Source organism: Aquarana catesbeiana, linkage group LG04, assembly GCF_042186555.1.
Source record: "Aquarana catesbeiana isolate 2022-GZ linkage group LG04, ASM4218655v1, whole genome shotgun sequence".
Classification (NCBI taxonomy): domain Eukaryota; kingdom Metazoa; phylum Chordata; class Amphibia; order Anura; family Ranidae; genus Aquarana; species Aquarana catesbeiana.
In genome coordinates, this window is record NC_133327.1 from 351,445,910 (window position 1) to 351,517,998 (window position 72,089).

The 72,089-nt window shown below is 42.8% G+C and overlaps 1 protein-coding gene across 1 annotated transcript; it reads right to left on the minus strand.

The window, feature by feature from the left end:
- Positions 1 to 4,292: 4,292 nt before the first annotated feature.
- On the minus strand, positions 4,293 to 50,580 carry LOC141141513 (troponin C, slow skeletal and cardiac muscles-like). Its single transcript, XM_073629125.1, has 6 exons — positions 50,361 to 50,580; positions 36,739 to 36,765; positions 36,073 to 36,219; positions 34,860 to 34,974; positions 10,136 to 10,272; positions 4,293 to 4,638 (listed from the first exon to the last, which is right to left on the minus strand). Exons 1-6 carry the CDS (start codon positions 50,386 to 50,388, stop codon positions 4,607 to 4,609), a joined length of 486 nt encoding a protein of 161 aa, XP_073485226.1. The 5' UTR covers positions 50,389 to 50,580; the 3' UTR covers positions 4,293 to 4,606.
- Positions 50,581 to 72,089: the final 21,509 nt, after the last annotated feature.

The window sequence follows — 72,089 nt, forward strand, 5'->3', positions numbered from 1 at the left end:
GGTGATGTTCTTGTAACATCATGCTATTACATTGCCTAATTAACTTGTTGCTCACCTGGCACACTAAGCCGCCCAGGCTTTACAACCCGTGGCAGCGTTATGTGAGGCTACAGTATATTTCCATCCTCGACTGGCCTCCATCTTGCGACCCCGGCGGACATGCGCAGTCCACCGGGGAAGCATACTGTGTCGGCGGGTGGAGTGGGCACGGCTACATCCTGACGCGAGTGCCCGTGCATGCTCACCTCGGATGGGGTGGCGGACACTCCTCCTGGGGGGCCATACGTGGCTCGTACCTGCCTTTCCTCCCTCCCATACTATCAGTTGTTGTAATTTTCATCAGCAGCTGATTGGGGGAGGCAGGCTTTATATACATAGCACACGTTCATGCCGGACATCCCTTGCAGTCTGCGGGATGACACCGGTCTGAACAGATACCCATCCATCTGCTTGGCATGTAAGTAAATAATGACTTTTAAATGGCTGTTATTTCAGCCTAAGCTTACTGATTACACCTCTGAAAACTTCTGCATTAAGATCCTGTCTGTGGCCTCTTTTGAACAATCAAACGGCTTAATTTAATATAAAATCTACTACACCCTATATACTCTATACACACCAACTAGTCTCTAAAGAAGTAGTTTAATTTTATTAGATGCCACAGCATTGCAGTATTTTTTACTCTTTATATAATCTCTTGCTTTGAGAAACATTTATCTAGGATTTAATTATTTAATTAATTGAACCTCTATTTATTTGTTTGTCACTATTTTTAGCTACCCACTACACACCTTTTAATGCCATCTACTGAGCCACCTCCAGGTATAGGTCAAATCTTATATGATAGTTTTTCTCTAAATACCATACTAATTTTTGAATTTCTACACTTTAAGATTAAGAGGATCTGTTACTATACACTTGCAATATTACATTTTTCTTGCAGGACCTGCCCTCCGGCCTCAGTGGAGCCTCAAATTTCTATCTCCTTATACACCCTTCATGGGCCTTCTCTTCTCTTTTTTTGAAGAGAATATTATATACATACATTTTGTACTTAGATAGAAACTTCATCGCTACCTATATAGAAATCCTATTTTTGATATGCAAATAAACACTTTTTTTCTCAGAATTAAGAATATACAGGGTAGACAGACCATGTCATTGCCGCTGCTTTTATTTAAAGTTTCATGGAATGCCAAGTCAGCTAATACAGTGTTAACGTAAGTGAAAATGAGATGAAAAGTACACTATGTATTGTTTTTACGTATATGTATACCTATATGCTTACCATTGTCCTTTTAACATATTTCTTCTAATGTAGAACTATCTGTAACTCACACCCACTAGAACTATCTGTAACTCACACCCACCCTTGAGGAAGGAGGCTAATTAACGAAACGCGTCGGGTACAAGAGTATTGCTTTAAACACTCTACCAATGTAAAACTGCTTGATGCGCATCCCTAAAAATAGATGTTACATTATTGTCATATTTTTATTCTTTTTCTATTTAATAAACCATATTTTGTACTTTATATACTCTTTTACGCCTTTTTATATGTGCCTAAAAAGTCCACCACTAGGGGAAGCCTCTTTTTCTGTCTGTGTCTTTGTTACAGAGATTTAACCTCTCTCTTTGGGGTCAATTCACTAATATTAACTGCATACGATAACGCAGTCACATGACTCATTTGCATAAACTATTGCATGCAGTAAATTAAGTCCAATTCATAAAAAAAATAAAAAATAACGATTATGTGGTATTTTACACAAAATAAAAAAATGTGGCGGTAACTATTTATTTAAAAAGCCCTTAAGTCCAATTCACAAACGGACCCGAGAGTTAAAAAACATACAATATTTACCACCAGGGTTTTGCTGGCGGTATCGAATGTGGTATTTGTCAACATTTTTTGACAAATAGCTGGCTGCTAAGGAGCGGGCAGGGACACCAGCCAAAGCATCCTTAACAACGGATGACTCATTAGCTGTCAACAGGTTTCCCGCTGACAGCTGAATGTAAAATGAACATGCCGACAATTAAAAATGATGAAAAAAAAAAACAGCGTGGGGCCTCACCAATGCATATCAGGCCTTAAAGGGAACCCCATGCCAAGATTAAAAAAAAAATGGTGTGGGATACACCCAGAATCCATACCAGACCCTTATCCGAGGATGCAGCTCGGCAGGTCAGGAAAGGGGAGGATGAGCGAATGCCCCCCCTCCTGAACCATACCAGGCCACATGCCCTCAACATGGGTGGGTGCTTTAGGGTGGCACAGAAAGCACCTTGTCCCCATATTGATGGGGACAAGGGCCTCATCCCCATGACCCTGGCCGGTGGTTGTGGGGGTCTGCGGGCAGGGGGCTTATCGGAATCTGGAAGCCCACTTTAATAAAGTTAACCCTCAGATCCCCGCCCCCCATATGAATGAATTGTACTCCTATCCATTCATCAAAAAAGTGTAAAAGTGAATAAAGACAGAAGCCAGTTTTTGACAATTCTTTTATTAAAAATAAAATAAAAAATGTCCCCCTATGTAGATCCATCATTAATCAGGACACCTGCCGCACGGCCAACCCGAAAAAAACAAAAAATGGTCTACTGCCCAGCATGTACTGGTCGATGACGTCACAAATAGCGGGGCCACCTGGTGACATCAGTGGCCCCACCCCTTCCCTATATAAGAACTGTCACACGGCGGAGCAGGCAGAGTGTGGGAGCGTTCGTTAAGAGAGGACCTTTTTGTTTGGGCGTCATGATTGACGATGGATCTACATCAGGGAACACTTTTTTAAAATTTTTGAATAAAGCAATTGTCATAAACTGCCTCCTGTTTTTATTCACGTTTACACTTTTTTGGTGAATGGGTAGGGGTACAATGTACCCCATACCCATTCACATGGGGGGGCGGGATCAAGGGGGCCCCTTGTTAAAGGGGGCTTTCATATTCCAATAAGCCCCATCAACATGGGGGCAAGGTGCTTTGGGTTGGGGGTCTGAGCCCCCCCGCCCCAAAGCACCCACTAACCCATGTTAAGGGCATGTGGCCTGGTATGGTTTAGGAGGGGGCACTTGCTCACCCCCCCTTTCCTGACCTGCCGGGCTGCATGCTCAGATAAGGGTCTGGTATGGATTCTGGGGGGGATCCCACACTATTTTATTTTAAATTTTGGTGTGGGGAACCCCCTAAAATCAATTCCAGACCCAAATGGCCTGGTATGCATTGGGGGGCCTACACTTTTTTTTTCATCATTTTTAATTGTCGCCATTTTATTTTATTCAGCTGTCAGCGGGGCTTTCCGGCCCACTCCTTAGCAACCAGCTCAATGCGGTAAATTACTGCATTAAATGAGGTAATTACTGCTAAATGGAACAAATACCGCATTCAGTATTTAAAGCGGAGTTCCACATAAAAATGGAACTTCCGCTTTTCGGAACCCTCCCCCCCTCCGGTGTCACATTTGGCACCTTTCAGGGGGGAGGGGGGTGCAGATACCTGTCTAAGACAGGTATTTGCACCCACTTCCGGGATAGACTCCCATGGGAGTCTATGCCTCTTCCCGTCCTGACCGCGCTGTCTGCTGGGAACACACAGCTCCCAGGAGAGAGTGGGGACCACTAGGGACGCGCAGCGCGACTCGTGCATGCGCAGTAGGGAACCGGGAAGTGAAGCCGCAACGCTTCACTTCCTGATTCCCTCACCTAGGATGGCGGCGGCAGCTGCCGAGAACCGAGGGGGTTCTCGGCGTCCCCTGCCGACATCGCTGGACCCTGGGACAGGTAAGTGGCCATGTATTAAAAGTCCGCAGCTGTAGTATTTGTAGCTGCTGGCTTTTAATATTTTTTTTTTTGGCGGTGTGGGTGAACCCCCGCTTTAACACAAAATTCTTAGTGAATTACACTTTCACAACTGCTTTACTGCAAGCGTAATTTAAGCACATTTTTAATTAGTTATTTAACTCTTATTAATCATTGAATGTAAAGAAAATCCCACATTTTGGGTTGTCCCCAGAAAAATAATAGCGGGAATTCTTCCAATGGGGACACTAGTTCCAGTGACCTAGGGGTCCCCAAGGAATTCCCTTAATTTGCAGGAATTTCCTCTCACTTCCTGTTTGGCTATGGGACAAGAAGTGAAGGGAAATCTCCCCATTGGGACAAAGAGGACAAAAATAAACCTTAGAGGGTTATAACCCTCTCTTACTCTATCCAAAATGAAAAAAAAAGTTTTGCCTTTAGTTCTACTTTAAATGTTCTGATTGTATGTATAAATATAAAAAAACAAACTATACCTTAAAATCATGTACTTTATTCATGGCACACAGGCATCATATCAGTGAATGCAGTCAAAATTACTGTAAAGTCATAGTGTCTTTTGTTTTCATAATCTCCCATTTTTAAGATATTAGATACTCTGAAATATTTACAGCGTCGAAAAATGTTGTCCTTTATGTATATATGACATTTGAAATTATATTATATATATATTCATTGTAGTGATGATTGTATTCTGTTTGCTATTTAGTATGTTTTGCGATACAGCACAAAATTAAGAAAAACACTGTAGAGGTGGAACTGCGTGGAACTCGTTTTGCCCTTCCATTTATTCAACTCCTTTCATAAACTCCAGGAATTCTGTAAAACATACAGATGCATTAACATTACTAAAAGGTTTAAAAGCACACATAAATCACTTAAACTTTAACAACCTTGCGGGGTACACCTTCCCATTAAATCCGTAGGTCATAGGAGAGAGGGAGGGGGATGTTTCCCCTTTGAGTGATGAAAGTTTGCAGAGAGCAGGGACCTTATACAGACTGACATTGGGGATATTAATTCAAAAAAAGGGGGAGCAAGGGGGGAAGGGAGATATTGGGACTTTATATGAAGCATGTGGTAGCAAAGGAATGAATTGGTGAATAAATAGGAATTTTATTGTCTACATATTATAATGACATAAAATGCTGGTATCAATAGTAAGCAAGGTAATTGCAAAAAAAGGTAATTGCAAAACATGGTAATGTACAAACATGATAATAACATTAGTGTCACAAAGTAGAATCACAATAAAAGTCCAAGGTTCACCAAGGCATGATTAGATAAAAATGTAAGCAGATTGATGCCTGCAAGACCAAGGGCCTCTTACACCTGTTGGGGTAGTAGATAATAACTTGAAAAACTGGGTATGTTGATAGGAACATGGCATTTGGTAGCTCTATGCGTTTCGAGGCCTTTGAACCAGTCGTCAGGAGCAAAGCACATGATAAATCTATAATAGAGAAATTGTAGGTAGATAATCAAAAATAAATGTAAAATTAATGAAAGACATGAACAGGGGTGGGGTAAAAGAAACCCCACACCAAGTGCATGGTTACTTACTCAGGTCAACATGTTGGTGGTATGGTAGGTCGGCGCAGCAAGCCATCTATAGGCACGTCCAACCGGGAGCCATGGCAGGCAGCCCAGAGGAGATGGCTTGCAGCGCCAACCTACCATACCACCAACATGTTGACCTGAGTAAGTAATCATGCATTTGGTGTGGGGTTTCCTTTACCCCACCCCTGTTCATGCCTTTCATTCATTTTAAATTTATTTTTGATTATCTACCTACAATTTCTCTATCATAGATTTATCACGTGCTTTGCTCCTGACGAGTGGTTCAAAGGCCACGAAACGCATAGAGCTACCAAATACCGTGTTTCTATTAACATACCCAGTTTTTCAAGTTATTATCTACTATCCCAACAGGTGTAAGAGGCCCTTGGTCTTGCAGGCATCAATCTGCTTACGTTTTTATCTAATCATGCCTTGGTGAACCTTGGACTTTTATTGTGATTCTACTTTGTGACACTAATGTTATTATCATGTTTGTACATTACCATGTTTTGCAATTACCTTGTTTTGCAATTACCTTGCTTACTATTGATACCAGAATTTTATGTCATTATAATATGTAATCAATAAAATTCCTATTTATTCACCAATTCATTCCTTTGCTACCACGTGTTTGATATAAAGTCCCAATACCCCCTTCCCCCCTTGCTCCCCCTTTTTTTGAATTAAATAGGGATGGAAACACATGACGTTACCAGGCCATGGTTTCATTTAAAGTCCCATGGGATGGAAATACATGGCCTTACCAGGCCATGGCTTTGTCAAAGTCCCAACCTATCTCCACTACTTACTATTGGGGATATTAAGATATTTATATAAAATATTTTTACTTGTAAATGTAAAAATATATACTTTTGTGAGGAAGGATATTTCATAGTTAAAACACATTTTTGCTGTTCCGTATACTTTTATTGTAGCATCACAGAGGAATAACCTTCATTGCATCTAATATGTATGTGTCATACAAATATTTTTAGTTTATTCTGTGATTTGAACATTTTCTTGATTGTTGACATTCAACATCAAGGGTGCCACAACAAAACAGATTGCTCCATAAAGCAAAAAAATAAAAAATAAAAACGTAAGAATGTTTCAAAACTGAATTTAAAGGATAGTATTAAAATATTTATGATTTGCAATCTGTTACTTCTATTTGCACATATGTAATTTTCCAGTGGCAAGCTTAGCAGAATGACAAGCATTTTTAAGAGTTCTGTAGATTTTTCTTTTGGTATGCAGAACCTAAAAAAACAACAACATATCAAGGCCACAGCATCGACAGTTGCTAAGCAACTAAGACCTCCCCTCATGATTTGGGGAAATTATATATAATTATGATTACATAAGGCAAATATGCAAAAGATGAACGTGTTTGGCTTTTGTACAATTTTATATACTTTTGGGATACAATTTCAAAAAAATAAAGTTTCATAGCATTTGCATCTTAAGTTTGTATTATTTAAAGAGTAAGTGCACTTTTAATCTGATATTATCATTGTTAAACCCCCCTGATCTCTTTCAATGCTTTTGTATTATAACATACACGTACACCCCTCACATTTTCGCAAATATTTTATTATATCTTTTCATGTGACAACACTGAAGAAATGACACTTTGCTACAATGTAAAGTAGTGAATGTACAGTTTGTATAACAGTGAAAATTTGCTGTCCCCTCAAAATAACTCAACACACAACCATTAATGTCTAAACCACTGGCAACAAAAGTGAGTACACCCCTAAGAGAAAATGTTCAAACTGGGCCCAATTAGCCATGTTCCCTCCCTGGTGTCATGTGACTAGTTAGTGTTACAAGGTCTTATGTGTGAATGGGGAGCAGGTCTGTTAAAGTTGGTGTTATCGCTCTCACACTCTCATACTGGTCACTGGAAGTTCAACATGGCACCTCATGGCAAAGAACTCTCTGGGGATCTGAAAAAAAGAATTGTTACTCTACATAAAGATGGCCTAGGCTATAAAATTACAAAGACCCTGAAACTGAGCTGCAGCATGGTGGCCAAGACCATACAGTGGTTTACCAGGACAGGTTCCACTCAGAACAGGTCTCGCCATGGTTGACCAAAGGAGTTGAGTGCATGTGCTCAGCGTCATATCCAGAGGTTGTCTTTGGGAAATAGACGTATGAGTGCCGCCAGCATTGCTACTGAGGTTGAAGGGGTGGGGGTGGGGGGGTCAGCCTGTCAGTGCTCAGACCATATGCCTCACACTGCATCAAATTGGTTTGCATGGCTGTCATCCCAGAAGGAAGCCTCTTCTAAAGATGATGCACAACAAAGCCTACAAACAGTTTGCTGAAGACAAGCAGACTAAGAACATGGGTTACTGTCCTGTGGTCTGATGAGACCAAGATAAACTAATTTGGTTTAGATGGTGTCAAGCGTGTGTGGTGGCAAACAGGTAAGGAGTACAAAGACAAGTGTGTCTTGCCTACAGTCAAGCATGGTGGTGGGAGTGTCATGGTCTGGGACTGCATGAGTGCTGCTGGCACTGAGGAGCTACAGTTTATTGAGGGAACCATGAATGCCAACATGTGCTGTGACATACTGAAGCAGAGCATGATCCTTCTCCCTTCGGAGACTGGACCGCAGGGCAGTATTCCAACATGATAACGACCCCAAACACACCTCCAAGACGACCACTGCCTTGCTAAAGAAGCTGAGGGTAAAGGTGGTGGACTAACCCAGCATGTCTCTAGACCTAAACCCTATTGTGCATCTGTGGGGCATCCGCAAATGGAAGGTGGAGGAGCACAAGGTCTCTAATATCCACCAGCTCCGTGATGTCATCATGGAGGAGTGGAAGAGCACTCCAGTGACAACCTGTGAAGCTCTGGGGAATGCCATACCCAAGAGGGTTAAGGCAGTGCTGGAAAATAATGGTGGCCACACAAAATATTGACAATTTGGGCCCAATTTGGACATTTTCACTTAGGGGTGTACTCACTTTTGTTGCCATTGGTTTAGACATTAATGGCTGTGTGTTGAGTTGTTTTGAGGGGACAGCAAATTTACACTGTTATACAAGCTGTACACTCACTACTTTACATTGTAACAAAGTGTCATTTCTTCAGTGTTATCACATGAAAAGATATAATAAAATATTTACAAAAAGCACTCTGCCATTTAGAGAGGAAATCTTTATAATCTCCCCGCCAGCACATGATCTCCCTGCCGGCAAATACAGAATGAGAGAGAAATGCTTACATACTCCTCTTATAAGCAGAGCCGCTCAGTGGGAGATCTGTCCCATCTCCCCTCCATCACACATCGATAATGCTAATGAGAACAGGCACATCCGGCACACCCTGTGCGCACATCTATGTGTGTAGCCTATTCAGCAATGCATAAACATTTTTTTCAGTATCTTCTTGCTCCTACACATCCCTTCAGCATGTATGGCCCAAAATCTGTTCACTTCACTGGGAAAACCTGTTAGCAGGACAAGATGCATACAGGCTTTTAAATGAAGTGAGTTAAAGTGCATTTATTCCTTGTATAAGTAAAGCCAAAACCTTATTCTTATTTTGGACTGAGTAGTGAAGGTAGTGAAACTCAGTGAGATTTCTCTTAATTTCCCATCCCAGAGACAAAACAAGAAGTATGAGCAGATATCTCCAAGGTGAAGGGAGTCATACTATATGTTACTGAAGCCCCTAATCTGCATTAATTTTAGCACACTATAAGATTCCACATATAATTACAACCCTACCTTTCCGGTTCACATTTGTAATCCCTGATGAGGAAGGAGTGTTAAAGCCCACAAAAAAGCACTGGATGTATAATTCAACCATCACCCTAATATAAAGTATTTTAAAATCTTCTTGGACTCTATGATTATTGGTTTGACACATTTATTACATCATTCTGGGCACTTTGGGGTTGATTTACTAAAACTGGCGGGGGGGGGGGGAGCGGATACATGCCTTTGACGGGTATTCTGTCCCCACTTCCGGAAAATCTGGCAGCAGCGAATTACGTCAGTGGCTCAGCTCCCTCCTCCTCCCTCCTCCCTCCTCCTTCCCCCGCTGTCAGGCCAGTAGGAGAGCGCAGTGGTGCCTTGTGCATGCGCAGTAGGGACCCGACAGTGCAGCTGTAATGCTGCATTGCCGGGTTCCCTTACCTGCAATGGCGGCAGGAGCACCCGACAGCTGATGGAAACATCAGCTGCAGTGCCAACATCGCTGGACTCCAGGACAGGTAAGTGTCCAATTATTAAAAGTCAGCAGCTGCAGTATGTGTAGCTGCTGGATTTTTGCAGCGGTGGGCGGATCTCCTCTTTAAGCTTTGACAACAACAAAAAAAAACAGGGAACTGATTGGTTTCTATGCAGAGCTGCATCAGATTTTTCACTCTTTTTAGTAGAAAAAAAACCCTATGTGAAGTGGTCTTTTGGGTCCCTTGGCTTGTAAATGCTACCTAACCAGAGCCATTAAGTTTAGATTTGGCCTTGGTTATACTAGACACCATTAATGGACCCATCACCCCATTTGTATACCTTTAGCAACAGAAATCTGACAAAGGGTTCTACCCCTTCCTCATTTTATTTCAGACTAAACGTTTTGGATCTACATACCATGAATACACGTTACATTTTTATAACCTATTCATTTTGCTTCTATTTTCATCTGGACACTAATGTCTCACAAATGATGCTCCTGCCACAAAAACAAGTGATTATAATAACACTATGTCCATGTTCTACCCTGAAGAACTACTCACCATCGTAGTCAATTTTGTCATCATTATTTTTATCTCCGTCTATCATCAATTCCTCAATGTCATCCTCTGTAATGGTCTCACCAGTTGCTTCCAACATACCCTTCAACTCTTCCAGGTCTATGTAACCATCACAATTCCTATAAAAGTTGAGGTTTCCATGTTAAAAAGTGTGCATCTAATTGACAGATGTATGTTTAATTGACATAAAATATAAGATAAAACCTAACTAGTTTTCTTGGACAATTAGCCTACCTTACAGTATATTGATTTGTACAGCCATACAAATATAGTTCCTTATAAGTAACAAGGTTTAGAAGTGCAATTTCTTTGAGCACAACAAGTCTTTTATTTTTGTGCAGATCAAGTGGGAATAGAGACTGTCAGTCCCCCAGGAGCAGTCCATTCACACGGCAACCTTTTTCATGTATAATGCTGACGGCTACCCATAACCATGTCATTTTCAGTTTGTTCCTTTTAATCTATGAAGATGTCATCTGTAAACATTTATAATTTATGGGTAATAAAAACTGTATAATTGCTACTGTAGGTATTTTAATTATAATAAAAATGATGCTTTTCTTTTCATGTGAAGCAAGATGTGATTTCCTAACACATAAAACATTTACATTTTTACATTTCTCTTCCATAAAGCCTTTGCAGTTGTACTCTGAAGTTTTCCCTGATTTTTCATCCATCTTTCTGTTAAAATAGTCTCATTCCATTTCCCAGTTTGCACTGACTTTGAGTTCACATTATAGGCATTCCCTGAAATGTACTACAGAGAGGTCTTCACATCTAAAGTGGTACTGGGGGCTTGTGAATCCTTTTTATTACAAAAGTAGGCAGTACAGTTTAGGGCTTGTTCACACCAAAACATTGTGGAATGCCACAGTAAATTGCATGGAGTACCACAATGTACGGTAACTCCACCATGCATGCATTGATGTGTTGCAGTGCCATTAAAGCTGAGGTTTAGTGAATTATTTTGGGGGATATAGCACCATACACATTAGGTATGTGTAATGCTAGGTATTTCATTACCTGCAGGTGGCTGCTTCTGTGTCCCCTTCACAGCTGCCAAATACTGCCCTGAGCAGCTATCTTTTCGCACTTGTAATGTTAACATCAGTGGTTCCTAATCAGAAAAGTTGCAATGCTTTTCTTCCCCTTTTGCCACCTCCACTAGTCATAGAACTTGTCCTACTACACTCCCATGATGCATCAAGTTCTGTGAATGAAGGGGGAACAGTTGAATGATAGTATCTCCTCCACCCATTCACAGAACTCATTAGGAGTGTAGTTCTATGAATGTCAGAGGAGGCAGGAGGGGATGGGTGAGCAGTGCAGCTTTCCTGATTAGGAGCCACTGCTGTTAACCTTCACAGCTCCAAAGTAGGGATGAGCTTTATGTTCGGGTCGAACATGAGTTCGACTTGAACATTGGCTGTTCGCCTTTTTGTCGGAAACCGAACACTATGGGGCATTCGCGCCAAATTCAAGTGCCGCATAATGCCCCATAATGCACTGCAGGAGCGCAGTGCATTGCTGTATGATGATTGACCAAAGCATGCACCATGACCTGCATGCTTTGGCCAATCCCAGCGCCCTCAGCTAAGAAAGCCATAATTGGCAGGGTGCCTTTGGCCAATCATGGCTCAGGGGGACTAAGTCCACAACCCCACACTATATAAGGCTGCCTGCACGTCGGCCCCATGTAGTGTGTTGTTGGCATGGACAGAGAGAGAGTGTCATTTAGATTGAGCAGGCAGGCTATTCAGTTAGCTGCAGTGTATATATATATATATATATATATATATATATATATATATATATATATATATATATATATATATATATATATATATATATATATATATATCCAGTTTAGCTATATCTGACTGCAGGCCATTCCTGGTGTACTTTTTCTAATATACTTCAGGCAGGCAGGTTATTCAGTTAGCTGCAGTGTATTTAATATATATATATATATATATATATATATATATATATATAGATACACACATATACACAGACAGTCTTGTGTGTGTGTGTGTGTGTGTATGTGTGTGTGTGTATATATATATATATATATATATATATATATATATATATATATATATATCCACTGCATCCAGTTTAGCTATATCTGACTGCAGGCCATCCCTGGTGTACTTTTTCTAATGTACTTCAGACAGGCATATCATATGTTATTCAGTCACTACTTTTCAGGTACACAATACATACAGTGCACCCATTGTTGCTATTAGACTTCTGGTGGTGTACACAATACCGTGCACCCCTAGTGCAGTTGCTACTACTTTTCTGGTGGTGTACACAATACATACAGTGCACCCATAGCTGTTATTACACTTCTGGTGATGTACACAGTACTGTGCACCCATAGTGCAGTTGCTACTACTTTTCTGGTTGTGTACACAATACATACAGTGCACCCATAGTTGTTATTACACTTCTGTTGGTGTACACAGTACTAGCATTTTGGAGGCGTGGTGCGGAACAAGCCCCAACAATACTGAACCCTGTCCTGCATCCTTCCCAGCTGCCAGCATAGTTACCCAGTGCGCCATGAAGGAAAGGTAACATCCCTGCCCATGCCTGCTAGACCATGAGTCAGCGGTAATATACACCTTACTGCTACCTCCCTGTCCAACTAGACAAAAACATTGCCTTCCACATGCTGGTAGAGAGCTGGAATGGCCTTCCATGAAAAGAAATGGCGTTTTGGAACCTGCAACTGAGGTACAGCACATTCCACAAATTCACGAAAGGGGGCAGAGTCTACCAGCTGAAAAGGCAGTAGTTGCAGTTCTAGCAATTTGGCCAAGCTAGCATTCAGATGCTGAGCATATGCATGGCTTAGACCAAATTTCTTTTTACGGTTTAGCAACTGGAGTAGGGAAATTTGCCTGATAAAATCAGATGGTGGTTTACTGCTAGCAGATTGGCTGCAAGTACTTGGGACACCTATTGCTATACCTTCATTCCTCTCAGTGCCGGTTTTTGAGAGGACTGGAGGTATAGTAGGGTTGGAGATCCCAGATGAGGAGCAAGGAGAAGTCTGCCTTTTTCTTTGATGTGGGTCTTTCGAGTGCTGTTGCCAACGGACTTGTTGCCTTATGAGTTTATGTGAAATCTCTATTAAATTCTGTAAAATATTGTAATTGTGAATATATTTAATTTAGCTTGTATCTATGTAGGGCGGAACATATTATCTTCACAGAAATCTCTGGTAGACCAGACAAGTCGGTGCCTAGTGTGCCTTGTGTATACAAACAATGGGATCCAAACCTCATTATTTTACACATACTCACTTCAAAGGATCTCATGCTGGGATATGCAATGAAGGGAGGCCAACCCATAATCAATTCTTAACTTCCCGGGAAAATTCAAGTTAATCTCCTGTTCAGAACAGTCACAAGGATTTGTGTTAAAGGGGGCTGACTTATGTAAAGTATAGAGATTGGAGATGTAGCCAGTCCTTAACCAGGAATAGGGAAGCTCACCAATCAGAGCGACGCTATGCCAACCAATGAGGCATCAGCATGTAATGATATACACAGACTAGATGGGAGTGAAACACACACTTTTACACTTTTATGGGAGAGCAACCATCAGAATGGAACCTTGGTGCAAAGGGTAATTATGGGAAAGGTCTGCATTTTACTTGTAACTAAATATGTTTGTAGATTAATGTTTTAATGAATATACGCTGTTTTTCTTCATGTAATTCTCTTATTTTAACCTAATATTTTCTTCCTTGGTGTAGACTATAGATAGATGGTTGTGTATTAGATAGACTTTCAACTACTCACCAATAAATAATGTTATTGTCTTAAAGCTTTCACTCATGGTCAAAGAACTCTCATTTAACCCAAATCATACCTGAGAGTTATTAAATCTCAAATATAGTATACGGGAAACAGACTGCATGGGAGGTCCTCATATGTCTGGTCAAGCATGTGGTGTCCAAGGGGCTGCTGTTCTGGCTACACTTCTGGCTGGGGACCGCCTGTATACTGCTGTTCAGAGTATATAGGGCCTGGGGCCCCACGCCTTTTTTTTGTAATTTGGGTGCGGGGTTCCCCTTAATATCCATACCAGACCCAAAGGGCCTGGTAATGGGCTGCGGGGGGGTCTGCCGTTTTTTCTCAATGATTTTCATCTATATTGCCAGGACCCGACATTACATTACAGCCACAAGCAGTTTTAGATGACTTTTATTCCTTTAGAAATGTCATTTTGTGCAGGGACTGTTATAAACGGGAATGCGCCACTTTACAGGCATACTATATTCACCCCCCAGGCACAACATTTAAAGGAATATTTCCCTTTTATTGTTTCACTTTAAGCATTATTAAGATCACTGCTCCCAAAAAACGGCCATTTTTAAAACTTTTTTTTGCACTGATACACGTCCCCTGGGGCAGGACCCAGGTCCCCAAACACTTTTTATGACAATAACTTGCACATTAGCCTTTAAAATTAGCACTTTTGATTTTTCACGTTCGAGTCCAGTAGACTTTAATGGTGTTCGCACAAATTTTTTGCCTGTTCGCATGTTCTGCTGCGAACCGAACCGGGGGGTGTTCGGCTCAGTATCCAACCTTTGCACCAAAACACATTTTCAACTTAAAGAGGTACTAAAGGATAACATTTTTTGGGGGGTTAAAAAAGATGTTATACTTGGCTGCTTTGTGCAATGCTATTGCACAGAAAGGTCTCTTCTGACAGTCCTTTACCAGCATTTCCTGCTCCTCTCTCCTCCGGTTACCTCCTTAGCAAGCTGTGTGCTATGAAGGCACCCATACATGAATACTCCCAATCCAGGCTGTGTGAGTCCAGAGACACACACAACACCAGTAAGCCAACCCCTGCTCCCTCCTCAGAAGTTTAATTGATAGCAACAGGAGCCTATGGCCATAAGTGTCTCCTATAAGGCCAGGAAGTGAGGGGAGCCATGCTGCAGCCATGACAGTGCTGAAGAGGTGAGAGGAGACTGGTAGGTGTTTATGGATTGGAGTGGGTAAAACCGGTAGCAGGGCGTTTTTTACTTTAATGCAGGGAATGCATTAAGGTAAAAAGCATTTTAACTTTAGAACCATTTTAACCACTTGACTACTGGGCACTTTCACCCCCTTCCTGCCTAGGCCAATTTTCAGCTTTCAGCGCTCTCACACTTTGAATGACAATTGCATGGCCATGCAACACCATACCCAAATTTAATTTTTTTTTTTTTTTTCACACAAATAGAGCTTTCTTTTGGTGGTATTTAATCACAGCTGGGTTTTTTATTTTTTACTAAAAACATTGAAAAAAGACAGAAAATTTTGAAAAAAAGCGTTTTTCTTAGTTTCTGCCAGGAAATTTTGTAAATAAGTAATTTTTCTCCATCACTGATGTGCACTGATGAGGCGGCACTGATGGGCACTGATGAGGTGGCACTAAAGGGCCCTGATTAGGTGGCTCTGATGAGGAAGCACTAATATGCAGCACTGATGGGCACTGATAGGTGGAACTGATATGCGGCACTGGTGAGCACTAATAGGCGGCACTGATGGACAATAAAAAATAATTTTATATTGATAAAAATACCTCCACTATTCAATTGCTTATTTAAAGTCCCACATTTCCTTTATTCTTTATCCCAATTAGGGATGGAGGCACTTTATTGTGCTTCATTCAAAGTCCCAAATCCCCCCTCTTTTTTTCCTTGTGCATAGGGATGGCAGCAATTGATGATTGGGTTTGGCAGTGTTCCCCTGTCGTCCCTGTGTGAGGTTTGCCCTCACTAATAGGGTGCCTTTTGTAAAGGTTTATTTATTAGGGACACTTACTCATATTGTTCCTTTTTACATATATATTTATCAGTCGTGTTCATGGCATTATTTTTAGGCAACACACCATTCTAGTAATTTCACATTTTTGCTTCTGTCCAGGTGTCCAATTCCTGCTTGCCACCTGGTCAGTGTTGTGCGTCTTTGTGGTTTATTGGACGCTCGGGTGGCAATGTGCTCTTTTCTTCGTGCGGGAGCTGTGATGCATCCAGTGGGTCCTCCCCCTCCTCCCCTTGCACTTCCTGTGCTCGGGAGGTTCGGGCGGGAGCCTTTTCACGCATTGGCGGCACGTCTCCTACGCCGTGCGTGCGACAACAGTTATAACGTCATCACGCTGACGTTTTGCATCAACACCCTTGTGTTTTAGTGTGAGGGAGCTTTCGTGCCTTTCACTGAGTGAATGCTCAGTTCAGGTATGGACCTTCTCCCTCCATTGGCTCACTTGCTTGGCGTGGGTGGCATATATTCATCCCCCATTTGGAGCTAGCTGTCTACACGGCTAGTCTCCTTCTGGGATTTTGCACACCAGCCATATCGCTTTACTGGTTTTGCATTGATGCGGCATTGGGGTAAGTTACACTAATTTCATTTCAACTATCATCCCCTTCGGAGCTATACTGGGTCTAGTATTATTCATTACTTATGCATAACTTACTATTGTTATAACTATATACATGCTCAATATTTTGTTCCCAGATATCCCTGTTTGATGAGCTACATATCATCATTATTTGCCATATGGAGATTATTCTCACATTTTGCACTTCCCAACACTATCTGGTGCCACATCCCGATATATTGCCACCCCAGCTCCCGTGGCAAAGTTGTGCTCTCAGCTCACCTTGTGCCAGTTACTGCATGTCACATTCACTGTCCTGGTTGGTAAGTGTGGTTGGTTCAACCACCCATATAGTTTAACGATTCATTCTCCCTGATATTTTTTCTTCTCTATTTTGAGTGTGGTTTATTACATTCATACATTCATATATTCTTTAGGAATTCCTGTTGCATCTGCTCCTGATGAGTGGGCATACCCACAAAATGCGTCAAGCTCTGTTTTGATGCCACAGCCACACCATATATGGAATGACATTTACCCACTATTTATCATGTTTGATGATGTTGTCACTATGTTACTCAGTAGATGTACGCATACCATGTGAACACAGATGCCAGTATCGGGCATGTTGCTGTTGGCATTTTTATGCCATACCATTTTATACATCCACATCAATACAATGTATTCGTCATGATTTTGTGTTGATATGTTTGCATCCATTTATCTATCATGTTTTTGCCTTGTGCAAGATTGTTTTATATATGCATGACATTATTTTTTCATCGTTTCTATATACACATGTTAATAATTAATTTTATATTGATAAAAATACCTCCACTATTCAATTGCTTCATTCAAAGTCCCACATTTCCTTTATTCTTTATCCCAATTAGGGATGGAGCCACTTTATTGTGCTTTATTCAAAGTCCCAAATCCCCCCTCTTTCTTCCTTGAAGCCATGCTGTGCATCCTGTTTCACTATTCACATAGGGGGTAATTTACTAAGATGAATGCACTGCGCTGGTTCAGACCTTAATTGGTGCGCTGGATAGATCCTTAATTCAGTGTGTGAAGCGGCGCACGCACAGCAGTACCTGGCTGCGAGAATGTTTCCAGCGCAATCCCATCGTGCTAGTTCTCGGCGAGGTACATCTCGCACTTGCTGCAATAGGAAAAACACATCTTCCTATTAAAGCAGCGCGAGAAAAACCGGTATGGGTTCCCCCTCCTGGGGTATACCAGGCCCTTCGGTCTGTTATGGATTGTAAGGGGAACCCCCTATGCCGAAAAAACCATACCAGACCCTTATCTGAGCTAGCAGCCGGCCGGTCAGGAAAGGGGATGGGGACGAGCGAACGCGCCCCCTTCCTGAAGCGTACCAGGCCACATGTCCTCAACATGGGGATGGGTACTTTGGGGAAGGGGGGCGCACTGCGCACACCCCAAAGCACCTTGTCCCCATGTTGATGAGGACAAGGGCCTCTTCCCGACAACCCTGGCTGTTGGTTGTCGGAGTCTGTGGATGGGGGGCTTATCAGAATCCGGGAACCCCCTTTAATAAGGGGGCCCCCAAATCCCGGCCCCCCACCCTATGTGAATGAGTATGGGGTACATGGTACCCCTACCCATTCACCTGGGGGAGAAAAGTGTCAAGAAAAAAACACACTACACAGGTTTTTAAAGTAATTTATTAGGCAGCTCCGGGGGTCTTCTTCTGACTTCGGGTGTCTTCTTCCGCGCTCTCCAGCCTCTTCTCCGCATCTTCTCCCGGTGTCCGGTTCTTCTCCGCGCTGTCCGGCCTCTTCTCCCAGTGTCTGATATCTTCTGCCGGACTCCCCTGCTATCTTCTTCCAGCTCTTTTGCTAGCAGGGGGCCTGGTCTTCTGCCGCTATCCAGTTCTTCTCCGGTATCTTCTGCCGGACTCCCCCGCTATCTTCTTCCAGCTCATTTGCCAGCAGGGGCCCGGTCTTCTGCCGCTGTCCGGTTCTTCTGTCGCTGTCCAGTTCTTCTCTGGTATCTTCTGCCGGATCCCCCCGCTATCTTCTTCCAGCTCTTTTACTAGCAGGGGCCCGGTCGTCTTCTTCTGCTTCTTCGTCGTCTTCTCTTCTTCCGATGTTGACACGACGCTCTATCCTGCTGTAATATCATCTGCGAGGTGTGCGTCAACTTATATAGGCATGGGGCGTGGTCACCGTGTGATGTCACCGGTGGCCCCCACCCTCCGTTATTTAAGAACCGTCAGAAGACGAGAAGCATCACACGGCGGGAGCCTCCCATGGATGTGGAGCGGCCCGAGAATGAAGAAGGGAAGAAGATGCCGCGGAGGAAGATGCCGGACAAGAACACCAGAGCAGGAAGCAGAGGATCGGAGGAAGAAGAAGATGATGGTGGAAGAAACTGAAGGAGGATAGAAGAAAGAAGACAGAAGAAAGAAGATGGAAAGAAGATGCATTTAAATAAAGGAATTGTCAAAAACAGTCTCTTGTCATTTTCAACATTTTTGACACTTTTTTTTGTGAAATGGTAGGGGTACTTTTGTACCCCCTTACCATTTCACACAGGGAGGGCTGGGATCTGGGGGTCCCCTTGTTAAAGGGAGCTTCCAGATTCCGATACACCCCCCTGCCCGCAGACCCCCACAACCACCGGGCAAGGGTTGTGGGGATGAGGCCCTTGTCCTCATCAACATGGGGACAAGGTGCTTTGGGGAGACCCCAAAGCACCCTCCCAATGTTGAGGGCATGTGGCCTGGTACGGTTCAGGAGGGGGGGCACTCTCTCATCCCCCCCTCTTTTCCTGCGGCCTGCCAGGTTGCATGCTCGGATAAGGGTCTGGTATGGATATTTAGGGGGACCCCACGCCATTTTTTTTATAATTTTGGTGCGGGCTTCCCCTTAAAATCCATACCAGACCTGAAGGGCCTGGTATGGATTTTTAGGGGGACCCCATGCCATTTTTTTTTTTCTGGCGTGGGGTTCCCCTTAATATCCATACCAGACCTGAAGGGCCTGGTATTGAATTTCAGGGGAACCCCACGCATTTTTTTTTCAGAATTTTGTTTTTTTCTTAATGCTGTTTTTATCAATTAACTTTTATGTGTATTGCCGGACCAACATTTCATTATAGCCGCGAAGTGAACCAGCATTAAAAAAAAAAAAAAAAGTCTAATGCCCCGTACACACGGTCAGATTTTCCGATGGTAAATGTCCGATCGGAGCGTGTTGTCGGAAACTCCGACCGTGTGTGGGCTCCATCGGACATTTTCCATCGGATTTTCCTACACACAAAGTTGGAGAGCAAAAGATAAAATTTTCCGACAACAAAATCCGATCGCGTCAATTCCGACCGTGTGTGGCCTGTTCCGACGCACAAAGTGCCACGCATGCTCAGAAGAAATTCCAAGATGGAACAGCTCGTTCTGGTAAAAGCGTTCACAATGGATACAGCACTTTCGTCACGCTGCAATGTTAAAAATGGTTTAATACAGCGCACTCTCTTCTTCTTTATAATGTGACAAGAATTAAGTAGTTTTGCTGCTCATATTCACACACACTTCTCACAAAGTTTTATTTTTGTTTTTTTATTGGGATTCCCTGAATGTATTGTTATTAGTTGTCACATCTGAGAGTATTTTTTTTAAGCCTTTTTTTTGGATTTAATGTTTGTATTTTTTCAAAGGCTGATCTTTGTTCAATGTTATTTTTATTTTTACTCCAGAATATTTTTGTGTGTGTTTTGTGTGTCAAGTTACCCCAACACCATTGATATCTTTTATTATTTAATCTCCAGGAGATTGTTTGTTGTTGGTGTCCCTTGTTCATTTCACATTGTATATTTGAAATGTACCTGAATCCACACAAACCAACTGTCCTTTTTGAAGTAAAACACATAGGAGAGTATAATTCAAAACAAAAATCCTTTATTAAGGGCTCAGAACCAAACAAGGAGGAAGGCAACACTGGATCAACAAGAGAAATTAGCGAAGCCTGGGACCCCCACGGCAGACATCAATTCTTGAACATCAAAATTGGTGGCCTGAGGAGTCCATATGTAAGGGAGGGCAGTCTGGTCCAGAATTCGCAGAGATCCGGATAGCAGCAGATGACATGTGTGTCCCCAGGCTGTGGTACCACAAGAGGCTGCATTTTTTGGCCGACCAGACTGGATCCAGGGTCCTCACTTTCTGGTCTTCCTTTCACGCTTCATTCCCGGCTGTGGCTGTGCAGTTGGAGATGTGGCAGGAGGAGGAGTATGACCTGGAGGAGGACTGGGAGGACCTGGAGGAGAGGGAGGACGAGGAGGAGGACCTGCGGGAGGAAGAGGAGGACCATCGCAAAGGTGTGTCTGAGCTGTCATTTGGCCCCTCATACCTTTGTTAAGAGCCTCCAATATGAGCGCCTCACACAAGACTTGTTGGCCCTCCTCCATCCTCTGCATTTTATAGGCAATGGTGGCAGCAATGTCCTCCTCCATGGTGTGTGGTGCTCCCAGGACCTCTGTAGCCCTCCAAAAGAGTCCTCCGGTAGCCTCCTCTAGGGCACTCCTCCTCCTGCCACTTTCTCTTTCCAGGTGTAGGGGAGGGACCTGCAGATCAGCCAGCCGGCTCGGCCCGGCCACCTCCTGGCTGAGACTTCCCTGTGTATGAAAAAGGGACATGGTTGTAATGTTTTGCTTCATCAATCACAATCCTAAATTAGTACTCCCAACTAACATCTAGTTAACATCATTGATTGGACAAGCAGAAATATTTAGAGGAATGCTATACCTGGCTCAATCTGGGCTCCTCCACATGTTGTTGCCTGGAAGGCCCAGGTTGGGCGTCAGAAGCCTCAGCCGGGGGGGGGAAGGAAGCGTGGAAGGAAGACTGGAGAGGGATGACCTGGGTTCAGTCTGGCCTGCCAGAAAATGCAGCCTGTCGTAGTACAACATCCTGGGGACATAGATGTCATCTGCTGCTCCGGATCTCTGTGAATCCAGGACTTTCTTGCGCTCCCTCAGATATGTGCTCCTCAGGCCACCAATTAATATCTTTAAATAGGTGATGTCTGCCGTGGGGATCACCTGCTTCACAATTTCACACAATTGCACCAGTGCTGCCTTCCTCTTTGTTTGGTTCTTGTAATGGGGGTGTTTAATCTCCCACAGACAGGGCAGCTCCCTTAAGATATCTATGAATACTGACATGAAGTCATTATCTTTCAGTAAGATATCCATGTTCACTGCAAGACACAACACAAGACAAAGCCTAATGTCAGACAAAACTCTCCTAATCTTGTTACAATATAGGCTTCAATGTAGAAGCAGTATAGGCACAAGTTTGTCTCTTACCTTCGTTCTTACGATCGGCGTGTCCAATGCTCCTTCCTCCGCTCACAGATCGTACGTAATACGCACGCGTGTTACGCTTTATACACACTGCGCATGCGTGTAACTCCACCCGCCCCTGACGTTCTTTCTAGTCTATTCCCCGCCCCTTTTCGTTCGGCGCAGTGGGTGAAGAGCACATGGCGGAGTTAGAGCAGGTGTGTGCTAATTATAGCAACGAGGAGGAGGAGGAGGAAAGCCCAGATCCGGACACGTCCCGATCCAGAAGGAGACGTTTTAAGGTCACAAATATGTCCTTTGGGGAGATGTTGGAGATGGTCGATATCATGAAGAAGTCCGACTATGACGGAAAGTATGGGCCTTACCCCAACTCCAACATCAGAAAGGCAAAGATCATGGCGAAAGTGGTCAAAAGCCTTCACAAGAATTTCGGGGTACGAAGATCGAAAGATCAGCTCAGGAAGCGGTGGTTGGACCTGAAGTTAAGAGAGCCCGAGCAGTACCGAAAGATCCGGAGAGTGCTGCAAAAAAGTAAGTAGTTGTGCTGTGTTCCTATTCTTTCTGTCTTCATTCCATTCGTGCTGCTCCATATGCTTTTCTTAATTGTAACGTTTAAAAGGGCAACTTTAATGTTCATGGGCCCATTATTCGTTCGTATCAAACATTTTTCTTTCGGTCTCTAAAACACCATTGTTTAGGCCATATGCATTTTCCCACATTTTTTTGGGGCCTACTTGGATGCCAAATATTTGTTTGTGTAGATGGGTTTGTTACTAGAACGAAATGCAAACTAGATTGTGTGTAAGGAGAGGACACTGAGCAGGTGTTTTCACATCTGGACACTGGAGCACTAGTGTGGGACAGCAGAACACCATTTTTATTAGGGGGCCACACAGGTGCTCCAGTGTATACTATAGGGGGGTCTCCATCTGTGAAGCTTGTACTAAACAGGTAAAGTATTGCAGTTTGACAAAGGCCAATAAAAAAATACATCTTGGAACTCTGCCAAAATAGACAATTGTACCCCACTTCCAAGCAATGTTTCCTATTTCTAGTTCTGCCATCAAATATCTGTGTGCTAATTATACCATTTTTGTTTTACATAGGGGAGAAAAGACTCGGAGGGCACCCCTCATCCGAGGAGACCAGAGACCCCCCACCTCTGGAAGAAGGTGAAATACCAACAACCCAAGCTGAGCAGGAGGAAGAAGAAGATGTGGTGGAGATTGGCACCACAACAGGTGAGTGTCTGCGACCACAGGCTCAGGTAAACGAGATGGATGGTGGCAGATTTTTGAGACCTGTTTTTGTTATGTTTCTCTCTTTTTAGGTGATCGTGATGTTGTGGATCCAGAACGTTTCACATCAGAAAGTGCCCAGATCCTGATCGGGGAGATCATGGGGTGTAATGTCGAACTGCAAAACATACAGCAAAAAATCAATGATGTTATTAAAAAAAATAATAACATCATTGATGTTTTGGGGCGAATTTAAAACCCCACAAAATCACCTTTTTGGATTGTGGTCCAATCTTTTAACTTTTTTTGCAATGTTTTGAAAAGCCAAATTTGGAGGATGCACACAGTGTGCCAACATGTGCTATCTGCTATCACGGGAGATCAATGGACGCGTTTTGGGGGTGCAACCCCTTCCTCAATTATAAAGTAGCATTGAGGAAGGGCTTTCTCCCCCAAAACACGTCCCTTGATCCCCCCTGATGGCAGCTAGCACATGTTGACATTCGTAAATTGGTGTGCATCTTCCAAATTTGGCTTTTCCAGGGGTGATTCCCCCCATCTGAACGCTATATCAAACACAGTTCCTAAATACTGATGTCTGATATAGCCTTCAGGTTTTACCTAATGTGAACTTTGTAAGTTCAAGTTTTTTGGCTTTCTTGTTGGTTTTACACAGGCCTGTTTTATCTGAAATGGACATTTCGATTTTTGATAATGCTACTGCAAAAATTGTTATACAACAAACATGTTGGTTTGTTTTAAAAATCTTTGGTAAATGCACATGTGATTGTGCAGGTATAAAAAAGTTGCTTACTGAAGAATGTGTGGATTATTGTCTCAACACTACAATACAACACTTTTGGGGTGATGTAATTGCTGTTTTCTGCAAAAATGGGTGTTATTTCCTAAGGGCAAATCCTCTTGGCACTACAAGTGCAGTGTCAGTGCAGTTGCAAGTGCACTTGTAGTGAAATGTGTTTTTGCATTTAGGAAATAACAGCCAACAGTGCTTTGTATAAGGTTACACAATCACGACATTTTCTGGACTCCACACATTTCTGTCAGGGTCAGCTAAAACAAACACAAGCAGTAAATGTCCACCAAAGATTTCTTTTTTTTTTATTATAAAAAAAAAGGCTTCACAGATTTGCTGGCATATTGATAGCCCCCCTACCCGCAAAGAACTCCAGGTAGCGTAACCGGACATCACGGGCACTCAGGGAGGGCAAGCCAGGATGGCCACTTTCAAGCGCCGTCAGTGTGGTTCGATGTAGGATTCCGGCCTCAGGCCCAACTGAGCCAGCATAGTTGGCCGAATGTTTCCTTAAAAAGTTATGGAGAACACAGCACGCCAGTATAATATGGTTCAGTTTATACTCCGCCATATGGATGGGTGTCAGAAATAGTCGGAACCGGCTGGATAGGATTCCAAATGTGTTCTCCACCACTCTTCGGGCTCTGGCCAGCCGGTAATTAAAAACCCTCTGTTCCGGGGTGAGGGTCCTCATTGGGAATGGCCACATCAGGTGGTCCCCCAGCGCAAACGCTTCATCAGCAACGAGCACAAATGGGAGTCCTTCCACATTGTCCTCTGGAGCTGGCAAGTCCAAGCTGCCATTCTGGAGACGCCTGTAGAACTCCGTCTGGGCGATGACTCCACCATCGGACATCCGGCCATTCTTCCCCACATCCACATACAAGAAGTCGTAATTAGCCGACACCACCGCCAACATCACTATACTATTAAACCCCTTGTAATTATAATAGTACGACCCCGAGTTGGGTGGTGGGATGATGTGGACATGTTTCCCATCAATTGCCCCTCCGCAGTTAGGAAAGTCCCACCGCTCGGCAAAGTGGAAGGCCACAGTCTGCCATTCCTGTGGCGTGGAAGGAAACTGTTGATGAAAAAACAATAAACATTACTATTTCTACTCTGAAACATGGCAAGCAGATTATACACATACATTATGGGGCAACCTCCAGATAGCATTTACTAAGGGGAATTTAACAACGCCAAAGTATAAGGTACACCTATCATATTCCCGCCCCCCCCTCTCATGGGCCATTTCTAACATTATAGGGGGTGTGTGTAAATCTTGGACAGGTAACCCTCTTCACTTCATTGAGAGCTGAATGCCTAAATAATGGGTATTACTTTGAACAGCCCCTCCTTAGTTACACTATTGGCAGACCACTGGACAGGTAAGAAGCGTCTGAATACAAAGATATAAATACACACTGTACACATTTGAGGACATTTGGATATTCTGCTATTACCTATCAAGATAATAATAGGATACAAAAACTTTAAACAGTACCATTGGAAAGTATACAGGCAGGCCCTTGCACTACATGCTTTGGGGAATTCATCCATACATCTGAGCACTAAAGAGATGGGTATAGTGTGTATGGGTTTGGCAAAGTCAGCAGATAGATGATTGAGGATAGATAGAGAATTGGGATCAGCTGACTTAGCAGTTGGGGGAGGGAGGGTTACTAAAAATTATTTGGGGACACCACAAAAAAAAGCCTCTGGCACTCTGCCTGAATTTAAATCAAAAATAACATTTCCAAACATTTTAGGGGGTGTTTGGGGTAAAGCACTACTATGGAGCAGAAAAAATACATTGTTAAGTGACTACATGAGGTGAATATAGGGCAGGAGACACCATGCTGGGGAGGTTAGTGAAGGGCAAATATGTATGAAGGACCTAAAATAATAATTACATAAAAATCCAGCATGCATGAGGACAAAGGGGACATTCACAGCATATTACAATCATTGTAATTAGGGAATGAGGAAAGAAATACAAGATATTAGCAAACATTCAATACAATAAAATGTGAATAAAAAGGATAAAAATCTTACCTTCATATTCTCCTTCTGCAGGACCTGTATGATGGCAGAACAGGTCTCTGGGATAATGATACCCAGAGCCTGGGGGGAGATGCCTGTCGAGAATTTCAAGTCCTGCAGACTTCTCCTGTGGCCAAATACCGCAGGGTAGCGACCAACCTCTGCTCCGGAGTGATGGCTTGCCTCATGCAGGTATCCTGCCTGCTAATATAAGGGGTCAGCGAAGCCAACAGACGGTGAAACACGGGGTCCATCATCCTGAGAAAGTTCCTGAAATCATCAGGATTATTCTCACGGATCTCACGGAGCAAAGGCATATGAGAGAACTGGTCACGCTGAAGCAACCAATTCTTGGTCCATGAACTCCTCCCCACCCTGTTCATGGACTGGACTTGTGTCAAGGTCAGGACCCCAACACCAAGCCCCCGCACAGCACGAACTCTACGAGGAGTACGCATACGAAACATGGCTAGAAAACGGTCGGCTGCTCAGAACGAAGTAACAGAACGCACTGAAGAACAGCAAGGCCTGTGAAGAGCGACCTGAAAAACAGTAACGAACGAACAAGAATACAATGACTACCTAAAGTCACGCGGAACTTGCTGCACGCACTGAAGAGCAGATACAAACCCACAAGCACAAATTGAACGGCAGAAAACGATCTGAAAGCCACGAGTCTGAAAAAGCGCGAATCGTCTCTCACCAAACTTTTACTAACACGAGATTAGCAAAAGGAGCCCAAAGGGTGCCGCGCTTGGTTCTGAACCGGCCTTTTCTAGTCTCGTCGTACGTGGTGTACGTGACCGCGTGGTTGGCGATCGGAAATTCCGACAACTTTGTGCGACCGTGTGTAGACAAAAAAGTTTGAGCCAACATCCGTCGGAAAAAATCCTAGGATTTTGTTGTCGGAATGTCCGAACAAAGTCCGACAGTGTGTACGCCCTATTAAGGTGCGCCCGTTCAACCTATGCAAATGCATTTACGTTGCCTGACATTTACTAAGATTTTGCCAGCGCAGTGAACCAAAGCATTTGAACAAGTGCAAATGCTGTCTGAGCATGCGCAGTGCATAAATTCACCTCCCGCAGTTCTAAATGTATTTGTAGTTCTAAATGTATTTGCCAAGGCTGCCGGCTTGTCAGAAAAAGTTACTTTCTCATTCTATTTTGGCCATATTTGTTACTTGGACAGTTAGTACTACCCTTCCTCACATCACCCTACGTCACCCCCATATTGGCACTTCCAGCTTGTTTAAATTTGAAGTTAAAGATGCCATGTGCCATGTCTAGTGGCGTACCGATCACCTCTTCCTGTGCGCCAGGAAGAGAATAGTAAATGGGGGATCGCGCTGTTACTGGTGCAAATGCTTTATAAATACGAAAATGTCATTTGCGCATCGGCGTGCATCGCAAGTCATGGCGCAAATGCTTCGTAAATCAGCCCAATAGTGTTTGTAAAATCTGGAGCTGCAGCTGTGCTTGGTAGCCAATCAGCTTCTGTCAAGTACCTGGGTGTCTTCGAACCGGGATGTTTCTGGTCCGACAGCTGCAGTCTTACCTGTTGTGTCACGGAGGAGCTCTGGAGTTATTGCAATGTTCTCCCAGCTTGATGCAAGCTGTGGATAATGTACAATCAAGCAGCCCATAAATAGCAGCACTTCCTGTTACTCAGTGCCCGTTTGTTTGAACTTGCTCCCTGGGTGTATTGATAGCTTTGTGATTTTGACTACTGTGTATTGAACCTTTGCCTGAATCCTCAACCATTCTCCAGCCTGCTGATTTGGTACTTCACCGCCAGCTCATGTATGACCTGCACCTGCCTGACCATTTTTTGATTTTCGATTTTGTACCACTTTGCTTGATCTGTTGCCGACTTGACCTGCCTGACTAGGTTTTCGTCTGAATCCTCAGCATACAAGCTCCGCTTCAGACACCTACCACAGGTACCTTACATTACAAATGGGACACAATGGCAGTGGACCCTGCTGAGATTGTTTAAGGCAATTTTGCATCAGGGACAATTGATTGGAGCTCATGAACAGCATCTTTTTTCTCTGGACACCAAGTTAGATGAACTTGGATGAACACTGGTCCAGACTCCAGCTCCAATCCAACCACCTCTTCTGTGCCACCCAAACTTCCCTTTCCTTAAAAATTTGGTGGTGATACTGAGGACTGCAGAGTTTTTTTTAAATGTTTGCCGTTTGCATTTCCGCAATAACACTGGGACTTTTAGCACTTCGTCTGCCAAAGTGAGTTTTGTAATTTCCTTGTGTAGCAGAGTGTCCCAAAAAAGAGCCAGGAAAAGTCCTGTTCGGGGTTTATACGTCTCCCAAGCTCTTCTCGTATACATTCAGGAATCTCTGATCCATGATCCAGTTCGGGTCTTGGTCCTCTTCCCCAGGCTAATTTAAGCTCACCTGAGCAAACAGCCTTTGCTCTCTGCCTGGGAAACACAGACAACGCTGGTCTGTGAGAGCAAAAAGGTTGCTAAAAAGCTGTTAATCAGTTTATGTGGAAACTGACAAGCGGTAGGCTTGCTCAGCCTAGTAGTTAGGGCCTGCATAGTGTATAGTTAGAGCCGAGACACGGCTAGGTTTTTTGTTTGGCTATTTTGTTCTGTTTGTTTTTTTTTTTAACATTGTACAGCACCTCTATAGACTTGTAAATATCACCGTTAAACGCTTCACTGTTTGTCACTACGTCACTTTTTCTGGTATCTGTGCCTGAAAGCCTGCTTATCCCAGGAAGCTTTTGTACCTGCTACCTGTCCCCCAGGTTACACTTGTTAAAGGGGAAGGCCCAGGCCTGGGTCTCTCCTTACCTGGAATGCAATGATCCTGTGCTGCAAGATGCTGACACATTTCTGGCTTCTCTGCAGACTGTATTTGGCAAGCCAGATAGAACTTCTACAGCGGAGTACTCACTTTTGGACATAAAGCAAGGTAGCAGGTCTGAGGCACAGTATGCTATTGAGTTCCGTACCCTGGCTGCTGAGACTAATTGGGACTCAAAGGCATTATGTGCAGCCTTCCAAAAAAGTCTTACAGATCGCATAAAGGACGAGTTAGTCTATAAGGATTCCCCAGAAGACCTTTAAAAATTCATAGGGCTGTGTGTTCGTCTGGATGTCCGGTATCATGAAAGGTGCCTAGAGAGACTTAGAACTCACAAGCATCCTAGGCCAGTTTACCGTTTGGCCCCTAACTTCCAAGCACTACCTCAGCCAGAACCTGAAAAATTTCAGTTGAATCCCAGGCACCTGTGGAACCCATGGAAGTCAGCCGTCTCCACCTAACAGAGTCAGAGAAGCAAAGGAGGCATGCATTGGGCCTATGCTTGTACTGTGGACTCAAAGGACATTTTTTATCTGTCTGCTCTTCCCATCCACTAAAAGGCAGGGTCTAACCAGTGTTGGAAGAGCTGGGTTAGACCTTACAAGTATATCCTCCAAGATTACTGTTCCTGCAATTTTCCATTTAACCTCTAAACTTAACTCCTGTGAGGCTTTTGTGGATTCTGGAGCCACTGGCATATTCCTGGACTACACTTTTGCTAAAGAAAATAACATCCCATTTGTTCCTAAGCCTAGACCCCTGAGCCACCCTGAGACACCCTGAATAGACAACTGTTGGGAGATGGCCTTGTAAAGTTTGAGACTACGACAATCACCATTCAGGTAGGCGAACTCCATAAAGAGGAAATCGCCCTGTCTCTTATTGATTCTCCACTTCTACCTGTTATCCTTGGTTATTTCTGTCTGTTATCCTTGGTTACCCATAGTTACAACAACACAACCTTTTTTTTGATTGGGAAAATGGAGAACTAACCTCTTGGGGGCCGTCCTGTTATCTAAACTGTTTGTCTCAACCCAAAAGACTTTCTGTTTGTCTGTTGGCTTTAGTGGCCATCCCACCTACCTTTCCTTGAGAATACAATGGGTTTGCAGATGTATTTTACAAGCAAAAGGCAGAGGTTTTAACTTTACATCGTTCTTTTGACTGTGCGATTAATTTGATTTCTGGAGCACCTCTCCTTCCCTGTCATTGCCTGAACAAAAATCTATGGAGGAATACATAAAAGACAGCTTGGAAAGAGGTTTTATCCGACTCTCTTCTTCTCCAGTAGGGACAGGTTTTTTCTTTGTTAAAAAAAAAGATGGGCATCTTCAACCATGCATAGACTATCGAGAGTTAAATCAAATCACCATAAAAGACTCCTACCCTTTGCCTCTCATTCTAGAACTGTTTGACGTACCTAAAGCGGAGGTCTGCCCAAAAAAAAAATTAAAATACAGCAGCTACACCTACTGCAGCTGCTGGCTTTTAATAATAGGACACTTACCTGTCCTGGAGTACAACGATGTTGGCATGTTTCCATCAGCTGTCGGGTGCTGCCGCCGCCATTGCGGGTAAGGGAACCCAGTAGTTTAGCCTTATGGCTTCACGTTGGGAAGCCTACTGCGCATGCACGAGGCCGCGCTACTCTCTCCTACTGACCCACAGCGGGAGGAGGAGGGTGCCCCGCGGTGATGCCATAGGCTGCAGTGCGAACTTCCGGAAGTGGAAACAGGATGCCTGTCAAAGATAGGTATCCTGTCCCCCCTCCCCCTGAAAGGTGTCAATTCTGGCACCGGGGGGGGAGACAAATGAGCGGAAGTTCTACTTTTGGGTGGATCTATGCTTTAAGGGAGCCATTATCTTCTGTAAGCTGGACCTCCAAGGGGCATATAATCTGATTTGAATTAGAGAGGGAGACGAGTGTAAGACGGCATTCAACACCCGCAATGGACATTTTGAGTATCTTGTCATGCCATTTGGACTTTGTATCGCCCCTCCTGTCTTCAAAAGTTTCATGAATGAATAATTTTCATGATTTCAGCAACAGTTTTGTGATCATCTACTTGTATGACATTTAATATTTTCCAAGACTCATCTAGAGCACATCTCACATGTAAAGCAGGTATTATAACGAAAGAAAACCACGAAGATTGAAAAATGCAGTTTTCATCAAAGCCTTCCTTGGATACATCATAAGTGCCATTGGTTTCCAAATGGACCCTCAAAAACTTTCTGCTGTCTTGCAATGGCTCCAACTGACCACTTTAAGAGGGCTCCAAAGCTTTCTAGGGTTCGCAAATGACTACAGGCGCTTCATCAAAGGTTTTGCCTCCATTGCTGCTCCCCTTACTGCTATGACTAAGAAAGGTACAAATTGCGAGGTGTGGCCCTCAGAAGTGGAATCAGCTTTCCAGCAATTAAAAGACATGTCCAGCAAGGCTCCAGTTCTTCAACATCCAGATCCCGATCTCCATAACATTGCTGAGGTTGATGCCTCCGAAGTAGGAGCAGGTGCCGTGCTGTCCCAGAGACAGCCTAAGTCCGGTAGAATCCATCCAGTGGCGTTCTTCTCTAGAAAGTTTTCTCCAGCAGAGATGAATTATGATGTTGGGAATTGAGAACTACTGGCCATCAAATTGGCGTCTGAATGGCAACATCTTCTGGAAGGGGCTCCCAAGCCTTTTTCTATTCTGACTGACCATAAAAACTTGCTGTATCTTCAGACTGCTAAACGTTTGAATTCACGTCAAGCTCGATGAGCTCTGTTTTTCTCCCGGTTTAATTTAGTTCTTTCTTATGTCCCTGGGCATAAGAATAAGAAAGCTGATGCTCTTTCCAGACAGTTGGCTACTTCTGAAGAAGATCAACCTACCGAGCAGTATATAATCCCACCTCACAAAATTGTTGCATAGATCTCTACCGCTCTTTCCCAACAATTACAAGAAACCCAGAATCGTGTTTGTGACGGGAGGGCCCGTGGAACTCAGAATACATCTTATGTCTAAGTCACCCTGTGCCATCATGGCACAGGGTGAGTGAGAAAATATATCTTGGACTACTTAAAATGGGACAGTAATATTTGTCCACAATATGTCCCAGGATGTATGTAGAGACTATTATTGGTTTGGTTGATTCTGAACGCAACCTGTTAATTGAATTAGCTGATCACATTGTCCTCTATACAATGTAGGAGATGGGATGACTCCTATTGGAGCTCATGGTAATTAGGTTAATTAGGTTTTGTTTGTATTGATAATTGTAATTAGCTCCAGCTATTGTGTTTATACTACTGTGTGAAGCTCGGTGCCCACAAGTCTGGGCGAAAGGTCATGTCTCAGTCACCTAGGCTGTATAAAGGATTAGATAATTAGATCATGTTAATTAGGTTACAGTTGTATTGTTAGAGGAGGTTCCAACGGCATATAAAGTCTTGTAATTTTGATTCTAAATAAAGTGAGTCCTGATGTACTCCAAGACTGGTGTTGTCTAGTTCTTGGGGGTTCCTATAGCCAGATCCATTGGACTCGTGTTCCAGAACTTAGGAAGCGGTATACTGACGGAAGCACTCAAGCGGAGTGTGGGACGTTCCGTGACAGTGTTCCTCAAGGCTTGAATATACCACCAGGTCTCCTGTTCGTAGCCCCTAGCCTCAGAAAACCTGTACTCCTCTGGGCACATGATGGTGTGTTATCGGGTCATCCTGGTGTCACCATCACTCTTAAGACCTTGCAGCATCATGTCTGGTGGCCTCATATGAAAAAAGATGTTACTGTCTATGTGGCTGACTGTTCAACTTGTGCTGCTAATAAAGTACCCTTCACATTGCCTACTGGACTGTTACGACCATTTCCTGCACCACACCAGCCTTGGACCCATTTGACTATGGACTTCATTACAGAGTTACCCAAGTAAGATGGCATGACTGCTATATGGGTCATAGTGGATCGCTTTTACAAAACGTCTCATTTTGTACCACTCCCTGGATTACCTACAGCAGAAGCACTGTCTACCCTCTTCCTTTCCCATATTGTGAAACATCATGGCATACCTACCAATGTCATCTTAGACTGCAGATCTCAGTTTGCTTCCCGATTCTGGAGAGCATTCTGTAAGAAACTAGGAGTAACGCTCTCACTCTCTACCTCACATCACCCTCTAACAGATGGGCAAACCGAACGCACGAACCAGACCCTGGAAGCCTATCTTCGACATTATGTAAATGTGTTACACTCCAATTGGTCTGAGTTTTTGCCTTTGGCTAAATTTGCCATTAACTCCCGTTGGCACAGTGCTCTTCATACCACACCATTCTATGCAGCCCTGCCTGACTATGTTTTCGTCTGAATCCTCAGCATACAAGCTCCACTTCGACACTACCTACCACAGGTACCCTACAGCTTCTAACTTCATCTTGCTCATTTAAGCTTTGACCAAAAAAAAAAAAAAAAATAGAAGCTGATTGGTTTCTATGCAGAGCTGCACCAGATGTTGCACTCTCCAGTTTTAGTAAATCATCCCCTGTGAGACATGTCTTAATACTGGCATCAGGATTTCTATATATTAGAGATAGCAAGGTGTCTGCAGTGGGTGTGTTTGGGAATAACCCTCCAGCCTCACAAGCAAGGGTTCTCAAACAACCTGATAAGTAAAAGGGTACAACAAACCCTGAAGGAAGGACTTAAAGTGACATTAAATTATATATTTATTCTCCAAATAAATCCATACACATTCATTACTTAATGACCCTGTAATCTTTTTTCATGAAACTGTTTCTTAGTCCTCATGCACACGGACGTTTTTACAGCTGCTTTTTTGAGCTTTTTTTGCAGCTTAAAAAGGCCTGTCTATGTTAGTCTATGGCTTCATGCCCACCTAGGCGTTTCTGAGCTGCAAGTGGCATAGGCGTTTTTAAGCTGTAAAAAAAACCCAGGACCAGTGGGTTCTGAGAGACGTTTTTCAGCTGTAAAAACGCTCTAACGCTCAAAAACGCTCAAAAACGCTCAAAAACGTCATTCACCAACGTTTTTTAGCGTTTTTGATCCATTGAAAAAGAAAAAAAAAAAAAAAAATTTGAAAAAAAAAAAAAACGCTCAAAAACGCTAACGCAGAAAAACGCTCAAAAACGCTCAAAAACGCTAAAAAACGCTATTACAAAAACGCTGAAAAAAGCTGAAAAAAGTCACTGCTAAAATACTGGCGTTTTCATAACTTTTTTTAACAGCCTGTGTGCATGAGGGCTTACTGTGTTTTCTGTCTCCTTATTACTTCCTCCATAAGCTCACCCCCCCCCCCAGACACTTTCAATTGTCTGAAACAAGCAGTGCACATTAGCACATTAGCTACAGTCATGTAGCACACTACAGTTCACATAGTCCATAGTCTGTAGTCCCTAGTCTACCTCAGGAGGGAGCAAGGTGGCCGTGAACAAAAGTAGTCATCTAAAAGGAAGTCAAATAAAAAAAAAAAAAAAGGAATTTGGAGATCTGGAGGCAGCTGAGAGCAAAATAAGATACTTTTTTGAATCAAGAATATATACATTAATAGAATAAAAAAAAAACAGTTTATTTTAATTTTAAATACTAATCAAACAGGCAGGCATTGCGCTCTGAATGCAAAAATAGAATTGAATTTTTATTTTGACTGGAGTGTCATTTTTGGAATAACTGAAATTGAAAGAAATAATTGTGGTAAGAAATGTTTCATAATCTACTGTGGGTCCAAAGCTTTTTGGCTGGTAGTACATGTACGGTTATGGGCTTTGTTAAAATCACAAATAAATAAGGAAGGCACATTATTGGCTCACAGCCCCAGTTTGTTTTGTGATCAGTAAGCAATACTTTTTTTTGGACAGTGGCATTTATGAGGTGTGATACTCAATGAAGGGCAACAATATAAAGGCAAATTCTGAGACTTGGACATATATTGTGGGCCATTGAGAGACATTCACTTTTTCTTTTTTAATCCACCACAGTCTACTTTGACTTTGAGCCTGAGATCTCAATACTACTAAAAGGCATGATGTGCAGCTTTTCTAATGTCATCTCTTACTTGTCAAACATCCGGAAAATTTCTGCTAATTCTTCTTCCGATCTTCCTTTGGTTTCATCCTTCATACATCGGACCATCATAACCAAAAACTCATCAAAGTCTACAGTGCCACTTCCTGATGTGAAAATAATGAATCAGTTCCATACTACAAACACTACAAAGACTGTATGTTCTCATAGCTAAAATGATTGAATAACCTAATTACTGTGTTCAAAAACTAGGGGATATTAAAATGCAAAACAAATACAATACTAATCATTGTTTGTTAGCTCATCTAATTTTGACAGCATACAACTGACAGTCTGACAACCAATTTTGAAAATAAGTTTTTCTTGCCTGACTATTTTTTAATGAAAAATAGTTTACAAATCATTTATAACACTTTTGTGACTTCTTATCTTTTTGCAGTTTTTGCCAAATTTCTTTGATATGCCTAGCCTGTAACAGTGCTAGCAATTAGGGATGACATCTAATAGAAATAATGACTAAATAAATGTCTAAAATAAATAATGACTAAGTGTTTAATTTTTTAATACTGCAATAACCTGAAACCTTCAAATTTTACATTGGTAGAGAAAAGACTTAATTATGTGACAAATTAGATCACCAAGTTCCATTTATAAAAGCAATAATTGTGTGTGAATGTCTTTATGTTGTTTGGGTCTATTTATATGTATGTAACTATCTTACATATAGTAATATCAGAGATGTGGGCAACATTAACATGTGTAAAAGGACTGTGGAAGTCAGTGTAAAAATATTGCCTTTTGGTAAATGCACAAACAGACCCCTCTGGCCCAATCACGTAATTATGTGCAAGAGAAAAAAAAGAAACTTTATTTTTGCTTGTACATAATTGAATGATGGAAGTCAACAGATCTTCACCTCATTCCCTCAGCTTTGGGGAAAATGCAACTTCACTTGCAATTCGAATAGTATATTTGCTTTAAGTGAATTAACCCTGTGTGCAGTGAAGTTGATGAAGAGATTTAATGACTAAATATGCCCGAATAAGATTTATAACCCTTGGTTTATAACTGCCAGTAACACTTTCTTTAAAATGTCTTTTTATGGTGGCTGTTTGACTTTCTGTATTTCCTTTTCCTGAGAAAAGACTAATTTAATGCACTGTGATAGCTAGCTTTGCGTTCTCCTTGTATTACTAAACAAAACTTCAGAAGAGTTTAGGCAGAGCACAATTTGGAGCACTCACCATCTTCATCCACTTCATCTATCATCTCCTGCAGCTCCTCAGGGGTTGGGCTTTGTCCAAGCATTCTCATTACCTTGCCCAATTCTTTTGTACTGATGCACCCATCTTCTGCATCTTGTATAAAGACGTCAAAGGCTGCACGGAATTCTGTGAATAGTAGCAACAAGTAAATCAGCTTTATTGAGTTGCAGAAAATTGTGGAAATTTGTATTAGTTTGGAAAATGAAAATAGATTTGAACCCTATCTGGATAAAATTTAGGTTATTTAGGCATTGCACAGCACAGCCACTTATAGTATACTCTGCAAGAGCATGTAACAGGGTGACAATGCAGGAGAGCAATTGCAAAAGAAGGGCAAGCATTGTCACCTTATAACTAGAAGTGCCTGAACAAAGGCTCCCATTTCTCCCATGATACAGTGCTGGGTGCCTGAAAGCCCAATCATGTGCCCAATCATGCTGTCATGTCATGTGGAGGTAGGGTACTTGGCCCCAAAAGGTTCTAACGATTCCAACATGGAGCATACATAGGACTTTTTCACTTGACTACAGGGAACAAAAGTATCAACAACATAGTGTGTGTGGACTCTTAAGTGAATGGGCAAAGCACAAATTTAATATAGGACAAAGCATGTAAAAATATATACAAAAAAAAGTGAATAGTCACCATTCTTTTGTTCTTCTGTAAGTTGCTCTACCTGTAAATAAGGAAGCAAACATATAAGTGATGCAGTAACCTAAAATAACCAATCACACATACACTGTGGTGTACCACTGTGAACCAGAGATCCGTGTACAGCTGCCAGCAACTGATAGAGGTCCAGTACAGTGTTACCAACCGTCCATAAAATTTCAGTTTGTAAAAATAGGCACTTTTTACCTTTCTAATTGTCTGTGGACAGGAGAAAAGTGTCTGTAAAAAAAGATCTACTTGTCACTGGTTTCAAATTCCCACCACAACAGATTGACTTGTAGTTTTTAATGGATTATAGTATGCTGGTCAGTGCCCTCCTAGTCCATTGACATGTTCTGCAACTTGGTATCTGTCTTTTCGTGCAGAGGTTTGGGCAGAGAGCTTTACTAAGAGTCTGCAAGAGCCTGACAATGCATCCTTGATCCACTGAAATGCTCTGCAGGCTCATGAGAAAAAAATAAGAAATGGGCACTTGCATTCTAGTATTCTCTACACAAAGGTGAACTTTAGCCTTTAAAGGGGTTGTAAACCCTTGTGTTTTTTCACCTTAATGCATCCTATACATTAAGGTGAAAAAACTTCTGACACTGACCAGCCCCCCTAGCCCCCTCCGTTTTACTCAACTGAGCCCCTTTGTTCCCTCGGCGGAGACGTGCTCTACCTCTCTGCCCATTGTCTCAGCTCTTGATTGGATAGATTGATAGCAGTGCAGCCATTGCTCCCTCTGCTGTCAATCAAATCCAATGATGCGGGCGCCAGAGGGCAGGGCCGGGTCCTGCATTCTGTGTGAATGTACACAGACGCAGGACTCGGGAGCGCGCCCGCATGGGTGTCCACCATAGGAGAGCCTTCTCCAACGTGGGCACTTGATGCGGGGAGGAGCTACCAGAGCCGCTGGGGGACCCCAGAAGTCGAGTATCGGGGCCACTCTGTGCAAAACGAACTGCACAGTGGAGGTAAGTATGACATGTTTGTTATTTAAAAAAAAAATAAAAATGAGGGTTTACAACCAGTTTAAAGAATATTTTCACTTTTGAAAAAAAATAAAATAAATACACATTTTTTTGCAGATAAAAAAAGTGAATTTTTTTGGAGCCTGTAAAGCATTGCATCAGTGATCAACAGATCGCTGGTGCTATGCAGGTCTCCTGCGGGCCTGTCAGTGTATCTGTGTGGCATGCATCCCATATAGTCTATGGGCAAGCGGATACACTCACAGGAAGAATAAATGAACTACCATGATGTTGTGGTAGTTCATTGAGAACTACAAGTCGACATCCACAAGGGAAGTCGGGACTTGTAGTTCATTCATACACAGATCTCTGTGTATGAATGACGTGGCTGCGTGGCCATGCTGATTTCAAAAACTGCTAGTACAGGGAATTTCTCCTTGCACTGCTGCCACAGGGGATGATCGGGCAGTGGCTGCAGCATTAGGAACATATTTACATGTTCCACCCTAAAAACGAGTGAAGCATGTTCCCAAAGGTGAACTTATTCTTTAAAGGCGAACTTTAAGTATTGGGGTTAATTTACTAAAACTGGAGAGTCCAAAATCTGGTGCAGCTGTGCACGGTAGCCAATCAGCTTCTAATGTCAGCTTGTTCAATTAAGCTTTGACAAAAAAAAACTAGAAGCTGATTGGTTTCTATGTAGAGCTGCACCAGATTTTGTACTCTCCAGTTTTAGTATATCAACCCTACTGATTATCTTCATGCATAATAGAAGTTTCTGTCATAATTCAGGTTATCAGTAAAAGAATGTGCGCTATTAGTACATTTTCCATGTTTAGTAAGTAAAAAAAACAAACTGGGGGAGGGGGTTGCAACCTGTACCAAAATATTGTGTATTGTAATTATATGAGGTAATTCTTGGCTGAATCACATAATGAACACCAATAAACGATTGTGATATGAGCAGTGGTGGCTGTTTTTTTTCTTTTATGGGGGGGGCGGCAAATAGCCATAGCCACCCCTCCGGTCAGCCGGTAGCAAATACATACCATAAGTATATGGCTGCAAAGTAACAGCCGCCACCCAGGGGATCAGTCAGCATGGTGAGAGTGTAACAAGCGGCGCCATTGCCCCCATTTAAATATACATCACAAGGCAAAAACGCCCCATGACCGGCGTTCGCGGTGACATCATACGTTTACATCGGGTCATGACGCATGCGCCAAGATACTACATTTCAGCCATATACTGATGGTATGTGTTTGCTATCCTTTCCTTTGGCTTCTGTGCTAATGCTTTGAGGTTATGTTACAAATGTTTTTGACTATAAGATTGTTCCTTTCTTTCATAGATCAGGATACATCACCACCCCTTTGCTGCAGTTACTGGAAACTTATTTTTTCAAAAGCCTTGAAGCTCTCATTGTTGTATAGGACTTATAGGCTCTCTATGCCTCTCCTTTATTTAGTGTATCACACATTGTACTTTTGTAACTACTGCAAAACTGGGGTTTCTTCCACATTATCCATTGATCTGGGCAAGTTTGAAAACCTCGAGCCACAGCCATGATATATGCTTTATATTATGCATATATTTTCAACCTCTTTAGCAATTAACCCTATAGATTTCCATCATTGATTATATAGACCAGTCATACACTTGATGACACATGTCTGCAACATTCACCGTACTTCGGACACTTTTCTACTTTGATCCTTTCCCCTGGTTGTTTGTGTATACTGTAAGTTTGAATCATTTTTCTTATTATGTTTTCATACTATATGAAGGACTTTTTGTCCTATTGCACATTTTTTTTCATGGCTACAATGTTTTTGTGATGGTATACATACCCAATCCTTATTAGTTCATCCCCATAGATGCATTCTCTCTTCTTTGCACTGGGTTTGTTGGGCCCCTGCTTATATGTGTTTTGTCAAACAGCCAGCATGTGTTATTTCAATACCTGTTATATATTGATTAGTGATCTACGTCAGTCATCTGTTTTAAAGATTTTTTGTTTTTTGTTTATTACTGCTGTCTCTTCATTTTAATAGAATAAATGCCTAAAGCCTAACATGTACAGCTGAGCCACTGCACATTTCTGACCTACCCGTACCAAGCCTGCTATACAATAATTTGTATCTCAGTGCCTATAAAGTCCAGTACCAATTTTTCCCATATTTCTTTTCATGCTGTTAAGCATATTACTACCTTCATGGTTACACTTGTAGCACCCTGATGTTTAGGCAGGGTTGCCATCTATTTAGTTGCCAGGTGATAGTTGCCTTGGCCAATTGTTAGGAGATGGATTCCTCTCTAAATTTGGACTTGTTGCACCCTTTCTCTTCTGTCACTGGGTGGCCCTATGCTAGTGGCATTAGATAAGATGCTCATCCATGAATGAATGGGGTGTCTCAGCCAATGGGCAGGGATTTTATTTGGTCCCTTGGCCTGCTGGGAGAGCCTATTTATTTGGGTGGAGCATAAACTCGTGGCGTTTGCTGATGATGTTCTTTTTTACATTACTAATCCTAGGATTACAATTCCGAATTTGCTGCAGATCTTAAAAAGGTATGGGGATATCTCAAACTTCAAGATAAATCTCAGCAAATCCGAAGTCATAAATATAAATCTGGACAAGCAGGAAGAAGAAAAAAACTCTCAAGGGAATTTCAACTTCCCTGGAGAAAGGATATAAAATGCTTGGGAGTCAAATTATCTAACTCTCTGAAGAAAATGTACCTAACTAATTATATACCCCTGTTAGACGAAATTAAGCAAGAAACAAAAAACATGTCAATGCGCCCCCTCTCCTGGAACGGTCGCATTAACACAGTAAAAATGGTGCTAGCCCCGAAAATACTTTATAAATTCCAGATGCTTCCGATTCCTCTCTCTCATACATATATGAGAACCCTCCCAGGCCTAACTGCGAGGTTTGTCTGGTGTGGCAAAAAGCCACGAATTGCATACACAGCTATGACTAGGGGAAAAAAACAAGGAGGACTAGCTCTTCCGGATTTCAATAAATATTATGTCTCAGCAACACTTTCAGGGGTCATGGAATGGTCAAGGGAGGTCTCGGATAAGAGATGGGTAAATATTGAACACAGTATGAGTAGCACACACTTAGGTCACATTATATGAAACCCTCCAAAATTTAGAATACTTAGCACAAAAACAACGGTTTTAACACTAAACACTCTCAAATTTTGGGATCAGATTCACACACAAAATAAATGGAGTTATAACTCTCCATTGATTTATTTGAAGCATAATACATTTTTTGAACCAGGGATGAGGGAGGTGGGAGGGAATTGGATAAAGAATGGAAACACTCAAGTAAAAGACTTAATTAGAGAAGGGAAAATCCGCACGTATCTCAATTTGAAATCCGAGACAGATTGTTTGGTGATTGATTCATGGAGGTACATCCAGTTGTCGCTTTTCGTTGAGAAACTTCCGAAACTGATTAGAGGCGAAGAAGATTACAGGCCGCTTGAGCTGCTCTGTAAGAGAGAAAAATTGAGAAATACTATCTCTCAACTCTATAAAATCTGGATGTGAACTGGATGTGCCTCCATATATCAAGAAATGGGAAAGGGAATTAGGGTCACAGTGTAGTAAACACATGGTAGGAAAAATTTTGAATATGATTCACGGTTCTTCAGTTGATATCAAGATGACAGAAACACATTTCAAATGCTTAGCAAGGTGGTATGCGACACCAGACAAAATTAGTAGAATCCAACAGGATAAATCTGAGAAGTGCTGGAGAGGGTGTACAAATATAGGAACGGTGGCTCATATATGGTGGGAGTGTCCCATCATTAAAGCATACTGGAAGAAAATCATACAACTAAAGGGAATTACTAATAAAACTATATTGGATGACCCATGAACTTGTCTATTCCATGGGACAGAGGAGCCAATTAAGCAATATCAAACATCTATTGTCCCTATATTATTGGATGCTGCTAAGAGTCAGATTCCAAAGAAGTGGATGCAACTTGAGAGTCCTAAAACTCGGGAGTGGCTCTTTTGTGTAAATGAAATTTATAACATAGAGTGCTTGGATGGTTCTGGATTGGAACCAGATGAGGGGGCTGCACGACAAGACAAATGGGCAGGGTGGCGGAGGTTTAAGAGCACGTGGAGTTATGTCGAGGAGATTATTGGTTAAATCCTAATGAGTTTTAATTTAGGAAATTAAGGAAGGAAATTTGTTTCCTTGTATGTACAATAGAAACACCTGCAGGAAAGGGAGGGGAGGGGGGCGGATGGTGGGGGGGTTATTAATTAAAGAGGGATTTTTGAGTAGTACTTATGCAAGCTTTATTTCAATGCATGGTTTTAGTTTTTGTATTTGTAAAATCATAAATAAAGAATTAAAAAAATAAATAAAATAAAAATACTGCCCTGGGCTGAAAGGCCGGAAGCCTGAGGCCTATCCCGGGGACATCTGTATGTTAGGCTGTCTGAGACCTATCCAGAAGCAGGAGAGCAACATAGGGTTTTAACCGCTTGCCGACCCCCACGCGAACATTTACGTCGGCAGAATGGCATGGACAGGCAAATGGGCGTACAGGTTCGTCCCTTTAAATTTGGCTCTGTGCGACCCTGCCGTGAGCTCCGTAAGTGTGATCTCGGGTCCCGCGAACTTGATGTCCGCGGGGATACCCGCGATCGTCTCACGGAGAGGAACGGGGAAATGCTGATGTAAATAAGCATTTCCCCGTTCTGCCTAGTGACACTGACCCTGATCACAGCTCCCTGTAATCGGGAGCGGTGATCAGTGTCATGTCACACGTAGCCCATCCCCCCCACAGTTAGAATCACTTCCTAGGACACACTTAACCCCTGCAGCGCCCCCTCCTGGTTAACCCCTTCACTGCCAGTCACATTTACACAGTAATCAATGCATTTTTAATCACACTGTTCGCTGTATAAATGTGATTGGTCCCAAAATAGCGCCAAAAGTGTCCAATCTATCCGCCATAATGTTGCAGTCACGATAACAATCACTGATCGCCGCCATTACTAGTAAAAAATTTAATTATTAATAAAAATGCCATAAAACTATCCCCTATTTTGTAGACGCTATAACTTTTGGGCAAAGCAATCAATAAACGCTTATTGCAATTGTTTTTTACCAAAAATATGTAGAAGAATACGTATCGGCCTAAACGAAGGAAAAAAAAAAAGGTTTTTTTATATATTTTTGGGGGATATTTATTATAGCAAAAAGTAAAAAATATTGCTTTTTTTTCAAAATTGTCTCTCTTTTTTTGTTTATAGCGCAAAAAATAAAAACCGCAGAGGCGATCAAATACCACCAAAAGAAAGCTCTATTTGTGGGGAAAAAAGGACATCAATTTTGTTTGGGAGCCACGTTGCATGACCGCGCAATTGTCAGTTAAAGGGCCGCAGTGCCAAATCGCAAAAAAACGCTCTGGTCTTTGGACAGCCAAATGGTCCAGGGCTTAAGTGGTTAAGATGAAGCTCAGATCAGAAATGTTACATGTAGATTATCCAATTTCTTCTTCAAAAATCTCTCTGAACCATAAAAAATGCTTCCAACTAGGGATGAGCCTAACACCCCCTGGTTCGGTTCGCATCCAGAACATGCGAACAGGCAAAAAATTTGTTCGAACACGCAAACACTGTTAAAGTCTATGGGACACGAACATGAATAATCAAAAGTGCTCATTTTAAAGGCTTGCATGTGAGTTATTGTCATAAAAAGTGTTTGGGGACCTGGATCCTGCCCCAGGGGACATGTATCAATGCAAAAAAAAACTTTTAAAAATGGATGTTTTTGCGGGAGCAGTGATTTTAATAATGCTTAAAGTAAACAATAAAAGTGTAATATTCCTTTACATTTCGTACCTGGTGGGTGTCTATAGTATGCCTGTAAAGTGGCGCATGTTTTCCGTGTTTAGAACAGTCTGACAGCAAAATGACATTTCTAAAGGAAAAAAAGTCATGTAAAACTACTATTGCTAGCACCAGCTATAATGAATTGTCGGTCCGGCAATACACATAAAAGTTCATTGATAAAAATGGCATGGAATTTCCCCACAGGGGAACCCCGAACCATAATTAAAAAAAAAAATGTGTGGGGGTCCCCCTAAATTCCATACCAGGCCCTTCAGGTCTGGTATGGATTTTAAGGGGAACCCTGCGCCAAAATAAAAAAATGGCATGGGGTCCCCCCAAAAATCAATACCAGACCCTTATCCGAGCACGAAACCTGGCAGGACGCAGGAAAAAAGGGGGGGACGAGAGAGCGCCCCCCTTCTGAACTGTACCAGGCCACATGCCCTCAACATTGGTCGGGTGCTTTGGGGTAGCCCCCCTCCTTAACCGTACCAGGCCACATGCCCTCAACATTGGGAGGGTGCTTTGGGGTAGCCCCCCAAAGCACCTTGTCCCCATGTTGATGGGGAGAAGGGCCTTATCCCCACAACCCTTGCCTGGTGGTTGTGGGGGTCTGTGGGCGGGGACTTATCAGAATCTGGAAGCCCCCTTTAACAAGGGAGGACCCCAAGATCCCGACCCCCTTCTGTGTGGCAGGTAAAGGAGTACAAATGTACCCCTACCATTTCACAAAAAAGTGTCAAAAAGGTTAAAAACACAAGAGATGGTTTTGACAAGTCCTTTATTAATTTTTCTTCTTTCTTCTGGTCTTTTTTCAGTGTTCTTCTTCTTCCTCCATCTTCTTCTTCTCCATCTTCTTCTTCCTCCGCTCTTCTCATCCCACATCTTCCTCCGGCTTCTTCTCTGTTCCTTCCGCACGAGCCGCCTCAGTGGGAGTCTTCCGCCTCGTTACACTTCGGTTCTTCTGACACTTCTTATATAACGGAGGGCCGAGCCACCCGGTGACCCCACCCTCCTCTGACTCACGGGGACTTCATGGGGACTTCCCTCTGGCTTTCCTCATGTTGTCAGAGGTGGGCGGGTCACCCGGTTAAGTAAATGGGTGACTCCACCCCCCTCTGACAACATGGGCAGGACCCAGGTCCCCAAACACTTTTTATGACAATACCATGCATATAAGCCTTTAAAATTAGCACTTTTGATCTCTCCCATAGACTTTTAAAGGGTGTTCCGCAGCTTTCGAATTTGCCGCGAACACACCAAATTGTTCGCTGTTCGGCGAACGGGCCAACGGCCAATGTTCGAGTCGAACTCATGTTCGACCCAAGCATTAAGCCCATCCCTACTTCTAACATTGCAAGTGCTTATTATTGTCTCCTAGGGGCTCATGCTAAATGACCCTATATTTGTTCAAGCCACTTTTTCGCCCAGCAGATTGTTGGTAGGCTAGGCCTTTTTATGCCCAACCTAAATGGCTAATAATGAATTACTATTTGAATCATATTAGGATGATAATCTATGATTTTACTATAGATAGAAGTATATATTTATTGTATTTCCAAAGAAAATATATTTTTGAATAGTATTTTACAAATAGCAGACTGTATGGACAAAATTGGCTAGAAATTTTGGTTAGTGAGTGCATAGCATAAAATAATTTTCTTTTCAGTTCTCTATTGGGAGCACATACGCATTTGAGGGTGAAATGTGAAACCTATCTGTCATCAACTCCCTCAAGGAAAAAAATATCAGCTGTCCGGCAGTCATTTTATTGTCCCGGCATTGTAGTCTGATGTCTAGATGCTAAGGCTTTAAGCAAGTTTAGAAGACGTGCTTGTTACTACTTTTGTACTTGGAATAACTTTACTGAATCCTTATTGCATGTGTCCTGTTTCTGAATAATGGCCATACACAAATAGATGAATGTGAGTGTCACTTGGACCCACCATATTATCCTATCTGAATCCGGATTCAGATGACAGGTAAATATGGTACAGATTTCAGGAATCTCAGATGAAAAGAATGACCATTTTGAGATTTGGATTTAGCTTAAGATTTGCACTGTCTTCATAAGAATAATACAAGATTGGCTATTGTGGACCTTCCTGAAAATGCTAGTTACCTGGTTGCTATGCTGATCCTTTAAGGAACCTTTTACATCTGAATAGGCTTCCTAATGCACCAAAATGCACCAAAAATGCAACATTTTTGGCAGTACACCAGAATAACGTATGTCTGTCAACAAGGGGTGTTGAGGTGCCATTTAAGAAGAATGGTGCCACCAATGAGCATTATGCAAGAATTACTGCAATGACTGATAATCTTTCAAGGGCGTTTGGCAGGAGATGAGGAGGCAATGTGTTCCCACTGCTTGTTTTAACCCTAGAAATGCTGCACCACTGTGCTGCAACTGTGCAGCGCAGTTGCACGGCCGTTGCATCGTGGACCCATTCGCTTGAATGGGTCACGTTCAGAGGCTGTGCTTGCCTGCAGAACATGACAGAGGGGATCATTTTTATTGTAGCTGCGAAACAAAGCATTGCAACAGTGGCTTGTATATGCCTAAAATGCACCCCAACCGCCTGTTTTACTACCCCCCAGCCGCAAATTTAAACGAGCCCTAAATATTGTGGTAATGCATGGGTGGGAATCCAGACTTAAATACATTTAACCACATTTTGGTACAATATACTGAGGCTGGGCAGCTAATAGAATCAGCATCAGAGTTGAAGCAGTGTATTTATGTTGGTGTCAATCACTATCTTTGTGAAAGGAATGCACTTGACTGCGCTATCACTGAAATGATAATGAAAAGTTGTAGAAGCTATTTTTACCTTGTTAGCCTTTTTTGTGTTTAGTAAACTTTAGTTTTTAAAGCATTTTAAGGACCGGGGCTTTTCTGAATATTAATTTATTACACCATGAAAGCAATGAGCTCTTTATTTCATGTAGGATTGCATGTGCCTATCATCGTGTACAAAACAGCTGCTTTGGAGCTTTCTAATTGTTCCATTGTTAAACTTTGCATTACTATATATAGCCAGGGCAGTAATACACTTGAAGGGAAAGTATTTGGAATGCTATATGGCTATCTGGTCAGATTAGCTCAACTTAAACTTCATGACTTTTCTTGTTCTTAAAAATAAATGCATACATAAATAGATGTATAAAAATATATAATGCATTAAAAAAAATAAAAAGCAGCAGAGCTTTTTCACTAACTTTTGCTCCTTGCCAGTACTTCATTCTAATATAATGATAAAAAAAATTGTTTGTTGTATATGTAATTGTGTGTATTAAATATAAATGTAATTACTGTTATTATATATTTAACCTCTATAAATAGTTTAATTGCCAATGCTATAAAATGTTCTGATAAATCCCACCATATGATACAGACCTATCTTTCCATGTAATAACAATGAAGGTTTGCAGCAGCTGCACAAAGTGTTAGGAGGAGCTGACCTTATGCCTTGCTCTATTCAACAGTTTATAGTCTTCCATGAAATAGTTTGGGCATTTTTGTGTCTAATGTTCCACAAGACACTTGCGAGGTGTGTGGTTACTGCACAGCTCTGTCACTGGTGAGGCCTGGGCAAGTCACGGGCAAAGACAAAATTGAAGGTCAAAGTCCTGCTTGAATGCTTTACATGCCTACGGCTGTGTGTTTATTATAAGGCTTTTCAGTTTCTGACATTCGTGATCTTTCTATCTATAAGCCTTGTGAGCCAATATAACAGGGCACTTCCTTGTAAATACGCAATAATTCTTGTTAATCAGACAAAATGCACTTACTTATGTACTTAGTGTAATCTTGTTAAATGTAAAACACAAGCACATTGCATAACTGCATAAAGAAGCAATGCAGATTTCTGATTTGCATTTTTGGAATCCAGTGTTAAGTAATCAGCTGTGGAAAATCCATATTTGGCGCCTCTAATGTCCGGTACACACGATAAGATTATCGGATGAATGGTCATCTGTTTTTTTTTTTTGCATGATAATTGCAGATCGAATCTGATGAGTTTACTAAGGTCACGAAAATTCTCATACGACAGAATAAAAATTCGGAAGTGATGTCATGTGTTGTAATGCATTTGTATTGCATTTTCAAACGACAGCTGTACTGATTAAACTAAAATCGTGCAGTCCGGCATTGCACGGAAAAAAATTTTGTTCATGTCCAAAAGGATAATATAGGATGAACTGCCTTGATCGGCTCTCGAAAGTTCTGTACTAAGGATCCGATTATCGTAAGATCGCTTTGAAAACGGTATTTTTCGATTTTCTGAACGTGTGTAGGGGGCTTTGGTTTAATCTCATGCAAATTGGCAGCAAGGTGCTTTGGGGTTTAATTACTAAAGGAAAATATGCTGTTCACTTTGCATAGCAGTTTGCCCTGTAGCTTAGTAAATTAGGTGAAGTTCCTCTCACTTCCATCATCCAATCATGTGCATACAAAATGCTGTTTTTTTTTGTTTTCAGTTTTCCTTGCATGTGATGTTTTTTGATCGTGTTTTTTTTTTTTTTTTTTTTACAATTTTTTTTTATTTATTGGATAACAGTATCAAGATTACAGTATTATCATGCATTTGTTGAGGAATCAAAGAACATTGGTTGTTATAGGTAAAACAAGTGTGTCAAAGGCATATAAATAACAATGAATATCTTGAGTATCCAGCTTAAAATCCAGAGGGAGATTAAGTATTATGCAGGGTACAAAGATCAACTGTAGTTAAACTTAGAATATTACTAAATACTGTAGCACGTCTTTCTGTCTTGTGTTAAATGTAGTCAAGGTAGATTCCATATGAATGAATAATGATGTGGGCATTTGTATGATAATTTGACCCAAAGGAATATGATGTTGCCAACTTGGTGCTCTGTCTTGAACACCTGATTAGCAACAGGCAGTAAAACAGGGGCTTAGTGGTTGATGTAAGACAGTCAGAAAGGTGAAAGGATAGGGGGGACGCAGAAAGAGGGGAGGCTGGGAGGAGGGGGTGGGGATGAAGGGGGGGTCGATGGGATAGGGGAGTTAGTAGTTTTCTCCTCAGTCTCCGCTAATAGTTAAGTAGTTAGGGTATGATTTCTTAATAAGGTGATGGAGAGTAGGTGTATTAGACACCTGTTGCTGGAAAGCCACGGATGGAAAAAATCGACATGGGACCTCCCGAACCCGTCCCTTGGCGTAGGGCGGGAAGGCCCATGCACCCTGGTAAAGAAGAGAAATGGGGGGGGGGGGTTGGGGGAGATATGTGATGAAATCAGTAAGTGTTTATCTTGGGTGGGCAGATCATAAGGGGTTATCCCAGTAATGTCAGAAATCTATTGGTTGTTTGGAAGTGGTTCCAAAAGGCCCATGTCTGAAAATTAGTTCTTCCATTTCAGCAATTTTGTTAATTTGTTTGAACCAATCTGGGATGGTTGGTATATGAGGAGAGGCCCAATGTCAGGGAATACACATTTTGGCTGCATTGATTAGAGGTAGAATTCATGTTTTACGATAATGGTGTGCCGGTATATCAGAGTGGTATAAAAGGAATTGGGCTGGGGTATGCTCTAAAGAGTATGTGGAAATCAACTCTGTTAATTCTTGGACTTGTAACCAAAATGGTTGGATTAATGGGCATGACCACAGGATGTGTAACAAGGTGCCTGGTTCTCTGGCGCATCTCCAGCATTTGTTGGGAAAGGAAGGATTGTACTTGTTTAGAATCTCTGGGATTCTGTACCAGCGAGTCAGGGTCTTGTAATTGTTTTCTCGAATAGAGACATTTAGGGTGCCTTTATGGGCAATCATAAATATACGTTCCCATTGGTCTTCTGATAATTCTGAATGTATTTCTTTTTCCCATGTTGTGCAAGCCTTTTGATAGTTTTTTTGTAAACCCTAAGCTACAGTAACAGTTATGATCATGCAATTAAAGTTTCTGCCAGCAGTCATTTTAGGAAGGATGGCAATAGCTGTTTTTTTTTCCCCTTGCATGTGATTGGACATGCTTTGCACAGTGAAATTTCAATATATTTACTAAGCTCTGGAGAAAATCTCTTGCAAAGTGCAACTTCCCTTGCGAGGTGAACCACCTATTTGCCTTTAATAAAATTATTCCCGTTGAGTTGTGTGTAGGTGCTGGCTGAATTAAAAAGAAAAAAAAATCCTTAATCTATGTAATTAGTAAATTATTGTATGCACACGTTGTCATATATTGTGAACATATTCCCTTTAACAATATACATCAAAGTTATTATTTAAAATGTAAAAGTTTTTTGGATAGGCTTTCTAAAACCTAAGCTACAGTAACAGTTATGATCATGCAATTAAAATTGCTGCCAGCAGTCATTTTAGGAAGGGTGGCAAAAGCTTGTTTTGTGGTTGTCAAAGAGCAAAAAAAAAAAAAAGAAAACAAAAAACAGTAGCATAAGTATCTATCTAAAGTAAAAATGACACCTATAATAAATACATCTTCTTCAGGTCATGAAGGTGAGGTAAGTTGGAAAATGCAGTTTCATCTTTCAGTTGTGAGTTTAGTTTATAAGGTTTCATTTATTTTAATCCACAAAATGCCAAAAAGAAGGAAAAAGAATGAAATATTAAACTAGCTCAGCAACCTTAGCTGCTTTTTCATTTATAACATATACTGAAAAATCAGTTTGTTGCCCTTTAAAAGTTTTGCTGAAATTCCTTATCATTTTAACACTTGCTATATCACAAGAGTGAGAGATGAAATATTCAGTTTAGAAATAAATAAAAAATACCACCTACCGCTGCCTTGTAAATATCATCCATGATGAGTGAGATTCAGTTAGGAGCTTGCTAGAGGTTAAACCATACAGCTTTGAATGACAAATGTAGGCCAAGCTTATATATATAGGACGCACAGATGCACTTTAAGTGACAATGACTGGTCACTCCTCCTGAAGACAACATTGCACAGATCGCTTACCAATTTCCATCCCACCCCTTGAGAACACAAGACTAGTATGTACTTCATATCACAAGTGTATTTATTTATATACTTAACAGATGCTGAGATAGCAAAGATTTGTATTCCTTTTTCAGAACTGAAGCGTGCTACAGGGAAAAAAAAAAAGAAATAAGAACACATTGGGGTTGATTTACTAAAACTGGAGAGTGCAACATCCGGTGCAGCTGTACATGGTAGCCAATCAGCTTCTAAATTCAGCTTGCTCAATTAAGCTTTGATAAAAGAAAAGAACTGGAAGCTCATTTGTGTGGATGGAAGAATCTGTTCAAATCATCTATGGCCAGATTTAAGCTTACCATACACCATACAATTTTCTTATTCAATTTTCTTTAGATTTACCTTCAACTATGTAGTGCAAGCGCCTGGCTGATTGCATACAAATTGAAAGTGTTTAGGTTTGACCTCATATTATATGGTTTTGGTAAATCTAAAGGAAAGTTGTACAAGAAAATTGTATAATGTATGGCCAGCCTTAGAATACCTTTTCACAAAGTAATCATGTTTTTTTTTTTTTTTTAACATGGTAGATGACATATAGGGATTGATTTACTAAAACTAGAGTAGAGCTACAAAATCTGGTGTAGCTCTGCATAGAAACCAGCTTCCAGTTTTTTTTTTTTTTTTTAAAGCTTAATTGAACAAGTTGAAGTTAGAAGCTGATTGGCTACCATGCACAAGTGAACCAGATTTTGCACTCTACAGTTTTAGTAAATCACTCTCATAGTGACACCAAACAATATCGTCCTACTCAAAAAATAGTCCATACATATCCACAACCTAATGGCACTAAAACTCAGTTTTATTTAAAAAATACAAACATGTTATACTTACCTGCTCTGTTCAGTGGTTTTGCACAAAGCAGCCCAGATCCTCCTCTTCTCGGGTCCCTCGCCAGTGTTCCTGGCCCCTCCCTCCTGCCGAGTGCCCCCACAGCAAGCAGCTTGCTATGGGGGCACCTAAGAAGAACCGCTGCCCTGTGTGTCCATTCAGACATGGAGATGTGACTTGCCCCGCCCCTCTCCTCATTGGCTCATTGATTTTGATTCACAGTAGCAGGGGCTGTGTCCCGGGACTGTGCCAATCAAGAGGGAGAGTCCCGGACAGCCGAGGCTCTCGTGCAACATCACTGGATTGAGATGGGGCTCTGGTAAGTATTGGGGAGCTGCTGCACACAGAAGGTTTTTTTTTATCGTAATGCATAAAATGCATTAAGATAAAAAAACTGTCTGCCTTTGCCACCATTTTCCGGGCCAGTTCAAACTATAGAAAAGCAGTCTGGATGCGTTCCAGATGCTTTTCTGCATGCGCGTTTTTGATGCATTTCAGTGCGTTTTTGATGTGTTTTTGATGGAGTCCAGCACCTTTTTTTCCCCGCTTTTTTTTCTTAACCTCAAATAAGGACATGTATGTTCTAGTGCATTTTTGGTGCATTTAGGTGCGTTCCAGTGCACTTTTGATGCATTTTACAGCGTTCCAGTATAGTCCAGTGCAGGAAATATGCAGCATGTTCTACTTTTTTTTTCTGGAACTGGAATGCACTGGAACTGCAAGCACTGATGTGAACTATGCCATTGCAAACCATTTAACCTACTTACCACACATTTTTTGATGCAGAAAAAAACGCACTGGGCTGCATGTGGTGTGAACTGTTTTTTTTTTTTTGCCTCATTGTAATGTCCTCTGTTAGCTCTGAACCTCTCATTTCCTCCCTCAATTCAATTTGTTTGGAATGAGCAGTTCAGTACACATTAGTTGCAGTCATGTGCACTGCTCTATGCACATTATAAATTCCATAGTTCATAGTCCATAAATATACAGTATATATATTTAAAACCAGAGTCTCTTTAATAAAAACCTCTTGTAGTTACATTGTAGGATTAAATGGCAGAAAGTGTACCTTACAGGGACAATACGCTCTGGGAAAACATTTTGTAATCTGCTTTGTCATATTTTTCATGAAGACCGCCTTTGCATTCTTTTTGTTTAAGGTCAGATCACCCAAGGTCTCCCAATATAATAGTACAATATCTAATTAGAGTCAAATTTTCTTCCCTTGGTAGTTTCCCTTTCAAACTATTAGAGGGCAGCTCCTAGCCGGGGATTGATGGAGCAACGCAAGATACATAGTATATAAATAACACTTCCATTCCACAGTTTTACTGCTTCACTTTGCAAACCTGTGGGATTCATCAGACTGTGCCTGGCTCTGCTTGGCAGTTAAAGATTCCCAGCACAAGTCTGTTCATCCAATGCATAATGTATATTTGTAGTGGATTTTATTCCAGCAGATCTGTGGAGTTGGAACAACAAGGTTATTTCACACTACATTTGTCTTCTTCTACAATGCACACCCAATGGAGTTGTCTTTTGACAGCTGAAGCTTGGAGGAAAATCACTGATTCAATACAACATGTTCATTTTATTCAAAGAAAATACAGTTGTGTTTTTGTAGTCCAAAGATCCTGCTCTTTACATTATATGAAGAATATATTTAGCTTTCTGGTGCTTTCTAAATATTTATTAGTAATGATGCATGGATCTGCAATTTTCAGATCTGGTATGGATTTTAAGGGGGGTTCCGTGCAAAAAAAAAAAGCTGTGAGGTCACCCTAAAAATCCATACCAAACTCCAAATTCAAGCATGCAGCCTGGCTGGCCAAGAAAGGGGGGAATGAGCGTTCAACCCCCCTTCCTTCCTAAACCATACCAGGCCACATGCTCTAAAGATGGGGTGGTGCCCCATACCACAGGGGAAAGGGGAGCCCCCCTCGAAAAGCCCTCCGTCCCTATGAATGAAAACAAATGCACACCGCTCCAGGTGATCACTCCCCCACTCTAGCATTCACTGATCAGCTACTCCATGTAGCCCATTTGTTTATGTGGCCCGTGTTTTTCATCCATGTAGGTAAATGGGCCAAGTGACATCAGGGGTTGGTAATGATGCAGCAGGTGCAAGCAGTCAATGCTTCCTTACCAACCATTGACAGCCGTGATAATGGTAGCATCATTTCCCAAATATCGCCTTGAGGCTTTATTTAGTCAATGATGTAACCCACTCAATTCCCTACTCATTTGCTTACATGGATGGGAATGGATGTCAGTGGTTGGTAAGAACCAGTGGTGGCCCCTCCATTAGGGGCACACGGGTGCCGCCCCCCCCATCCATGCATCTGGCCCCCTGATCTACATATAGGGCGCCGGACTCATGGATTCCAATGGCAGAGGCTCTAATAGACTTAAATAAAGGGTGGGCTCTGGGTGCCCTGATCCCACCCAGTTGTGTGACAATAGCAAATTAATATTTGCTATTTTCAGACTGATCCTCTTCCCGGCCTATCAGGAAGCAGGTCATGAGACCCGTCACCCGAATGTCTGAAAGGAAATCCGACTGGATTGCTTGCCACCGCCGCCCCCCCCCCCCCCCCCAAAAAAAAAAAAACACCAGCCGCTACTGGTAAGAACACAGTGGGTGCAAGCAGCCACTGCTTCCTTAGCAACCATTGACAGCTGGAAGCTGTCACGTATGCCCATGCTGAATGTTCTAAACATTCAGACAAAAGTTTGAACAGCCAGTGTTTGGTCTGAACTTACATTCAGACTGAACACTAAGCTCATCCCCAGTAGTGATATTTGATATCCCAGCCATGTAAGTGAATGGGCCAGGTGGTGTCAGTGGTTGGTAAGGACGCAGAGGGTGCAAGCAGCCACTGCTTCTTTAGTAACCAATGACAGCCTGTCATGTTTGTCCATGCCAAATGCCCTGAATGTTCAGATAAACACTAAGCTCATCCCTAGTAGTGATATTTGATAGCTCGCCTGGCACCGAAATCAAATACATACTAATACATAATACTCTTTTTATTCTAAACCATACAAACTAAATTTAGCTAACCTTTTAGGTTAGCCAAATAGGCTTCCAGTCATTTTTACTAAATTGCTTGCCTCTCTATATCTTGTGAGACCTTCAGTAAGTAGCTAATCACTATATTAGAAATGTGGCCTTGCAGATGTTTACTTTAAAACAAGCAATATCATACATGCATTATGAATATTTATCTCCTTATTCATACATCTATTTTATTATCTGCAGCATGATACATTTTGGGAGAATAGTAATAGGAGCAATATAAATGTCACAGAGTGCAAAAGGGGGCGGGCGAGCTGCACAACTTTTCTTACTACCTGTAGCTTCTGTTAACTCTTATGCCCTGTACACACAATAGGATTTTGCAAATGTGTTGTAGGACCTTGTTGTCGGAAATTCCGACCGTCTGTAGGCTCCATCACACATTTTCCATAGGAATTTCTGACACACAAAGTTTGAGAGCTTGCTATAAAATTTTCCGACAACAAAATCAGTTGTCGGAAATTCCGATCGTGTGTACACAAATCCGACGCACAAAGAGCCACGCATGCTCAGAATAAATTAAAGGGGTTGTAAAGGTTTTTTTTTTTTTTTTTTAAAATAACAAACATGTTATACTTACCTTCACTGTGCAGCTCGTTCTGCACAGAGTGGCCCCGAACCTGGTCTTCTGGGGTCCCTCGGCGGCTGTTTCAGCTCCTCCCCGCAAGCATTTACCACCTTAATGCGAGCTCCCTCGCATGGTGGTGAGTGCTTGCGGGCGCGCTCCCGTGATACAGCCGGCGGCTATAGCCGCTCGCTGTATCACTCGGCCCCGCCCCCCGGCGCGCCGCGTCATCGGATGTGATTGACAGCAGCGCGAGCCAATGGCTGCGCTGCTTTCAATCCATCCACTGCAGCCAATCAGTGACCAGGCTGAGCTGCAATGAAGATGACGAGGACGAGCAGCGAAGATTCGAGGCGTCAGGTAAGTAAAACGGGGGGGCTGGGGGGCGGCGGTACTGTCAAAAGTTTTTTCACCTTAATGCATAGAATGCATTAAGGTGAAAAAATTTTTACCTTTACAACCCCTTTAAGAGATGAAAGCTATTGGCTACTGCCCCGTTTATAGTCCTGATGTACGTGTTTTACGTCACCGCGTTCAGAACAATCGGATTTTCCGACAACTTTGTGTGACCGTGTGTATGCAAGACAAGTTTGAGCCAACATCCGTCGGAAAAAATCCATGGATTTTGTTGTCGGAATGTCCGATCAATGTCCGACCGTGTGTACAGGGCATTACAGCTCTGGGAGACAGCCACTCAACCCAATATCTGGTGGCTATGAAGTAGTCACTGCAGGGAAAACTTTTACCAGAAGCAGGTAATAAGAAACACAACATTACTCAGAACTTATGTGTTTGGTGCTGTAAAAAAAAACAACTTCAACTTTAACTCACTCTCAAAAGAAAAGTATTTCTTATCCACAGTATTAGATTGTGCCTAGAAGTTTCTTCAAATTAAAGTGGTTTTGAAGGCATTTTTTGTTGCTAAAAAAACAAACATGTTTTACTTCCTTTGCACTGTGTAATTTTTTGCACAGAGCAGCCCCGAACCTCCTCTTCTGGGGCCCCCCATTGGCCGTCTGGCTCCTCTTCTTTTGTATATGCCCCAAAGCAAGTGATGACTATAGGCACAGAGGTGCATGCTCGATCCTTAGCCAGGCTGTGTGCGTCCATTGACACACACAGTGTGCCTCAGCCCCGCCTCACTCTTTGCTCACAGGATTTATCTGACAGCAATTGCTCCCATTACTCTCAGCCAAGCTTGTGAGAGCAGGGAAAGAGGAAAGAAGACCTGCAGACAGGGACAGCACTGGATTGATACAGGACTCAGGTAAGTGTTGGAGAGGGGGAATGGAACAGCAAGCTGCAAAAAAAATAAAGATAAAGCTCTAATTTATTTACATGGAAAGGAATGTTTGCTAGTAATCAAATAAAAGAGAGAGACAGAGAGATCAGGGCTCCCAGCACAGAGACCGGGATCTCACCATGAGCCCCAGGTCCCATACTAACGATCGGGACCCGGAACTCCCGATTCTCTGATTGGGCACCACAGTGATCAGTCACTGTGAAGCCCGCCCTGTGAAGTCACTGTGAAGCCCTATGGTAAGCTATAGATTTTAAGGTGGAACTTTAGTCAGAAAATTAAGTCCTGGTAGATCACTTCATGCTGACCCCTTTTGTAGGTATAGCTATGTGTGACATTAACAATAAGTGCCTATACAGTGAGGCCCGGAACGAAAGGACTGCAAGGAGGGATAGTGTAGGGCCGGGCATGACAGTGTGTCTAAGGGAGACACATATGGGGTTAATGTGGAAAGGAGTAATGGGAGTGGCAAGAAAGGGGAAGGTAAGAAAGAAGTTTTTGCCAAAGGGGAGTGGTTATATTTATAGAGGGGGCGGTGCAAAGGGTCAGTGTGAAGATGAACTTACAGGAGGAGGCAGTTTTTCTCACTGCTCCTCCATGATGGCAGAGATTGAAGCAATACCAGAGTGGCTGCAGAGACAGGCGCGGAGCTCATGGAGGACGAGGCAGACGGATCCCTGTCAGGTGAGGTGTCCCATCGCGGAGGTCGCGGCCTCCAGCGTGCTTTTCACCAGGGCCTGCATCTAGACCCATTAGCCTCCCCAGAAGCCCGACAGAGAAGCGATCGCTTCCCCCGGCAAAACAGCATCAGCCACAGCTTTCAGCAGGCCCTGGGTGGTCCACACGCCGCCTGCCTAATCCGGTGGGTGGGGCCACGGGCCAACATGGCGCCGGTTCCCCGCACGGACATCGTGGGTCAGGAAGCAGGGCGGTATCCCCATCCGCACACAGCGATCAGAGGGGGGAGATGATGAGGGATGGAGAGCCGAGCAGAGACACGGAGGTGGTGGAGCGGGAGATCGGGAAGTCGGTGAGGGGGCGGAGCCTACTGGGACGGCGCTCGGTGGGACAAGATTGCGGAGGAAGAACAACACATGACAGCCAGGACATCGCCAGGTCAGGTCAGTGACGCCGGTCTGGAGAAGGAGGAATTTCAGGGGTGAAGCGGGCCCCACAACTGCCAAGCACCACGGCCTTAGGGATCTCATCTCCCGGGGGGCTTGCTATGCCACCCATCCTGGAACAGGACGAGAGGTCAGAAGGGAAAGCATCAGGGGAGGAGGAAGCACTAGTACCAGCGATGGAGAGCAACGCGGCGGCTGTTGGGGGAGCTCCTGGTCAGCCCGGTAAGTCAATGGTTAATTTGTCTTTGTCTGATGCATTGCAGGATGTGTTAGGGGTGGTAGCTGCGGGTACGGTTAGGCCAGCAGTTCCTTTGATACAGTCAGGGGGGGACACACTGGGCCAGCAGGGGGCAGGGCACAGGCCTGCCAGTGCGGGGTCCGGTACGCAGCTGATGGATTTATTGGAGGGCCTGCGGGCGTTGTTAGGTAGATTTGAGGCAGTGGTTGGAGGAACTTGGGGATCTGGGGTGGAGATGCCCCCGGCAGCTCCGATACCCGTGCAGTCAGGGGTAGGAGTGGTCACCGAGAAGGCAGGGGAAAAAGGGGATACGGAGAAGGCAGAGAGGACCAATATGGTCAGGACTGCGGACGCGGCAAAGTGCGAGGTATACCTCTACTTCGAGGGCCTGCTGGGAGCTCAACTAAAACAGGAAATCCGGGATAAGATTTACAAAGGCGAGTATGTGGAGATTTTTCGCTACTGCCATTGGAAAAAATGAACTTGGACAGGGTGAAACCTGATGATTCCAAGAAGGAGAACGAGGAAAGAAGGAGGTACAGGCTTATACCGTGTACATTTGTTAACTGGCTGCAAGCGTTTGCCATTATGGTGAGCGTTATTGGTGAGAAGAACCCCGAGCATTGCTCGGCTTTGTTCTGTTACATGGACGCTATAGGAGAGGCACATAGGGGGTACGGTGGTACTGCTTGGCTTAGATACGACGAGCAGTTCAGACAGCGCAGAGCAGTCCGCCCGTCTCTGCATTGGGATCATAAAGATATTAGCCTCTGGATGAGGCTTATGTCTTCAGCGAGGGCCCCGCCTCAGTTTTTTCAGGGGGAGGCCGGGGGTACACATTCCTCAGGACTGCCGGCCGGAAAGAAGTGGGGAGTATGCTGGCAGTGCAATGAGGGCTCCTGTAAATTTGGAGCACCATACAAGTTCAAGCACGAGTGCTCTGGGTGAGGGGGAGCCCATACATTGTCCAGGTGTTTTAAGAGAGGGAAGCATGCCGGCGACTCTGCTCAAAAGAGGGACGACGCCGGTGAGGGTGGAAAGGATGCTTCCTTTTCTAAGTAAGTATCCAGACAGGGAAGCGGCAAAGTTATTGGCTTCGGGGTTTCAGGACGGTTTTAAGAACCCGTGTTCGTTGGCGATGGTTCTGCCAAAGGCAAGGAATCTGACATCTGCTTTACAGCATCCGGGGGTGGTGGAGGACAAATTGGGAAGAGAAGTGGCCATGGGGCGCATGGGGGGGCCCTTTGCCAACAAACCCTGGCAGGATTTGGTGGTGTCACCATTGGGGGTGGTGCCCAAGAAGGAACCGAACAAGTTCCGCGTGATACACCACTTATCTTTTCCAAAAGCCATGTTCGCGGCTTTCAGCTCGTTTTTGGAGTGGGTGATTAGGGAGGTTTCCGGCTTAGGTTCAGTCATACATTATTTGGATGACTTTTTGTGTATAGGCCCCCCTGCTTCCTCTGTGTGTGCAATTCTACTTTTCACGTTGCAGCACATCGCAGGCAGGTTTGGTATACCATTGGTCGCAGAAAGAACGGAAGGCCCAACGGCTGAACTTAGCTTTTGGGGATAGTAATAGACTCAATGGCGATGGAGTGCCGATTGCCCAGAGGTAAGTTGGAGGACTTGCAGAAGGAAATTCGGGAAATCCACGGACTGCGGAAAGTTCAGTTGAGGACTCTGCAGTCGTTGCTGGGTAAGTTGAATTTTGCCTGCAGGATCATCCCCATGGGGCAGGTATTGCCGACGGCTGTCGGCAGCCACCGCAGGGGTAAAGGCCCCGACTCATTTTATTCGCCTGACCGGGGAACACAGGGAGGATTTAAAGGTGTGGTATGAGTTTTTAGCCTCATACAATGGCAGGGCGGTGTGGATGTCTGGCCCGGTGAGTAATTTCAATGTAGAGCTGGTTACAGATGCTGCAGGCTCCACGGGCTATGGTGCATTTTTCCAAGGGCAGTGGAGCGTGGAACCCTGGCCGCAATCTTGGGAGAGGGCGGAGTTCCTTAAGAATTTAGTGCGACTGGAACTTTTCCAGTGGTGCTGGCTTTGGAACTGTGGGGGGAGGCATGCCAGATTCTAAAGTTGAGAATAAATTGTGACAACATGGGAGTAGTGCAGGTGGTCAATCGCATGTCTGCGTCACCACAACCAGTTATACGGCTTTTGCGGAAACTGGTGTTGAGGTGTTTGAGATTAAATATTTTATTTATGCGGTGCACATCCCGGGTGTCGACAATTCGCTAGCTGACTCCTTGTCTCGATTTCAATGGAACAAGTTCAGGGAGCTGGCTCCGGGTGCACAAAAAGAAGGAGTTCCTTGCCCGGACTGGATTTGGGAGCTGCCCTTGGAGTCACCGCGGGATGGATTCTGCAGTCTAAGTGAGTCCACTTGGTCAGCCTACGCGAAGGTATGGAAAGAATGGTCAGGGTTGGTACAGGAGGCAGGGGCTGGGAAAATGGGGTCTGACGGGCGGTTACTGGTATTGTATTTTGTAGCTAGGAACATTGAAAAATGTTTTTTCGGTCTCTTCCATCGATAAAAAAATGGCGGGCTTATCGTTTCTTTTCAAATTAATGGGAGGGGAGGACTGGAAAAAAGATTTTGGGTGAAGCAGGCCATAAAGGGTTATCGAAAACAGCATATGTGGAAGGATGTGAGACGGCCTGTCACTTTTGCGAACCTGGGGTCCGTATGTGCGATGTTGGGTTCAATATGTAAATCGCGGTATGAAGCGTTGCTGTTTACAGCAGTGTTCTCGCTAGCATTTTTGGGGTTTTTCAGACAGGGGAGTTGGTTAGCCCATCGAAGTGTTTGGCAGTGGGCCTGTTGGGAGCAAGATGTGCAGGTGGAGGTGGATAGAGTGTGTTTGCAGCTGCACAGGTCAAAAACTGATCACCAGGGTAAGGGTGTGGATGTGTCGCTGTTCGCATTACCTGGGTCTAGGGTGTGCCCTGTTGAGGCAGTGCGTGAATTTCCGAAGATTAGAACAGATGGGGCAGGGCCATTCCTGAGGCATGAGGATGGGTACTACTTGTCAAAGTTTCAGTTCATATCAATTTTTAGGAAATGTCGTAAAGCAGCTGGGTTGGACGGGGCAGGGTACGCTTCACACTCCTTCCGCATAGGGGCGGCTACAGAAGCTGCCAGATGTGGGTTGGATGAGGCGGCTGTGCGCAGAACTGGAAGATGGGATTTGAGGAGATTTCGGTCTTATATTAGGCCTCATTTGGCCGTGGAATAGATATAAAAAAAAAAAAAAAAAAAACTATTCTGGATGTTTACAGGAAAAGGAGGGTGCATGTGGGATTCGCATGTTGTGATATGGTTGTGTTAAGTTGACAGGTGTGTTGCTGCCTTTATGTTATTTGTTTGTCGTTTCAGATGGAGGTTCAGTACGCCTTGTCTGGATCATAGGGCACTCCTAGGTGTGTTGGGGGGCCAGGAGAGGAGACGTAAGACCGGATGGCAGGCAATTGGGTATTTTCCAGGAGGGAGGCTTATCGGAGATGGTTGGGGATACCCGGGATGAGGTGGGGTAGAGTGATGGTGGAGGTGGAGAGATACGTAAGGCTGGATAGACCACCTGACGTGTTAGTGATACATGAGGAATGATTTGGGGATCCGGACAGTCAGGGACCTGATCGCGGATATTAAATCCGATTTCACGCACTTGCGCACTAAATTCCCGGGTACCCCTTTTTGCTGTGGTCTGACATTGTGGCTAGAACGACATGGCGTTGGGCTAGATCTGTGGTGAGCATCAGTAAGACTCGTATCAACAAAGTAGTGGGTAGGTTCGTGGCACAGAATGGGGGTATTGTGATTAGGCACAGAGAGCTTGGAAAAAATGTGGGGCTCTACTTGAGGAGTGATGGAGTTCGTCTCTCTGAAGTGGGGATTGACTTATGGCTATGGGTTTACAGGAAGGGATAGAACGGGCCCTGAGGGTGTGGAGGTGCCCTCAAGGGTAAGGTTGTCACCCTTTCGGGCTGTGGCGGTGTTCTTCTGGTGGTCTTTGACGGTGGCAGTAAACGGAGGGATCAAAAAGGGGTGGGGGCTCATCGTTTGTATGTGCCCCTCCGGTGTATTCCTGAACGGTGGATGGAATACTGGAATGGTTGCACTGTGGGAAGGGGTTGTCTCCGAGCAGTCACAGCTGGAGGCCTATCAGTTTGGAAAAGGTCCCACAGTGCATTGGTGTGGTATGTGGTTATACGTGGTTAAAAGGTGGGTCACCGTCAGAGACCATCAGACTGGGGTTAACAGGTTATGTTATTGTTTATTATATTTATATATACAGTATATATATATATATATATATAGTGGTTTGGAGTTATTTAGTTGGTTTGTTTTAATAAAATAGGCTGTTATGGCCATTTTACTCCATAAAATATAAGTGTGGTCTCATTATTTGAGGTGGGTAAGGTATGGGTTGGAGTATAAGTGGGTAACAGCGATAAGAATGAAGGGGACATTTAGACTACACTGGTCAAGTGAGGCCCGGAACGAAAGGACTGCAAGGAGGGATAGTGTAGGGCCGGGCATGACAGTGTGTCTAAGGGAGACACATATGGGGTTAATGTGGAAAGGAGTAATGGGAGTGGCAAGAAAGGGGAAGGTAAGAAAGAAGTTTTTGCCAAAGGGGAGTGGTTATATTTATAGATGGGGCGGTGCAAAGGGTCAGAGTGAAGATGAACTTACAGGAGGAGGCAGTTTTTCCCACCCTCCCGCCCTAGATATATGTGTGCAATGTGTCCGTGTGTACTTGCTGCTCTGTTTTTAATTTATTGCAGGAAAAGGAAGAAGGTCATCATGACAGCGGATAGGTGCCCTTCAGGGCTATGGCGGTGTTCTTCTGGTGGTCTTTGACGGTGGCAGTAAACGGAGGGATCAAAAAGGGGTGGGGGGCTCATCGTTTGTATGAGCCCCTCCGGTGTATTCCTGAACGGTGGATGGAATACTGGAATGGTTGCACTGTGGGAAGGGGTTGTCTCCGAGCGGTCACAGCTGGAGGCCTATCAGTTTGGAAAAGGTCCCACAGTGCATTGGTGTGGTATGTGGTTATACGTGGTTAAAAGGTGGGTCACCGTCAGAGACCATCAGACTGGGGTTAACAGGTTATGTTATTGTTTATTATATTTATATATACAGTATATATAATATATATATATATATATATATATATATATATATATATATATATATATATATATATATATATATATATATATATAGTGGTTTGGAGTTATTTAGTTGGTTTGTTTTAATAAAATAGGCTGTTATGGCCATTTTACTCCATAAAATATAAGTGTGGTCTCATTATTTGAGGTGGGTAAGGTATGGGTTGGAGTATAAGTGGGTAACAGCGATAAGAATGAAGGGGACATTTAGACTACACTGGTCATGTTTAAAATCCAGTAATGTACTGTCTGCTCATGCTCTGCATATGCTCAGTTGTTCTCTATTCTCGGCACTATACCTAATCAGAGCCATTAGAGGCTGATCAGCTGACTTCTTTAAGATTTATTGTTGCTGAAGGAGGAAGAAAGCAACAGGAATAACTGAAAACAGTGCTGTGATAACACGGATTAGGAAAGGAGAAAAGAAAAGCAGGAGAATTGACTGGACAATTTTTATTGCTTTATATTTTATTATAAATATAGGGCTTGATTTACTAAACCTGGAGAGCACAAAATCTGGTGAAGCTCTGCATAGAAACCAATCAGCTTCCAGTTTTTTTTTTGTAACAGCTTAAAGTGAAATGGAAGCCTTTTTTTTTAATAACAAACTTGTTATACTTACCTGCTCTGTGCAATGGTTTTGCACAGAGCAGCCTGGATCCTCCTTTTCTCAGGTCCCGCCCTCTCCATCTTGGCTCACTGGCTGCCAAAAGCCAATCAGGAGTGCGAGTCCCCAGAAAGGCAAGGCTCTAATGCACATCTCTGGATTGAGAGGGGGCTCAGGTGAGTATTAGTGGGGCTGGGGGGGCTGCTGCGGCTGCTGCACACACAAGGTTTTTTACCTTCATGCATAGAATGCATGAAGGTAAAAAACCTTGTGCCTTTACAACCACTTTAATTGAACAAGCTGAAGTTAGAAGCTGATTGGCTACCATAAACACCTGCACCAGATTTTGCACTCTCCAGTTTTAGCAAATCAACCCCATAGTGTCTTATATTAGCTCCCTGAAATTCTCTCCTTTCCCCCACACTGGCAGTCTGTGAATTTCAACACTGTAAAGCTTCTGTCAGTCTTCCTCTCTATCTGAGCCAAGACGTACAATCAAAGTTGGAATTTTACATATTTTATTTGAAGAAAGTGACATATCATTTTTGAATCCAAGGAGTGGAGGAGGAATTTCAATAAGCATGTGACTGCTCTGGGCTTCAACAAAATGGCTGCCTCCAGAAACAAGAACCAGGAGCAATGCTGGATGCATAATACAGCACACACTAATTTTGGAAGCATAATTATGGTAGCATAAATTCATGTGGAATTCATGTTTTTTGTTAACTCCTTCCCGCTGGCCACCTTCTGACCCTTTAAGGGTTCTAAACGCTGGGAGGCGGAATCAGGCATGCTGGTCATGTGACCGCTGTAGAAGCCAAACACAGTGGTCACATCACATCAGAAAGCTCCCAATCGCAAGTATGCATCGGGAGCTTTTGATAACCGCTGGCTACTGTGCTGGGAGCTCAGCACGGTAAGTGGTTTACACTGGGACACTCAGCATGAAGGCTCACATGCTGAAAGGGCGCATATGTGTGTTCGGCCAGCATGAAGAGGTTAAAGAACATTAATTGTTATCAATTGTTATCAATTATGATATCTTATGGTAACATTCTGTTTTAACATCTCCTATTATTGACAACTTGCAGACCTCAAAGTGCTTAGAAAACCTGCAGAATTTGTATCTATGTCAAACACCTAACATATCCTATATCTGAAGTTCTAGATATCTTATATCCTTTAACCCAGTTTCTGCTTCATTTTTCCAATACTGTATTACAATCTTTTTCATAGCATGGTTTGCAGAATGAAAATAAGATGTCAAAATGGTATAGATAATCCATATTCTTTGAACTACCCATTAGTCATTTCTATCCACTTAATCTTAAAAGGCCAGGTCTTTAACATATGCGTCATTGAATGTATTTTCTTCCTTCTGTGATATGATATTAAGCATAGCATTTTCACTTCCTAAATGACAGCATTATACGCTTCTGAATTTTTCTCTAATTTTCTCAAATAAATGCCTGGTCTTGGGATCGCCATATACAACCTGATATACAAAATGATCTTCGCAATCAATGCAACAGAATAAAGCATAGCTTGTGAAATGATTGAATGACAATTGGGGCATGTAAGATTCATAGAGAGTGCAAATGTCACATCACAGTCTACTGCTTGAAGAGTTCAATAATCACTGAAAATTCAAAATTAACACTTTGCACACTGCTATACACCCTTATGTATATCTAGCAAACCTTTGCATAAAAACTGGGATTTTTGAATCACTAATGGTCCGTACACACAATAGGATTTTCCGACAACAAATGTTGGATGTGAGCTTGTCAGAAAGTCCGACCATGTGTAGGCTCCATAGAACATTTATTGTTGGAATTTCCGCCAACAAATGTTTGAGAGCAGGTTCTCAAATTCTTCGACAGCGTGTGTACACAATTCCGAGGCACAAAAGTCCACGCATGCTCGGAACCAAGCAGATTCCGCACTGGCTATTGAACTTCATTTTTCTTGGCTCGTTGTACGTGTTGTTTGTCACCGCGTTCTTGACGTTCGGATTTTCCAACAACATTTGTGTTACTGTGTGTATGCAAGACAAGTTTGAGCCAACATCCTTCGGAAAAAAATCCAAGGTTTTGTTGTCGGAAAATTCTATCGCCTGTACATAGCAATGCAGTATATTGCAAAATGTTCAAGCTCACTATCTGTGACAAAGTAATCATTTTCTTGCTAGTCCCCACTCTACCCTGCAAAATGCCAAATAATTACTTGCTTATAGAATACTTTAGCGGACACATTGTTGCAAAAATGGCAAAGACAGACACTGGAGGACAGCTACAGACTTTGGTCTGTTCAGATCGGTACTATGCAGTAGAAATAGAGACATGTCTGTAAGCAGGTGCAGTTAGTCTGCCACTAGATGGCTCTGTCCCAGAATAGTGTGCAGTGATAGAGAATAGTATAATCAGGTCCTAGGTCCCGTTTAGCAGCTAGCTAGAGCCCTCCTGTAGTGATGTCATGAGTGAGTCAGTGGGCATATACAGTATATAGCAGGATGGGAGGAGCCCAGTGCAGATGTGGAAGCCCTGGACAGGATTGGAGGACAGGGTGACAGAAGACTGACAGAACAGGAAGACAGGCAGGACAGAAGAACTATCTGTAGTCTTCTTGTCTTTTATGGTTGGTGGAGGCTGGAGTAGGCTGTAAAAAACCCTTCAGGCCAGGCCAAATGTTCTCTGCAGTGACTTCTGTCCCCCTGGAGGGGTTGGCAGAAGTGTACTGAAGCTAGAGATGCAGCTGCATGTAGTATATTGTAAGTGTATTTTTATACTTATATATTTATATATAGATACACTGAGCAAAATTATAAACGCAATACTTTTGTGTTTGCTCCTATATATTATGAGCTGAACTCAAAGATTTATAATTTTTTTCTATGTACACAAAAGGCTTATTTCTCTCAAATATTGTTCACAAATCTGTCTAAATCTGTGTTAGTGAACACTTCCCCTTTTCCGATATAATCCATCCACCTCACAGATGTGGCATATCAAGATGCTGATTAGACAGCATGATTATTGCACAGGTGTGCCTTAGGCTGGCCACGATTAAAGGCCACTCTAAAATGTGCAGTTTTACTGTATTGGGAGGGTCGGGGCAGTGTAGTACATCTCCTTCGCATAGAGTTGATCAGGTTGTTGATTGTGGTCTGTGGAATGTTGGTCCATTCCTCTTCAATGGCTGTGCAAAGTTGCTGGGTATTGTCAGGAACTGGAACACGATGTTGTATACGCTGATCCAGAGCATCCCAACCATGCTCAATGGGTGACATGTCCGGTGAGTATGCTGGCCATGCAAGAACTGGGATGTTTTCAGCTACCAGGAATTGTGTACAGATCCTTGCAACATGGAGCCGTGCATTATCATGCTACAAAATGAGGTGGTGGTCCTGGATGAATGGCACAACAATGGGCCTCAGGATCTCATCACAGTATCTCTGTGCATTTGAAATGCCATCAAAAAAATGCACCTGTGTTTGTTGTCCATAGCATATGCCTGCCCATACCATAACCCCACGCCATCATGGGCCACTCGATCCACAATGTTGACATCAGCAAACCGCTCACCCACACAACGCTATACATGCTGTCTGCCATCTGCCCTGTACAGTGAAAACAAGGATTCATCCGTGAAGAGAACACCTCTCCAGTGCCAGATGTGAGCATTTGCCCACTCAAGTCGGTTACAAATACGAACTGCAGTCAGGTTGAGACCCCGATGAGGATGATGAGCATGCAGATGAGCTTCCCTGAGACGGTTTCTGACAGTTTGTGCAGAAATTCTTTGGTTATGCAAACTGATTGTTGCAGCAGCTGTCCGGGTGGCTGGTCTCTTGGAGGTGAAGATGCTGGATGTGGAGGTCCTAGGCTGGTGTGGTTACATATGATCTACCATTGTGAGGCCGGTTGGATGTACTGCCAAATTCTCTGAGATGCCTTTGGAGACGGCTTATGGTAGAAAAATTAACATTCAATTCAAGGGCAACAGCTCTGGTGGACATTCCTGCAGTCAGCATGCCAATTGCATGCTCCCTCAAAACTTGCAACATCTGTGGCATTGTGCTGTGTCATAAAACTGCACATTTTAGAGTGGCCTTTTATTGTGGCCAGCCTAAGGCACACCTGTGCAATGATCATGCTGTCTAATCAGTATCTTGATATGCCTGTGAGGTGAATTTATTATCTTGGCAAAGGAGAAGTGCTCGCTAACACAGATTTGGTGCCAGTTCACACTGCAGCATTGTCTGAGATCAGATGTGATTTTCTCCACATTGCAGTGCAAATCACATGCGATCTCTGTGCGATGCGATTTCATAGCGATAGTATGGCACAGATAGTATGGCTGAAATCCCATCGTATTCGGACCAAACGCACACTGGACCCTTTTTTTGGTCCGATTCCTGTCTGAGTTTGCAGATTGCACTGCTATATGCGAACTGATTTGGGGGTGTCATTAACTTTTAACTGACACTCCCAGCAGTTTGCATAGGGCAGTGTGAACTGCCGTCGGGAGACATGTGATGCGGGAACCCACAGTGGATTTGCAACGTTCCTGCATCGCAGCAGTGTGAACTGGCCCTTAGACAGATTTGTGAACAATATTTGAGAGAAAAAGGCTTTTTGGGTACATAGAAAAAGTCGTAGATCTTTAAGTTCAGCTAATGATAAATAGGGGCAAACACAAAAGTGTTGCGTTTATAATTTTGCTCAGTGTGTGTGTATATTAATATAGATAGAGATATATAGATAGATAGATAGATATATATATATATATATATATATATATATATATATATATATATATATATATATATATATCTATATTATTCATTATTATTATTATTATACAGGATTTACTGTATATAGCGCCAACAGTTTGCGCAGCGCTTAACAAAATGAAGGCAGACATTACAGTTACATTACAATTTGGTACAAGAGGAATCAGAGGGCCCTGCTCATTAGAGCTTACAATCCAAAAGAGAGGGTCAATTGATACCAAAGGTAATAGCTGTGGGGGATGAGCTGATGGAGAAAGTAAAACAGTGTATTAGTTAGAAGCAGGATAAGCTTCTTTAAAGACAAGGGTTTTCAGGGATCGTCTAAACAGATAGATTAGGGGACAGTCTGACAGAGTGGGGTAGGGAGTTCCAAAGGATGGGATAAGCTCTGGAGAAACCCTGTAGGCGAGCATGGGAGGAGGTGACTAGGTTAGTGTTGTAGCTGGCGGCAGAGTTGTGGACGGCTTTGTAAATTATTGTTAGTACTTTTGACCGATGTGCACCCCACCCTTTGAGCTTTCTCTATATGTGTGTGTATATATATATATATATATATATATATATATATATATATAGATATAGATATAGATATAGATATAGAGAGAGAGAGAGAGAGAGAGAGAGAGAGAGAGAGAGAGAGAGAGAGAGAGAGAGAGAGAGAAAGCTCAAAGGGTGAGGTGCACGTCGGTTGCAGTAGCATGTGCAAAATCAATCAAGCCTTCCCAAGAGCTTATATCATAGAAAAAATCAAGAGGGATTGCTGCACAAAAAAGTGTTTTAAAGAAAAAATGAAAACATCCGAAGTATACAGGCAGTCATAGTAGTAACAGTTTCGGGTTAATACAGATCACGCTCTTCTTCAAAACTTCATGCGTGTGAATGACCACATACAAGGTACGATAAATATATAGAGAGAACTCATCTGTAATCTATTAAGCAATCAGTCTGTCTGGAATCAATGAATCACAGTGAACAAAAACATGTGGTGAAATATATAATATAATAAAATCTCGGAACAAAAGATCAACAGGTGTGACAGTATTTCTACACTTCACAGATTGTATCGATCAATCGGGAATCCTATAGAAATAAAAATAAAAATAAAAAATAAAGAAGGAAAAAGGAAAAAAAAATTATATATGCATACATATACATGCACATATAAATATATATACTTAAAACAAATGTGATGTATCAAAATTATGTATAACACAAACAATGTGTAAATATATGAAGAAAATGTATAATGTGATAATAAACACATTGGCCAGGAAAAATAATAAAAATATACCATTAAAGAAATAAATACAAATCAAAATCTGAATTGAACCCTTTAGGTTGGAGGGTATCAAGCCGATGTATCCAATTCACTTCTCTTTTTCTCAACTCCAATTCCCCATTGCCACCCCATCTGTTTTTTGACACACCATCAATCACTATAAATCTGAGCTGGGAAACTGTATGACCTTTTTCCATGAAATGTCTGGCTAATGGTAATTTATCCAACTTGTCCCTAATGGAATATTTGTGTCTCGCTATACGAACTTTTATTTTCTGTGTAGTCTCTCCCATATAGAGGAGACCACATGGACATTTGATGATATAAATGACATAGGAGGATTGACAGGTATAGTAATATTTAATAGGTATGTCATAACCCTTTGGAGGGTGTGAAAAACACTTGCCCTTCATCATACTGGTACATTGTATGCAGCAAAGACAGGGGAATGATCCCTTGTTCTTGGGATCTAAAAAGGTCACACAAGGAGCAGATACAGAGTACTGATCAGATTTTACCAATCTATCATAAATACTCGTCCCTCGACGGTACGACGGTAGGGGGGAATGGTAGAACTTTGGGACTGAAGAGTAACTATTGTTCAAAATAGACCAATGTTTTTTAATAATATTATGTATTTTGTAAGAAAATTGATGAAATTGAGAAATGAAGGGCATTCTGCGACCAGAGATGGGAATTTTGGTATTATCATATAAACCAATACGTTTGAACCATGTCTTTGGGATATCCCCGTTGTCGCAGCCTGTCCTCCATTTCTCCTAGTCTAATCTCTCATGTATCAGGATTACTAGTAATCCTTGCTACCCGTTTAAATTGACTCCAGGGGATGGATTAAAAACTCCGGGAGGATGAAAACTACAAAATTGTAATAATTGGTTACGGTCAGTTGGTTTCCTGTATAGGTCACTAACAATGTGTCCTTCTTTAATCGATAAAAATGTATCTAAAAATGGAATTTCCTCATGATTAACGGACATGGTGAATTTTAGACCTGGAATTAATAGATTTAAATATGTAATGAACAATGATAGAGATTCAAGATCGCCTACCCAGATGGCGAAGGCATCATAGATGAACCTGTACCAGACTGTACAGTTGTCCCTGGTGATTTTACAATTATAGATGAATGCCTGTTCTAACATGTCCATAAATGCATTGGCATAAGGGGGTGCCACTGTCAGGAAAGGTCTCCTCCGCTGGTGATATTGATCATTTGGCATGCAGTACTGAGGTCCACCAGCAGGTGTCTCCTGGCAGTTCGGAGCTGTCAGAAGAGCTCTTTCCTGCAAGTATTCTATCACCTTTGGGCCGCAGTACTGGCGTCCACCAGTGGAGGAATCCTGGCAGTATGGAGCAGGTATTCCCCTCTGCTGATAGGTGTCACCTGACTTTAATTAGCAGAGCTGCAGTATAAATACCCGGCAATTGAAAACTTATGTTGCCCTGGTATTGTCCTTGAGCCCTGACCTGCCTCCTGTTACTCTGATTCCTGATGCCTGAATCTGAAGCCTGATTCCTGGTACCTGTTGATCCTGTTTCCTGTCTGATACCTGAACCCTGGACCTTGGACCTTGGACCTTGAGCCTTGTACCTGACCTGTCCCTCCTGTGATCCATCCATCCTCTCTTGTCCTGTTTATCTCCCTTCCCAGCTACGTATTCCCTGTTTATGACCCCAGCCTGGCTTGACTACGATTCTGGTACTCCCTCTTGCTACATATGCTGGTTGGTTTAATATCACTGTTTGTTTTGTTGTTCACTCTGTATTGGTGGTGTGTTCACATATGCATTTTCCTTAATAAACTTTCACCTATTTATGTCTGGTTCACTCTGTCACAGTCACACAGTTCTGGTCGCATCTGGTTTATGACAGCCACATTTGAACCCATCGCGGCTCCAGCGAGCTGCAAGTAGTATGTATCCTTGAATAGAAAAAAGTTCTCTTCCAAAACTATCTTCAACAGATCCAAAAGAAAAGAAATTTGTGCAGGATGTTGACATGCTTCCAAGCCTGGAGGTAATGTAAGGCTTTGGATCTTACTTAAAAAATCCTGATTATTCCATCTGTATATATGAATGGGTATGGACGATTAGCGGTTTTAAACACTTGTCCAAATATTTAGCTAACGGCATAGTCACTGAGTTGGTGCTGGACACAATGGAGCGTCCAGGGTTTTTTTGGGGGATTTTTGTGTATTTTGGGTAATACGTAAATAATCGGGGTAACAGGATGCTCAGAGATCAAGAAGATTGCCAAGACCCTGAAACTGAGTTGCAGCACGGTGGCCAAGACCATACAGTGGTTTAACAGGACAGGTTTCAATCAGAACAGACGTTGCCATGGTCGACCAAAGAAGTTGAGTGCACGTGCTTGGCGTCATATCCAGAGGTTGTCTTTGGGAAATAGACATATGAGTGCTGCCAGCATTGCTGCAGAGGTTGAAGGGGTGGGGGGTCAGCCTGTCAGTGCTCAGAACATA

What these genes read in the sequence shown, in the direction of transcription:
- LOC141141513 (XM_073629125.1), bottom strand. Translation starts at nt 50,388, where the DNA reads ATGGATGATATTTACAAGGCAGCGGTAG. An exon ending in TATTTACAAGGCAGCGGTAG is followed by an intron (nt 36,766 to 50,360) that starts GTGGTATTTTTT and finishes ATTTACAGGTAG; the next exon opens with AGCAACTTACAGAAGAACAA. An exon ending in TACAGAAGAACAAAAGAATG is followed by an intron (nt 36,220 to 36,738) that starts GTGACTATTCAC and finishes TACTATTCACAG; the next exon opens with AATTCCGTGCAGCCTTTGAC.